The sequence below is a fragment of the Vicia villosa genome, linkage group LG7 (assembly GCF_029867415.1).
Source record: "Vicia villosa cultivar HV-30 ecotype Madison, WI linkage group LG7, Vvil1.0, whole genome shotgun sequence".
Taxonomy (NCBI): domain Eukaryota; kingdom Viridiplantae; phylum Streptophyta; class Magnoliopsida; order Fabales; family Fabaceae; genus Vicia; species Vicia villosa.
Genome location: NC_081186.1, coordinates 107,566,420 through 107,638,508, shown reverse-complemented (window position 1 = coordinate 107,638,508; position 72,089 = coordinate 107,566,420). Strand labels below are relative to the sequence as shown.

Sequence of the window (72,089 nt, the reverse complement as noted above, 5' to 3'; positions counted from 1 at the left end):
AAGAGTCATGAAGGGTTCGAAGGAAGTTTTGAGAGGCGTGAAGAAACAAGGCTTGTATACCTTTGAGGCTGAATTTGTAAGTGGTTCGACAAATGTTGCATCCACGAAACCTTTGTCGAAGACAGAAATCTGGCACATGAGATTGGGCCATGTCAGTGAAAGGGGTCTAGTCAAATTACGAAAACAAAATCTGCTTGGTGGAGACAAAGTCGAAAAGCTGAAGTTTTATGAACCCTGTGTACTTGGAAAATCTTGCAGAGTGAAGTTCAACAAAGGCAAACAAAGAACACATGGATCCCTTGATTACATCCATGTTGATCTTTAGGGGCCTGCAAGGTGTCCATCACATTCAGGAGCAAGGTATTTTATATCCATAGTAGATGATTATTCCAGAAAATTATGGGTATTCATCTAGAAGACTAAGGATGAAACTTTTGAGAATTTCGAAAGTTGGAAGACTCTGGTTGAAAATCAGACTGGCAGAAAGGTCAAGAGGTTGAGAACCGACAATGGCCTTGAATTTTGCAATGAGGCATTCGACAGTTTTTGTGCTGCCTCTGGTATTGCAAGGCACAAAACTACTGCAGGTACTCCACAGCAAAATGGTTTGGCTGAAAGGTTTAATCGAACTATTTTGGAGAGAGTCAGATGCATGTTGACTAGTGCTGGACTAAAGAAGGTGTTCTGAGCTGAGGCTGTTTCGACAGCAACATATCTGATAAACAGATGTCCTTCGACAGCGTTAGATATGAAGACACCTGAAGAAGTTTGGTCGGGACATCCACCAGATCTCGACAAACTGAGAGTATTTGGCTGCGTAGCCTATGCTCACATTAGGCAAGACAAGGTCGAACCTAGAGCTCTAAAATGCATGTTCATGGGATACCCTGAAGGAGTCAAAGCTTATAGGCTATGGTTCCTAGAGCCAGGTCATATGAGGTGTATCACTAGTCGAGATGTAGTTTTCAATGAATCTGAAATGGCTTTTAAGAAAATTGATGATGTTGGTCGAAGTACAGAAACATCTGACGAAGAGCTGGAACAGGTAGAGATTCCTGTTGAGGTGGAGCATGTTGATGCTGAATTGCATATCCCTGATGAAGTCAAAGAAGAAGCAGAAGATGTTGAGGAAGTTGAGGAAACTGACGATGACTAGCTATTGTCGAGAGATAGGTCGAGAAGAGTCATCAAGGCACCTCAGAGACTTGGGTATGCAGATCTTATAGCTTATGCCTTAATCTCTGCAAGTGAGGTTCTAGACGAAGAACCTAGAGACTACAAGGAAGTTATGAGGAGTCGAAATAAGACTGAATGGTGAAAGTCATGGATGATGAGATGAAATCTCTTCATGATAATCATACTTGGGAACTGATCAAGAAACCTGCTGGGGCAAGGTTAGTCAGCTGTAAATGGATTTTCAAAGTTAAGGAAGGAATTGAAGGAGTGACGTCGAAAAGATACAAGGCAAGGTTAGTTGCAAGGGGTTTCACTCAGAAAGAAGGTGTCGACTTCAATGATGTGTTTTCTCCTGTTGTGAAGCATAGGTCCATTCTAATGTTGCTTGCCATGGTGGCACAGTTCGATCTTGAACTGGAACAGATGGATGTGAAAACTGCGTTCTTGTATGGTGATCTAGATGAAACGATCCTAATGAGGCAACCTGAAGGGTATGTCGAAAAGGGGAAGGAAGATTGTGTGTGCAAGTTAAAGAGATCTTTGTATGGGCTGAAACAATCTCCTCGACAGTGGAATAGGAGATTCGACAAGTTCATGGCACGCATAAGTTTCATTAGAAGTCAGTTCGACCATTGCGTTTACTTCAGATTTCGACCTGGTAATTCATTTGTTATTTTGTTGCTTTATGTGGATGATATTCTCATAGCAAGCAATAATGTTGAAGATGTGACGAGGGTGAAGGCTGAACTCAATAAGGAGTTCGATGTGAAGGATCTGGGAGCTGCTTCCAGGATTCTTGGAATTGACATTCGAAGAGATAGAAAGAAGTCGAAGTTATGCTTATCTCAAGAGGCATATCTACGGAAGATTCTCGAAAAGTTTGGTATGTCGAATTCGAAGCCAGTTGTGACTCCAACAAACCCTCAATTCAAGCTGAGTATTGATCAGTATCCCAGTACTGATGTCGAAAGAGCCTATATGAATAGCATCCCATATGCTAATATAGTTGGTTCTTTGATGTATGCTATGGTTTGTACTAGACCCGACATAGCATATGCAGTAAGTCTTGTAAGCAGGTACATGGTGAACCCTGGAAAGGCTCACTGGCAAGCATTAAAGTGGATTTTAAGGTACATAAATGGGTCTCTGAATAGAGTCCTAATTTATGGTGGAGCCTTGGGTGAAGATAGTAAAGCAGTAATAGAAGGATATGTCGACTCTGATTATGCAGGTTGTATGGATTCCAGAAAATCTATTTCTGGATATGTTTTCACTATGTTTGGCACTGCAATTAGTTGGAAAGCAACACTTCAGAAGGTTGTTGCTCTATCAACCACTGAAGCGGAGTATATTGCCCTAATTGTAGCTGTGAAAGAAGCATTGTGGCTTGAAGGTTTTGCGAAGGAGCTGAAACTTCAAAGTCGAGGTATCACTGTTAAATGTGATAGTCAAAGTGCAATACACCTGTCGAAGAATTCAGCCTATCATGAGAGAACTAAGCACATTGATGTGAGGCTGCATTTCGTCAGAGGAGTAATCGAGCGTGGAGAAGTCCAAGTGCTGAAGGTTTCGACTGAAGACAATGCTGCTGATATGATCACCAAGACATTGCCGAGTTGCAAGTTTTTCCACTGTATGCAGTTGATAAAGCTGCACGAAGAAAGCTAGTTTGTTTCCTTGATGTTGTAGAGTTAGATCCAAGGTGGAGATTTGTGAGATATTGGATCGAACTCTAGTATGGTCGAAGGGTAGCTTCTTGGTTCGACAGGATTAAGCATGAAGTCGAAGGTTGTTCACATGCTTGTGTCGAAGATGCTAGGGTTGTTAGCATGTTAAATTAGGTTTTAGTGTTTAAACCCTAATTTGTTAAGTTAGCTTGTTTATTAAGTTGGCTTGTGTAATGGGCCTTGTGGAAAAAAACTTATTAGTTAGTATGTTAGGTTTTATTATAAATAGCATACTAGTCTCTCATCATTGAAACGCTGCAAATCCTAATTTGGGGTGAGAGGGGTTATTTGTTATTTTTGTAAACTTGTAATCTTGTTTTAAGAGAAAGTAAAAGAATAGCAGTTATAACCAATCTTGTGTTTCTCTTCTTCCTTGTCCTTTATTCATCCCTTATTTTATACTTTGTTCGTGGCATTGAATTCACAACACTTTTGGTAATTCTAGTAAATATGAAACGGTAGGATGTTATCATAAACCACAAACCATAGGTTTATAGCCATTTTTTTTTAATTGAAAAAGAAAGAAAGATAGGTCAGCCTTGCAAGCGTGGTTGTTATAAACTTGCAAGCATCATCGGAACAAGATGAGGAAAAGCAACATTATTCAGAGCACGTGAAAACTTTTACACTTTACATAAATTGCGGGCTATGTCTCTTCAATTATTTGCACAACAGTTTCTATCAGCGTCTATATATAATTTTAATTCAGTGTATTAATTAAACTTAAATAAGGTAAAAGACTCTATCCCCAACTCTATGGGGGTAATGCAGCAAAGTCTATCAAAGCAGAAGGAATTGTGAGATCAATTAGCACAAGAGGTAGTAAGTTGATATCACTAAATACAACAAATAAACAACCAAGCACATAACAGGAACAAATCAACAAAAAGCTATATAATTAGTAAAAAAAAAGTTTAATATACATTTAATAAACCTTTCAGAAACACACAACAATATATATATATATATATATATATATATATATATATATATATATATATATATATATATATATATATATATATATATATATATATATAAAAAGAGACATATGGTAGATCTTAACCCTCAAAAACATTAATCATCAGTAGAAAAACATAATTCTTTAGGAGAAGTATCTAGAACACTCCACGACATGAATAAAATTTAAGACTCTCAAAATGCTAATAACTAAGACACAAATTCTCAAAACAAGTAGAAAAAATGTAAAACTTGATATTATTTCTAAGTTAAAAATTATTATTTTTCTTCCACATCCTTTATATTATTAATTGATAAATCTGAAAAAATAATACCATTTAGTGTATTCAAATAAATTAAAGAATATAATGTGAAATCATAGTCACCTCATGGATATATGAGAAGTCGACTTTACGAACTCCTTATACATCAAATAAGAAATTCTTGTAGGATCCACAATAAACTCATACTTAAATAAAATCTCTTTGGCAAAGCGGAAGATTTTGGTGGATCCGTTACTTTTATTGTGTCCGCTATGTGGGTTAGAGGAGGAAAATGTGGAGCATCTATTCGTCTTGTGTCCGGTGTCTTGTCTTTGGTGGAAAAAGTTTTGTGATTGACTTCGGATTGATGGAGCAAGCTTTTCGGGTAATCTTTTTAACCGTCTTTGCTCTTTAGAGTCTATTTGTAGAATTAAATTTAAGATGACTAGTAGATGGCTTTTTGGGCTAGCGTTTTGTTGGGGGGTTTGGAATTGTAGAAGTGAGATTACTTTTAATAATGTCTTGTTGCATAATTTTGATGCGTTTGGGATGATGAAAGTAGTAGCGTGGGAACGGTTTTTATGTTCTTATAATTCTAGAGAATCCATTCAATGGGTGGGAATGGTTTTTATGTTCTTGTAATCGTGGGTTAACACCCCTTATGCTTTTTTATTATACCTTCTTTGATTATAAAAAAAAAAAAAAAAAAAAACTCTTTGCTAAGAATCTTATTTTACAAAAGATATCAAGAAAAACTACTACTTTAAAAAGGGTTTAACTAATTCAAATGAGACGATCGAAAATCCTCAACCTAAAAAGACGGAGATATAGAAATAATAAACTTTAATTGAACATAAGAAATTGAGGTCATCCAAAATACTATATTCTATAGCATGACGCCACCATCTTTTTCTATAGAGAGTCGTCTCATAGATAATAGAGCAAAGATCGAAAACCAAGTCATATTCAATAACTAATATATGAAAAAACTCATAAACTAAATTTAGTTGGTGATAAATTACTATTATTTTCTAATAGGGTTTGATGACAAATTATAATAAACAAACAAAAATATTTAAATACAAAAGGTAACAAGTAGAGAGTATGTTAATGTCTTATCAATTACTCCCTCGGTCTTATTTTAAATATTGTATTTAAGATTTTTGCATATTTTAATTTAATAATTAATTTATTGATTTAAATGACAAAATATATCACATTTATTAAAATATTTTTCTAATAAAAATAATTATTTAAATAATCAAATAAATTAAAATACATTTTTAAGAAAAATAAATATTGCACTATACTATCCTATAAGGGAATAAATAATTTTGTTTTGCTTTTTGGGATTTAGGAAAACAAATAATTGTTAAAGAAAATAGTGAGAGAGAGAGAGAAAAACACTTATTATAGAACAGGAAAATATATCATTTTTAATAAAATATTGAAAATGATATTGTAATTAAGAGGTTATACTATATTCTTTAAATATTATAGATATTTAATCGCAAAAAATCATGGTTGGAGATTAAAAGAAATTATAAAATGATAAAGATTATACATAAATAATTTATTTAACAACAAACAAAATAAGAATAGATTATTCTCTCTCCCTTATGTATAGATTAGGGGTGGACAACCGGTTGGGTCGGTCCGGTTTCGGACCCAGAACCCCAATCCGGCCTAACCCTCGGTTCAAACTTGCAGATCCAATTTCGTCCGGTTCAACAATCGGTTAATTCAGATTCGGTTTTTTTCGGAATCGGTTTATTAACTCGGTTTTTTCGGATTTGACCCATTTGAAAATGAGTCTAATTTTTTCTAAACATTAGCCAGTTTTAGATACTTCTGTAAGCTTCCACAACAACATTAGTGTCATCCATGGAGTAAAAATAAAATATCAAAGAGTGAAGAATGATTTTTAGTTACTATTACCTTATCAATTTTCTTGTGTTGTTTTTCTAAGATTTGAGGGTTAGTGTTTAAATTTCAAAACTAAGTGGTCTTCAAGTTTGAAACGGAGAGAGAGAGAAACGAAGTGGTGAAGGAAACAAGCAAAAATGAGGGTGATATATCACAGATTTATATGAATAATAGAACTCTAAGTGATGACCACAATGGAAGCAAGGAAAAAGAAAAAAAAGGACAGAGATGAGGGAAGAAGAGTAGGGCGGCCGGTTCACAGTAGAAGAGATAAGTTACATCGTATGTTTCTGTCGGCACAAACCCTATTTCTACTGCCTAATAATAATACATAAATAAATATATTAAAAGATTGGTCGGGCCGGATTCCGATGGACCTCAAATTAGTATCCAAATCCGACCGCTTCAACCCACTGTAACCCATTTTTGCATTCCAATTCAAACCGTTTTTAAATCCAAACCGAACCGCTTTATCCAACCACTAACGGATCGGACGGTTTTGTTCGGACGGTGGAATTTTGTCCACCCCTAGTATAGATAGGTGTATTTTGATCCCTTTTCTTTGACTTAGAGTTTATTTTTCTCTCGTGCCTTTTAATAAGACCATTTTGGTCCCTTATTTCTTTCAACTATGTCACATTTATCCTTTTTCGTTAAACATGTTAGTCAAAGTCAAATTTGATATTCATATGGAGATGGTGTGAAAAATAATTGTAAGTTAATATTGTTGAGTATGGCGTTAATGTGGAAAATAATTGTAAGTTAATTAGATGTTCACATAGTTTAGCCTAGAAATAAAACCTACTGAAGAGAAAACGTATATCGAAGTGAAGAACATGGAGAAGACGAAGGTACAACCGCAGTGAAAAACAAGGACTTCAAGAACGAAGAAGGCAACCCTTGGATATTAATGCAAGTTTTTGGAGCGTTGTTGCAAGATTACATGAAATTGTGTCTCAAACTTATAATCCTTTTCTTATTAAGGGATTGATGTGTTTTTTCGACCTTTCGCAAATTTTAGGCCCTTTTTCATTCAGTTTTCTATGTATCTCTAATTTTTGGAAGTTACAAACAAAACATGATTAGGGTTAACTGAATGTGTGTTTTTAGAGTTTTATTCATCCATTTTCTCCCCCTTTCTAATTTAGGGTTTGTTTTAAATTGGTAAAAATGAAAGAATTTCTTCATGTATTTATTCATCACAGAGGGTCATTTATAGATGATGAACTAACAAAGTATGTGAAAATTTGTATGTTTATCATTTTTAAGGGCTTGATTTTATCATTTTATCTAGTACATTTATCCCGTTTTTGTTTCATTTCATTCACTTCTCTTTCCTTGTTTTCTTCATGTTTTAGGAGGTTTTGAAGGTGCAAAGTCATGACCAAGTGGATAGAAGCTGAAACGAAAAAAATACAAAAAAATGCATGGAAACTAGACAATAGATTAGAGGAAGCTACAAGAATCAGGGGACATTACGGCTATGTCGTAATGGCCAATACATTTGAAATAGCCCCAGAAGCAACTTCCCATTTTTGGCATTTTGACAGCACAAAGTTGAGAGCATTGCGGTCTGGCTGTAATGGCTCCAGCAACCTTTGGATTTTCTATGTTTTGTTATTTCACTTTTGACCCTTCCACTTCCTAGACTGTTACATTTTGTTTTTAAGTCTCTCTAATTGCAATTTATGGCTATTTTTAATAGGTTCATGACTATTAAAATACCTTGTAATTTCATATTACACGCTCTTACCATTTCTATTTTTTATACATTAGTTTAGAACACTTTTATTTTTCTATCAATTTTACATTCTTGCAAAAAGGTCTCCAATTGATCATGTACTTCGATGTAATCCAGTTTCATAATTCAGGTTCTATTTCCTTATTCCTTTATCAATCATCTGCTTTTATCTTATGCTTATGTATATGTCTAAAAATATGTATGTGTTTTTCTTTAACATGTCTGAATAGTTTTATTTAGATTTAGGACCACAAGAACTATCTAAACGATAGACCTCATGTAGATTCTAAATTCTATTAACGAAAAATTATGTGTTTGCTCTGCTCTTTTATGACTTAATGTATATATCTCTACGAAAGTAGAGATAGTCTTGTATATCAGTCGTATACATAAAGAGAATGATTGATATCCAAGATAAAAAGACCATATGGTTAAATCGATGCAACAAAAGTGTCTCTAGTTTAATCGAGAAAATCTCTTTCAAAATAGCTTTTCTTAAAGGATCCTAAACGAATTAATTATGCTACAAAGTAGGTGATTCATTGGTTTAGAAAAAGATCATACACTGAAGAAATGAGGTATGATCATTTTTATCATTTCATTTATGCCAAACATGGACTCTCATAACAAAATGCAACACAAGAGTTTTAGATGAGTGAGTCATAGGTTGAAATTGTAGTCCTATGTCTGTGTTTATAAATTTTAAATGAATCAAAATCACTTCAAATCAAATTGATCATCATTTTAGCTAATTAACAAAATAGGAAAAATATGTGAGGTGCCCAAGATATTACAGACATATGTGAGGTGCACTTGAGTGTTGATGTCTATGTACAACATCCACTGTCTCACCTAATTTTTATGATGGTCCTATAGAGGATGAAGATATAAATCCTGACGATATTGTAAATCTTTATGAAGAAGATTTTATTTCTAAATTGTATGAATAAGTAATGAAAGGTGATGAAATATAAGTGCATGAAGATATATACCATGGTGATGAGGTGAAAATAGTGAATTCTGTGAAGGTATGTGACATGGCGATGAGGTTAAAAATGGTGGAATGAATACAAATGGAGTACAAATAGGTGTGATGAATGATGGTGGAGTGTAAAATAATGAGGTTAATAAATGTGAGGTGAATGTAGGTTTTGAAAGTGATGATGATAGGAATGATGTGACTTTCAATTATGAAAGTGTGTGCATGGGATATAGCATTTGAATACTTCAATGATAATGATGATTTTATTTAAGACGGAATGGATAATTTGTTAGACTATGATCATGGTCCATGTGGTACAAGAAATATATAGAAACACATGAGGAAAATTAATGAAAGTGAAAATGATATTGAGAAGAAGGAAAGTGTGTATGAAACTCGTGAGAATATCATAACAAACAAGAAGAAGCAACTAGTTTTCTAGTTGCAGAAATATATGACAAATTATAAGTGGAAGTTAGGAATTTATTTTACTACCAATTATGATTTTTTTGGAAGAATAACAAATCATGATGTGTAATCTAATAGGAACCTTAAGCTCATTGAAAAAGACTAATAAAGGGTTAGGGTTAGATGACGAAGATATCATTGAATGTTAGGTGCACTATGTGCAAAAATCTGGTCCTAATAAATCAACTTGTATGGTTCAACGATTAGCAGTTGGATTAGTGAGTAGATACATGAGTGAATCAAGGGTGTCACACATGAAGGATGCAAGAAGAGTCCTGAGATACTTAAAAGGATCGATAAACTGTGGAATTCTATTTCGACGAGATTCTGAAAGCAACAAAGTTATAGTTACTTGCTATTCATATGTTGATTGGTGTGGAGATAAGGAAGATCGAAGAAGTACAATTGGTTATTTCTTTTAAATCTTTGGTGCCTCAATATTATGGTACTCGAGAAAGTAACTTGTGGTGGCATTGTCATTGTATAAGGCTGAATATATAGCAAGATCATATGTTGCATGTCAAGCAATTTGGATCAGATATGTGCTGGAAGAGATCGTGGTCGAAGTGAAGAAACCTCTGGTGCTGCATATCGAAAACAAGTCAGCTATTAATCTTAAAAAGAATTCAATTATGCATGGAAGGAGTAAGCATGTTAAGCTAGATTTCACTTCTTAAGGGAGAAGGTAAATCGAGATGAACTTGTAGTAAGGCATTGCTCAAGTGAAGCACAGTTGGCCAATTTTTTCAACAAAAGATTGACAGATTCTTGAATTTGAGAAAGAAATTAGGAATAGTTCAAATTGACTATCATTAGCGTATGTTCGACAACTTGGATTATATGAGGATGTTGAGAAATAAGATATAATCCAAGTTGAGTAATTCAACCCCAAGCCAATTAGGGTTTGTTAGCCTACTTATGATACAAGTTAATTGTATATAAATAGACATAGTTTGTAATTCAGTTTATACAATACAATTCAATAATATCAATCCTTATTGTTTTATTGTCCCTTTCTCTCCTTAATAAAAGTGTATCAGGCACTAACAAGATCTAATCGAACGGTGATCAACACGAAACCTCAGATTAAGCGAAGACAATTCTAATCATCCCCATGTATAAAATACTACACACTTCAAAATCCATGTATTTTATTCACACTTACATTTTAAGTGCTTTTTATTCTTTCACTGAATTGAATATTGAAGTGTTAACTTTGAAAATTCAAATGCATATAGAAAATATTCTTCATCTCATTTGAGCTCACCCCATTATCAACTACTTCTGATTCTTAAACGGAACAAAATTCAATAATTATTTTATTAATAGTAAAAAAGAAATTAAATACTAAATTTACTTTACATATCAAATAAGTCATGTATAGCACTACGTATATCTTTATATTCTAATGGGGGAAATTATGAACGTGATCTCAATGATTAGATAACTAAGATGACGGACGATAAGGGAAAACGTAGTGGAGGCTTAATTACCATTCATTTTCATTTATGGTAATAAAGACATGTATTTCGCTTTAAGGTGGTTGAAAATGATCATTCATTGAAAACGAGTTGCATTGCATGCACACAAGTAGGTGATAGTGGATATGCATGTACTTTAATTATCATTTTTGTTTCAACTCAACAATAACTAGTGGTGTGTAATAATTGATTCATAGTTTGACATTGATTTCCAATCTCAAGTCTCGACCAAAATTCAATAATATGTTACCCACCTTATCAATAATGTATAAGAAGAAAGAGAATCGTTGAAAAGCTTATTTTCGACGTTATACGCATTTATTTGGCTTCTCTCATTACACGTTGTCTACTCAATTATTTGTATCTCATTCTCATGTATCTTTTGAAGGGCATGTGTCGATTTTGGGTCATGTCAAACTTGGACAAAGTTACTTGAAGTTGAATAAGTTGAAGACTAAACAAAGAGTGCCATGAAGAATGCGTTAAGAGTGGGGTTTCTAACTATTAGGTGTTGATATTTAGAAATATTTGGTGTATATATTTTGAGAAATAAAGTAAAGAAAATTGATGTGATAAATAAGATAAATTAGTGATGTGATATAAGGAAAAAAAAGAGAAATAAATTAAGATCTTGAATAGATGTTAGAGGGGGTGTATGAACACTATTACTAGTGATTTGTTTATTATTATAAAAGAGTCTCGTAAAAGTATAAAATGCAAAGGAAGTAGTAGCACTTTCTTTATAAATAATAGAATTAAATGTATTTTTTATCTTTTGATTTTTCAATTGTATTATTTTAGTTTTTTTATTGAAAAACTCATTATTCGATTTTTTTCCCCTTTCGCTTAATCATATTTCACCCAAATTTTTTTCGTGAAGCGTTTGAAATTATCTATATTCTTCACTTTAAAATTTGTTGAAATTAATGAACAATTAATATTCATGGGTATGTTCCAATATGACAAAAATGAGCAATTGAATTAATGACAATGTATTGCAAATAGTCTCACATAGAAAGTTCAACTAACTTTAAGAGCAATTTATAAAGACCTTGGAGCATTGAACATAACAAAAGGACAAAAGAGAATAAAGTGCCACATGGACTGGTGTGTGGTCCCAAGCATTATGACACTTATCTCAATCATACAAACCATCGTCGGGTGGCGACACCCGCTTTGGGGACCGGGTTCGAGGGCGTGGGCGTGGAGGCGCTAGTGCCGACTTGTAGACGGCACTTGAGCACTTAGGCATGACGCACCGAGCAATCAGATTATTTTTCGCGCTAATGAGGCAACGCCTAAGGATAATTTAAAATATGCAACACTTCATAAAGTGGTGCAGAATGTATCTATAGGAGAACCATTGAAAAACTTATGCTGAAAAGTGTTGTTTCATCAAGAGTTGCACACTTATAAAACAAGACATGCATGACCTATAAATATATTATTCAGAATTTCGAAAAACACGTAGTCAAACATACATCCTCTTCATTATTACACACACTCTTCCTTGCAAATTTGGTTTTCTTCACCAGTCTTGTGCTGACTCGATTAATAGGCTGAATTATCCTGGATATTCTTGTTTTCCAACTCTAAGACAATAAAGAGGGTGCTTGAAATACTCTTAAGGAAAGTGACTTCATTCACGATTCAGACCTGGATCAATTTAATCTTACTGAAATTTCTAACAGTCTTAAAAGTATTTACACAATGGCTTCAAACGCTGCAGTTTCAAGCATCAAAGTTATGAACCACGACCTTTTCAAGTTGGATCGCTTTGATGGAACCAACTACACCAGATGGCAAGACAAGATGATGTTCTTGTTGAATGCCCTGAAAGTTCACTATGTCCTAGATCCTGACTTAACACTGGTTCTTGAACCAACAGAGAATGACACTGTAGAACTCGAGAAGGAGCCCAAGAAACATGAGGAGGACGAACTGCTGTGTTGTGGACATATTTTCAATACGTTGTTTAATCGTCTCTACGACCTTTATATGGATAATTCATTTGCAACAAAAATGTGGAAAACACTCGAGTTTAAATTCAAGGTCGAAGAGGAAGGTACGAAGAAGTTTTTAATTTCTAAATATTTTTATTTTAAATTTATAGGCTCCAAGTCCATTCTTCTCCAAGTGAGTCCTTGTGAATAAAATAAAAGTTGTGAAAATAGAAATCCCTGAAACCTTTCAAGTCAGTGCAATAATTATAAAATTATCACCTTTATGGAAAGGCTACAGAAAGAAATTTTTGCTTAGTTCTGAGGACTTCTCTTTGGAGAAAATCTAAAAATATCTTCAAATCGAGGAGGAATCGAAGGAGAGGGAGAAATCAGAATCTGCAGGTCTTTCCAAAGCCAATGATATAATCGCCAAAGGAAAGAAGAAACATGATAGCATGTAGAGTCGTCTTGGACCAAAGAAAGAACATATTAATTTCAATAATGGTGGCGGTCAGAAGGGTGCGAAAATTGGATGTTTTGTTTGTGGAAAACTTGGACGCTATGCTCGCTATTGCAGGTACAACAAGCCAAAAAATGAGATCAATGGAGTTCATGCAAATGATGTCAAAATTGCTATAGTGAGTGAAATAACGATAATGAAAGACAAAGTTCAAGGTCGGTGGTATGATACATGTGCTACGGTGCATGTCTCTTATGACAAGGCTGCATTTAAAATATATTCTGAGGCAAATGATAGAAAGGAAGTACACATAGGAAATGAAGTATGATCTAAAGTTGTTGGAATCGGATCTGTCGAACTCAAATTCACTTCTAGAAAGAAAGTCACTCCTGTCAATGTCCTTCATGTCCTCGACATGAATAGACGTCTTGTTATCGGGGATTTGTTGGGAAAACCGGGCATTAAATCTTTTTATGAATCGGGCAAACTTATTTTGACCCTTAATGGTGTATTTGTTGGAAAAGGATATTCTTCTGAGGGAATGATCAAACTCTGTACTGCCAACAATATTAACAATGAAATTTCTAATTCCACTTACATGCTTGAATCCATTTCTTTATGGCACAATAGATTAGCACATACCAGTATTAGTTCCATGAAGATACTAATTAATTATGGATTGATATCATGTAATATAAATGATTTTCAAAAATGTGAATTCTGTGTTAAATCAAATATGACTAAGAAACCTCTCAAAGGTGTTGAAAGAAATACAAATCTACTTGATCTTGTACATTCAGATTTATGCGAATTTAACGGCAAGTTAACCTGTGGGGGTAATATATACTATATTACACTCATCGAAGACTCTTTTAGATACACACATGTATATCTCTTAAGGCATAAAGATGATACTTTTAATGCCTTTAAAATTTTTAAAGCAGAAGTGAAAAATCAATTAAGTAGGAGTATAAAAGTCCTTAGAGTGATAAGGCCGATAAATACTTTTCTACTAAATTTAATTCATTTTGTAAAGAACATGGCATAATACATGAATATTCTGCACCTCGCACGCCACAATAAAATGGCATGGCTGAAAGAAAGAATCGATCTTATCAAGAGATGTTGAATTCCATGTTGATGCATTTTGAACTACCACTCAATTTGTGGGGTGAGACCTTACTGTCTGCTTTCCATATATATATATATATATATATATATATATATATATATATATATATATATATATATATATATATATATATATATATATATATATATATATATATATATAATAGAATTCCTCTAAAGAAAACCGATATATATATCCATATGAGGTATGGAAAGGTAGAACACCAAATATCAGTTACTTTAGAGTATTGGGGTGTGTAGCCTATTATAAAAATATGGATCCTAAAAGAACTAAGTTGGGTCCTCAAGGGATAATGTGGATTTTTGTAGGATATGCACAAAATAGTAAAGCATATAGAATTCTAAACTTAGAGTCTAATGTAATTGTAAAATCCCGGGATATAGAATTCTTTGAGAATCTTATCACCAAGGATAAAGAATCTGAGTCGGCCGCAAATAAAAAATCTTGTGAAGAAGATTCCTCTCGGATTGTAGAAATATAACCTGAAAGAACTTCTCAGATCATTGAATTACAACCCAAGCCTAGGATAAGCAAGAGAGTTCAAAAAACAAAGAATCTAGGATCAGACAAAATTGATCCTCAACTTATTTCCTTTTATCTAATTTAAGGAAATTGTAAGAATTTAATTAGAAATATTACTATTATTCTTAAAGTGGTGGATAATCCCAAAATCTATAAGGTAGCAGTAACCTCAAGGGACTCCTCCTTTTGGAAGGACGCTATCCAATATAAAATGGATTCAATTGTGTCAAACTACACTTGAGAACTTATTGATTTCCAGGGGGATCAAGACCCATTGGATGCAAGTGGGTGTTTAAAAGGAAGTTCCATAGTGATGGTACCTTAAACACTTATAAAGCCAGATTAGGGGCAAAAGGATTTAGACAAAAAGAAGGTGTATATTACTTCGACATATGCATCAATAGAAAAAACAACCACAATTAGATTATTTTTTTCCTTAGCCTTTTTGAATGACCTTATAGTTCGTTAGATGGATGTTAAAACAACATTCCTAAATGGAGATCTCGATGAGGAAATATACATGGAACAACTATACGGCTACGTGCTTCGTGGAAATGAACAAAATGTGTGTAAACTTGACAAATCCTTATATGGCCTAAAACAAGCACCAAAACAATGGCATCCAAAATTTGACTCTGTAATAATCTCAAATGGATTTACTCATAGTTCTTGTGACAAGTGTTTATACAAAAAGGTGTGCAAAAACATTGTAATATTTCTTTGTCTCTATGTTGATGACATGTTGATAATTAGCAATGACTTGAATGGAATTTTAGAGACAAAGAGGTTTCTAACTTCTACTTTAAAGATGAAAGATCTTGGACTGGTTGACACAATTTTAGGGATCAAAGTTAAGTGAAATAGTGGGTTATGAACTTAACCAAACACGTTATATTGAAAAAAAATGCTTGACATGTTCAAACACCTAAAATTTAAGGAAGTAACCACTCCATTTAATAATGTCGTCAAACTTCAAAAGAACAATAGAAGAGCAGTGGATCAATTGGAATGTGCAAGTGCAATAAGGGGTTTTATGTACTTAATAAAACGTACCAGACTCGATATATCATTTGGAGTCATTAAAATGAGTAGATTTACTAGTAATCCAAGTGAAGAACATTGGAAGGCAATCACGAGGATTTTTGGCTATCTAGCCTTCATTATGGTTGGTTCCCTGCCATACTAGAAGGATATATCGATGCAAGTTGGATATCTAACATTGGAGACCATAAATCTACAATTGGGTGGATATTTAAATTAGATGAAGGAGTGGTTTCTTGGAAGAGCAAGAAACAAACAAGCATTACTCTTTCGACCTTGGAATCAAAGTGCGTGGCTCTTGCTTCCGCTAGTCAAGAAGAGGAATGGTTGAGGGATCCTCTGTTAGAAGTTCCATTGGCTAAAGACAATGTTTCAAAGGTGATGATACACTGCGATAGCCAAGCCACCTTAGCAAGAGCATTCAACAAAGTGTATAATGAAAAGTCTAGACATATAGGGCTTAGACATTCATTCATGAAAAAAATTGATCAAGGATGGAATCATTTCACTCACCTACATACGAAAAAGCTATACTTTGGCTGATCCATTTACTAAGCCACTAGCCAGAGACTTAGTAAAAACAACCTCGAGGGGCATGGGTTTGAAACTTCTTGAATAAGAGTTCTAACAACGACGACAATCCAATATTATGTTAACAGAACATTAACTTTAAGATTTAACGGGTAACAAGAAGTCATTGAATTGGATGTATGTCGAGCATTCGGAATAATGTTGACTATTTTAATTGGAGGTTTGAGGTTTTTAAAAAACCTCTTAATGAAGTTCAAAACCGATGGAAAGTATCTCATGGTAAAAGGATACAACATGAACTTCACCTATGTGAATTTCGAGATGGTGTTGTCTCAAAGTGAGAGTTGGAGTTTCTGTCGTGGAAAATTCATGAAATAGGATAACATATGGCCATAATAAAGTGCTAAGCGAGATATGCAGAGGAAGAACCCTTAAAGAGTCCGTGTAAGGTAACGTCGGTTTAATCATATGGATTAATGGTTTTAAAGCTTTGCTACCTAACATTTCGATTAAAATTTGTGTTGTCCTCATTAAGGTTAAGTTTTAAATCGAAAGTTACCTAACTGTACTAACACTTTTATACCTCATTTTTTTGAATTAGATTTGTCATTATTAGAACAAGTGGGAGATTGCTGGAAATTAATGAATAACTAAGGCCATGGGTATGTTCTAATATGATAAAATGGGCAATTGAATTAATAACAATAAATGCATTGCAAATAGTCTCACATAGAAAGTGGACTAACTTTAAGAGCGTTGATAAAGACTTTGAAGCATTGAACTCAACAAAAGGACAAAAGAGGATAAAGTACCATATGGACTAGCGTGGTGGTGGTTCCAAGCATTATGTCACTTTTCCCAACTATACAAACCTCTACCGTTGTCGCCACTTGTGACACCGGCTCCGGCTCCAGATCCAGGACTGGCTCTGAGGGTGTAGGTGTATAGGCATTAGTGATAGCTTGAAGGTGTAGAATATATCTATAGGCGGACCATTGCAAACTTCTGCTGAAAAGTTTTATTTTATCAAGAGTTGCAAATTTATGAAACAACACATGCATGACCTATAAATACATTATCCAGAATTTCAAAAAACACACAATAAAACATTACATCCTCTTTGTTATTCCAAAAAACTCTTCCTTGCAAATTTGAGTTCTTCACCAGTCTTGTGCAGACTCGATTAAGAGGCTGAATTATCTTGTGCATTCTTGCTTTCCAACTCTAAGATAATAAAGAGAGTGTTTTAAATACTTTTAAGGGAAATGATTTTATTCACGATTCATACCTGGATCCATTTAATCTTATCAAAACTTCTGACAAGGTTTGCATGAGTATTTTCCATGAAGAGCTATGATGGATTATAAGAACATAAAATTATTTGGGTTTATGGTTTGTGTTCTTAGATATTTTTAAAGGAGAAAATCATTTATTTATCAATCCTTTTTTTATCTAACCTTTATTTGTTTATATCATAAACAAATACATAAAAAACAATTGAGAATATAGTGGTGCTCACCATTTGATCTTGTCTAAATATCAAGAATTTGAAGATCTAACATATGATCTTCATGGACAAAATAATTTTTATTTTTAATATTCTGTGTAAACAATGTAATATTCTGGGTAAACATTGTAGTTTGTAAACAAATTATATTATTAATTTTATGTGTAAACAATATAACAAGTTTTAATTTAAAAAAAAAGAAGATAATTTATCTTACCCCTTGATTTAATTTATTAACAATATGTATGAGGCGCTAGTTTTGTAGATAATAAAAGGGCAAATGATGGGTTTCGAACCCATGCGCAAATAAATTTACCCTTGGGTGTTTTAAAAACTGAGGTGTTGTTACTTTTCATAATGCCCTTCTTTACCTCGCTTCTTTAGCCTAGGTAAAATTCATTTTATGTTTGAGGTTAAAAGTGCTTTTGTAGTAGTGATAGGATACAAAACTAGACAACCGATAAAACATACGGTAAAACATAAGCAAAAGCAAACTATTAAAGAGGCCGACTACACCATCCTCAGTAATCAAAACTATCAGTCCTCAGCCTCAACTTATGGATTACCTGTATAAAGTTAAAAAGTAGAAACATAAAGACAAGAAAGGGGTGAGAATACATTCCACAATTTATATGGTATTAAAATAGAGACACCAGATACAGAACTATACAACCAATAAAAGATATGACAAAACATAAGCAAAAGAAAATTATTAAATTGGCCAACTACGCCATCCTCGATAACAAAAACTATCACTCCTCGGTGTCAACCTGGGGATTATATGTATAAAGTACAAAAGTAGAAGCATAGAGATAAGAAAGGGGTGTGAATACATTGTACAATTCAAATAGTGTTAAAATAGCAAGTATAGTATAATTATCATATACACTCAAATCATAATAAGATGAAATAGATAATTATGCATGCAATGTTCATCTCTTCTACTTTCATGCATGTGGTACTAATCTCTTTCATATCAAAGGTGTGTTAGTGATATGTCCAACCTGTCACTGGATCGAAATCATACTCATCACTGAATCGAAGTCCTACTCATCAGTGGATCGAAGTCCTACGTATCTCTAATATACATGATGCCTAAATTCTATAACTAATACAAATCGGCATCCACAATCCTCCAACTTCAATCCTCGCCATTGAACATAAGTCTTACATATCACTGATTCTTTCGAACCTAAAAACATTGTCATCATCATCAAATAATTGTCGGTGTAAGGCCACATCACTAGTTCTCTTGCATCTAAACATCTGAACACAGATTCTTTCGAACCTAAACATACATCACATAAACACTTGCACCATAACCTTAGTAAATTAACTCATATACATATTATCAACCATTGAACTTGTGTCCTAAAATATTAACAACTAAATTCACATAGTATCTTATCAAAATAGCCCCAAATTTTAAGAATATTATTTTATTTGGTTGAAATCAAGCAAATGAATATGTTTTAGAAATATTAGAGAGTCTATTTTAAGAATATTATTTTATTTAGCATCCGACGTGTAATATATGTTCACACACGGGGCATTTGTTAATCATTAAACGTCCTATAAATTCTAAAAGAATTCCAAACTTTTGCATTCAACCCAGATTTGAACCAAGGCAACATTGGTTTCAAGAGTAAGTAGCTTACCACTGAGCCACTACGCCATTTTGTTTAATCTTGCAAATATGTCATTGTTTATAGGTTCTAAATACATTTATAAATAAATAAAATAAAAGCAATCAAGTATAGATTAATGTTACACCGAAATTCTTAAACAAAAATGAATAATTTAAATAAATTTAATTGCTTTCAAAAAATAAATTCATCCTAACTGTAACCAAATAACTAACCAAATTAATCATATTGTCATTAAAAAAAACAAAGTAATTATATGATCCCTTTAAAAAAGGTTGCAAAACATTTTATATGAATGTTAACCTTTGTTCCTCATTCACTTTCGTTTCTACCTAGAAAATATCTTTTCAATTTGAAAACTTTTAAATCATTGGAAAACTTTTGTTTTAATAACAAGGCTTTAATCCGTTTCATCTTTAATCGACCAATAACAATCCCTAGATCCCTTTCATTTTATTATATAAATCCTAAATCTCTTTCAATTGCAATCAACCCATAACAAGGCTTTCGTGTATGCTGGTGAAAGTGAGAGTTCGAGAATGAAGCTTCAGTTCTCAAAGTTCTAGAACAAGGAAAAAAAGGAGCTCATCGGTTATACATGTGGATGACAATGTTTCTCCTAATACTGAATTTCCCTCTGCTTTGTGGCCAAATTAATTACTCTATACTAGCATAAACAAATTGGTTCTATGTTGTTGGTTTTGGAATGGTAAAGTTTTTGTTCCCAGATCTACCAGTAAGTCTTCAAAATCCCATATATGAAAATAAGTCTTCAAAATCCCAAATCTAAACTTCAACTTTTGCATAGGAAAATGTTGAAAAGACTGATTTTTTCTGATTTTCTTAGGTTATGTAATTTGCATAACTTTCTTAGTGAACATGTTTGTTGGATATGATGTGAGTTGCAGTTATTTGATATTAATATGAAGAAATTGAAATTTTTGTTAAGTTGGAACTGTCTAATTTCCCCATTTAGAAAATTAAAATAATATAAAGAAGTTACATATATTTTCCCTTTAAATTTATTTATGAACGTAAGCTACAAGGTTTTCGCATATTTTATAAAAATCTTGAATGCAACATTTGGCAAAAATGACGGGTGGTCTAGTGGTAACTATTGTGTTTGCCAATCTAAGTGGCATGGGCTCAAATCCTAGATGAATGCAAAAGTATATAATATTTTTTAGAGTATAGAATATTTTTTTTAGAATTTTGATGACATTGGTTATAAACATATGCCACATGTATGAACATATGTTACACGTCTCAAATCCTAGATGAATGCAAAAGTGTATATTATTTTTTAGAGTATAGAATATTTTTTAGAATTTTGATGAAATTGGTTATAAACATATGCCACGTGTATGAACATATGTTACACGTTGGATGCCAACGTAGAAAAATAGACGCCATTTATGAAAATTAGACAGAAAGGACTTAAATGACACGGTTTGAAGACATAAGAACTACATTGACACTTTTAAAAGTTAAGGGACCAAATTGAACCCCAATATATAGATAAGGGACCAAAAAGTGTATTTTTCCTATTTTATTTTAGGCTTAAGATCTAAATTGATATAGTTTAATCAAATAATCGAAACTGGAACAAACACCAGGCAGAATGTTTCGTCGGACTTGTAACTAGTATTTCTCTTACTTAACTTAGTGAAATGGGATGCTTATTAAGTCTAATATGTAGGACTTGTAATGTTAATATTACGGTGTAATGTTTAATCTTAAAGGACTTGTAAAGAGTGAGTTGTGTCCAAAATACTAACAGCTTGTACAATAATTATGTTGTAGAGTTTTCAAAATATTAACTGAACTTGAAATTCAGTTTTTTAGCCTTTGCCACAATAGAATTGATCCAAATCGAAGTCTATTTTGTGCTAAATCTTGTCTAGTTTCTAACGGTCTTAGTTTCACTACTAAAAGATCTATATAACTAAAGTTATAGGCAAATGACTAATAGGGTATACTAATCGCCAGTTGTAAAATTAATCAACGTAGGATAACAACAATACTTAAACATCTATTATCACGACAAATTATCATATACCATTGGTTCTACATCTAATTTATCAAATTAAATATACTTATGTTCAATTTCAATACTAAACTCACATTAAGTACACAAATACTACTTACCATAATATTATTCATATAAACCTCGTAAGAATATACCATATTCACAACATCACTAACACACATAAGCATTTAAACAACCTCATTTATACATTTAAACCTCATGAATTAATTACCCTAAGAAAAATCTATGTCTTAGTTTTCCAACGCAATTGACCCCACCTCAAATGGACTTACGAAACTCAAGTTATGCGTGAAACAAGATGACCAATACCCTCCTGTGTTTTTTTGTGACTTATCTGACTTACTTTAACTTATGTTCCCAAATTCAATTTACACATATAAACTACAGATTTCACCTCAAGGAACATCAATCTAACATATTTCACATCAAAAATTCATGTTTTCTTCGTCAACTCATCATATAGCATATGAACATCAACAATCAACTTTTATAGCATAGATTGACACGAATTTCACATGAACAACAATAAAATCAGCATCAACAACATAAAACAAAATCCACAATAAATATAATCATGGAGGTTTTCCACAAATCTCTCATAATTCAATCAACAACATCATAAAAGAGAAAAGAGGCTAAGGGATCCCCATTATCCCTTAAACTTAACACCCATCACGAAATAATTAATCTCCCCTTACCTCGATTAAGCCAAATTTTTTGAGTTCTTTGTGATTGGAGATCGTATATTGCAATTCTTTCTGCTAGAGTTTGCCTCCTCTTCTTCTTATTTTTCCCAAAACTTATCGTTCTCTAAATCCCTCTATGCCTATATAGAGAAAAATCTTATGTTATTCTATTTGTTTTATTTTTACTAAATCTCTTAATTTTTAATTAATTTAATCTAATTCCCTCTATTTTATTAAAAATCTTGATATAAACCCAAAACTTTAAATAATTGTAATGATTCGAATTCTCTACTATTTCTAATATTTTTAAATAAATAATCTCTTAATTTAGTATTATTATTACTCTAAAAATATTTAAGTTATAAACGAAAAATTAAACAAAATCCTTGATAAAATTTTGGGGTGTTACATGTATTTATTATTTATGAACACGTGTAACCTTTATTTCCTCACCTTTATGGTCCCAAAGAGAGGTAGATAAAAAAGAGTGTAGTAGGAGAAAAATAGCAGACAATTATTTTTATTCATAATGAAGCAAATTTGTTACAATGAGACAATAGAATGACTAGATAAGTAATCTTTCAACTATAATATCCCTTTAGCTTGCCTTTGTGGTTGTAGACATATATCTCAGGGTCAAAAATATGGTCAGATAAAGGTGAATTTCCTTAAGAGGCCCGTCCCCTGACTTTTATGAAAGTAGGTTGGTCAGCTCCCTTCATCTGGTAACTTTTAGAAGGACCAACGTGTAACTACGAGACGCAACCTAAGAGGGGGGGGGGGGGGTTGAATTAGGTTTTATGAATTTTTCTTATTATTTTCTAATGTTAATTACTTTTTACTTTTCTAGAATAACAATCATGAATTTATGAACAATAATGTATAAAAATAAAAGTGAAGAAAGAATAAATGACACGAAAATGTATACTAGTTCCCCTTATCAATCAAGGGTATGTCTAGTCCATTCACACCACGTGAAGAATTTTCTCTATGTTAGATTTTTGTACAACCTCACTCCATAACTCTCCTAAAATCTTCTAACATAAACACCAAACTTATAGTGAACTTTGAATCAACCCAAATCAAAGGACCTTTTGACAAACATCAACACTATGATAAACTTTGAATCTCCTCGAATCAAAGAACCTTTTATAACACAAACACAAAATATTCCACGTTCTAATTGCACACACTTATAGAAAGCACACACACTTTCTTTACAAATTAAATCACCACACACTTGGTGATAAATTACAATACTTAATCTTTTATCCTTATATTAAGCGTTATACAGGATTGCATAATGTTCTCCGAATATTCTGCATCTGTAACAACTTAATCAGAATCCAAAAGCTCAACTTAACCCTTAGTCACGATGTCGAATGATTCTGCAAAGAACATCTTGTTCGACATGTTATACCAGATGCAGTTATAGAATATTTTGTTCAACATATTAATCTGCATATATTTTCAGCAATGTTGAACCATTCTATCTAATATGTTGCTGCCTAATTTGTTTTACTAAAATTAATGCCAACCATACATATTAGAGAAACTACATTGACCATTTACATATCTAATTGAATTAATAAATAGAGGATAGAAGTTCCTGGTTCATTCTAGTCGTCCTCAATAAGCTCAAGAGAAGAGAGGGCAACAACAACACCCCCTATAGCGACAAGCCTTAGGGACAATTGTTCTTGGCCTCCATAGGCCTAAAAGGCTAAGACCCTGTCATCGGTCCAAATTACTCCACCAAAACATCAAAGGTACAATGCAAACCTAAACTAGAGCCCTACACTAGATCCACGCCGTGGGTTGTTGCACACTGTCAAATGTTAGACAACTTCCCGCACTCCACATTGAACTAGAAGGAAACACTCATAACTATCCTTCATATATAAGACATCAGACGTAAAACCTGATGTAATCTCTGGACAATAACTCATATCTTTACCCCTCATTCTCTTACTAACTTGTACATTAATGTTACTAGTTCTGCGTAACACATAACTTTATATATCTATTAATAGTTATTAGTATATATAGGTGAGATATTTCCTTACCCATAGAAAGAAATGCTATTGGATTTTAAGAAAAACAAAGAAGGATGTGAAAGAAAGAGAGTGGAATATATCTAGCAAAGACGTGGTAAAGAATAGAAAGAGAATATTTGCAAATGATTGGTATGTGAGTATCCGATGCCATCCAATTGGCACATTATTATTTCCTACTAGGATATTCCTCTCTGCGTGGAATCAACTCTATATATTTTATTTCCTTCCCAATTTATTATTCTCTGCCATTATTGAAGTAAACGCTTTGTTTATTTACAATGATAGCTATAGTGGAACATTTAAATAAGACAAATATTAGCATCACTCCTTTGTGTTGATGTTAAATATATACTACAAATTAATTATTTTTATTTTCAAAACTATCAACAAATAACCACAGTAAAAACTAAAAATAGAGTTTAAGTCATCACGTATATTTTATCAATATCACACTTCATTATCTTAATTTTTTTACCATATAAATAATTTTAAGAAATGGTGCTATGATATGATGATAGAATATTTGTGTAAAACCTATTTCATTATCATTATATGATTATTAAACTACTGCATTTAGTCTGTCAAGGAAAATTTTCATTAATGTTATTTGTTTAATAAAAAGTCTATGTATTAAAGTATTCATAATATTAATTTCAAAGATTTGTACCAAAAAAATATATTAATTTTAAAGACGGTGTGGTTAGAGAATATGCTTTAGTGGTATTCAATAATATACCAAAATTGCCACGACCTAATCTAATGTGTAAGTTAGCTAATTCAAAATTTCATTTTATTTGAATAAAAATTACAAAAAAAATATAAATGTAGATTTAATTTTTTGTATGGCTATTTTTGTAATTTAAATAAGAGATAGATTTTGTCTATCATATCTAATATATTAATAAAATTATGGATTATCTCCTTTTCTTAAAAAAATTGAAATGTTTGATTTAACCGTGTCAATGATTTCCATTTATAAACTTTTAGTATTTTTAATTAAAAACACAAAAATTAAATTTTAAAACTAAATGTAATTATTATATATATATATATATATATATATAATATAATATAATATAATATAAGAAAATTGGTTCTTCTAAAAATCACAAAAATATCTTTTTGTTATCTTAGTCTAAATTAATAATTTTGGGAAAAAAAAGTCTTGTTGTTAGTTTTTTCCAACTCATTTTTTTTTTGACTTTCCAACTCATTTTTCACTTTTTACTTTTCACTTTTTCACTTTTGACTTTTCACATTTTATTACTTTATTATTATTATTATTATTATTTATAATAAATTATTAATCAAAATATTCTAATAAATTATTTTTTAATAAAAAAATTATTAGAATCGTTTTAAATGATTATTAATTTACATTTAAAATAGTATTTAATTTTTAAAAATAAACTTTAGTAATTGAATATTAATAACAAAGAAATATAATTTAAAATAATTTTTATTTAAGATACAATATTTTTTAAGAAAATAATAATAATTTTAGTTTAAAAAAAATTATTTCAATTAAAATGATTTTAAAAATATACTTAAAAAGGTGTGTTATTGAATAAAATACAAAAGATGTGTGTCACTTATCATTAATTTTAATTTGTATCATTCAAAATATTATTATATTAATATATGTCATTAATGAAATTTATACAATTAAAATAATGTATGAACAATTAAATATTAAAAAAATTATTTGTTATTGATGTCATTTCACAAATATATATATTATCAATATAAATAGGATATATATATATATATATATATATATATATATATATATATATATATATATATATATATATATATATATATATATATATATATATATATATATATATGAAAAAATATACTACTTATTTAATTGTAACATACTACTATTATTTATAGCAAATTTTATTGATTCATATATTTTTGTAAATGATACCTAAACAAAATTAATATTTGTATACGAAAAAAAATCTATAATTGATCTAAATATTTTTATATACGAAAAATGGTATTTATGATCCAAAAAATTTTTATTCAAAAAAGTTATATGAGAAAAAAACTATTATTGACCTAAATATTTTGATGTAAACGATACCTAAACATAAATAATATTTGTGTATGGGAAAAATCTCTAAATGATCTAAATATTTTTATATATGAAAAATGGTATTTATGATCCAAAAATTTTTTATTAAAAAAAGGTATACGGGAAAAATGATATTTGTGATCTAAAAAATTTTGATTTAAAAATGGTATACGGGAAAAATAATCTATTATTAATTCAAATATTTTTATATACGAAAATATACTATTGATCTAAATATTTTTCTAAATGATACCTAAACATAAATAATATTTGTATATGGGAAAAAAATTTATTATTGATCTAAATATTTTTATATACGAAAAATAGAATTTATGATCCAAAAACTTTGATTTTGATTTAAAATAAATATATTATTTAAATAAATGCGCGTACCAAACCTGAACCTATGCGTATGCACGAATTTATTATATATATATATATATATATATATATATATATATATATATATATATATATATATATATATATATATATATATATATATATATATATATATATATATATATATATATATATAAAGGTTTAATCAAGTCATAATAACAATTAGTTTTGGAGATTAAAGGTAGTGCACTCTGTATATTCTTTTTTCTCATAGTTTTGTTTTTAATCATAAAATTTTGAATAAAACATTTTTTTCTTAAAATTAATTATATTGTTAAATTTATTGATAATTGTTATTTTTAAATCTACTTTCACAATAGATAATTAGTTTATAATATTATTAAATAGTTATTGCAAATTTTAGAATGTGACATAATAAAAGATATATTTATAAATTAATATAGCAATTTTTTTTAATAAAAAACAATTAAATAGCACTTTATAATATAAGAGCAAATACATTTTAATAATAACTTAATTGCTACATGTTATTTAAATAAAATTAGTGTAGACGATTAATATATTGTTTAATAATTTTGTCTAAAATATAAGATAGTTTAACAGTAAAAGTAATTAAAATTAGAATACATCTTAAAAATTTAACTTTGAGTTATAAATTATACAAAAAGCATGAAACATAATTGAGGTTGCAGTTTTAAAATTATAATTCATGCTGTAAATAAATAAGAGAAAATGAAGTAGATAAGATATATTAGAGGATGTAGCAAAGAGACCAAGTCTATTTTATCAGCCTTATCTTATATTATTATAACTAGCTAATGAAATTCATTTCCCTTAAAATAAAAAAAATTATTCTCGTGAGCATTACAATATTCAAACTTTTTTTTTTTACTAATTAAAAGCTTGCTTCAAAATGTTTTCTTAAATTAATTTTAAATTTCTTAGCTTGACTAATACTTGGTAGTAATGAACAAGTCATTAATTTCCACAATTTCCTTATTAATCTCATTTTGTCTACTACATGATATTCATGCCATATTAATCTCATTTTTAAATGAAACTTAAAATATTATGAATTTTACAGTGAGAATATTCAATACAACTACCAATTAAGCATTTAATTGTCTTTTTTTTTAATGTTAAATTAAAGATAACAAATTCAAATTAAAGCAAATTTAAATTTCAGAAACTAAAAATTCTTGAGTAAAATATAAGAAAATAGTATATTAATATTTAAAATTCAAAAAGAGTATTATAATAATAATAATAAAAAAAGAAAGTGTAGACTCAGACAAAAAAAACTGCTGCCAGGTTAAGAATAGAAAATAAAGATGTTCACATTCACACAATTCACACGCAAAAGAAAAAGTTTTTGTTTTTTATTTAATAAATTTAAATTGTTTACATCATCATCATCATTATTACCTTGCATTTTTCTCATTTTTATATTCATATTTATTTATTATATTATTTTTTTCATTTTTACTTTTTATATTTTTTTATGTGGATGCTATTGTTGTTCACTTGTTTCTGACAAATCTCATATATTCATTTTTCTCTGAAACTCAAAAGTTGTTTGTGTCTGTTCATCTCCATTCCCCAAAACCAAACAAACATAAATCTTGTGCTGTGATTCCTCAAAAAGCCACTTTTGTTTTTGTTTTTATTTTTGTTTCATCATCTTATTAAAAACTCATCCTTTTGTTTGTTTTTTCCATTTTCCTTTTCTGGGAATTTTTTTGTCATTGTTGTATATTGTAAACAAACAAAACTTTATGAGTTGTGGACCATTGATGTAAAGTTTTGAGCTTTTTATTGTACTTGCTTTTGGGTTACTGCTTTTTTTTATTTTATTACAAGAGCTTCTGTTTTTAATCAAACAGAAGCTCTTGTTTTTGTTTTTGTTGAAGTTTCTTGCTGGTGATCTCTTTGGAACAAGGAGAGGTGAGGTTTGTTTTGAAGTTCAAGGGATCTGAATTGTGATGGAGAAAAGTGTTGGTGTTGTTGTTGATGGAGTTGACTCCAAGTCTTGCTACATGCAGAAGTTTAGGCTCTATGAAACTCGTTCGGTAATTATGATTTTATTCTATTCCTATCATTCATGCTTGCATTATCTTGATCTGAAACATGTGAATTTTTTTTGTTTTTGTTTTTGTTTTTGTTGTGTTACTATGTTTCTAAGATGATGTTTTGTTTGTGTTTGTTTTTCTGCTGTTTTTGTTTTTGGTCAAATTCATGTTCATGTGCTTTGTTTGTTCATATAGAATATTCATTGTTCATGAGATTTTTTTTTCAATTGAGCAAAGGAATCATTGATTGTTTGTTTTGGTTTTGTTTTGTTTAACATGAATGGTTTTTGAGTTGGGATTTAGATGGTTGTTGATGTTGTCACGACGATGATGGGATTGACGAGTTTTTGAATTCTGTTTAATTGGATTCGCGTGGATTCTTTGAGAAAATGCGTTTTTACGTTGGTGTTCTTCATGATGCTTGTGATTATGAATAACTATTATTGAGAAATGATTTTGCAGTTAATGGCTTATGGAGTACTATACTTGTTGTTTATCCCGTTATGGGAGTGTTTGGATATACAGTTTAAGCTTAATTAAGTGCTTGTTGTATAAGAGCTTATGTATAAGCTGTTTCTCAACTAGACGAGGGAGTTAGAGTTAAGTTAACTCTTTCCATAGTTGAAAACAGCTTATGCCAGTAAGCTATTTGGAAGAGCTTATGAAAATGAACTGATAAAATCGTCTGATGTACACGTCATAAACTATTTTCATAAGCTCTTTCAAACTCTTACACAAGCGCTTATTTTCCACCATCACTGTCATGCATGGTGAAATTTTTGTCTTTTTTTTTCTAAAAGGATACCTAGAATCTTTTGCTGAAAATGAAGCAAAAGCCAATTAAGGAACTTAAGTTATTAACTAAAATACCGCTTTCTTCTTCTGGAAATGAGATCAAAATGGAAACATCCTTTTCATCCATAGATAGTATAATGATAAGCTATTGATATGGAAAGATATCTAAGTTTGGGTTATGACATTACGTCGCCATGCACTTCGCGCTACGTTCACGAGTCTTTTCTGACAATATCTTTTGTTTCTATGCTCAGAGATTCTACATGATTGGAAGAGACAAAAGCAGAACATTTTGGAGGGTCTTAAAGATCGACAGATTGGAGGCATCCGAGTTAAATATCGTCGAAGATCCTACATTATACTCAGAAGCCGAGTGTTGTGACATTTTGAAGCGTATTCATGACGGAAACAAGTCTACTGGGGGGCTTAAATTCGTAACAACATGCTATGGAATCATCGGTATTTTCTATCTTCTATACAATAGCAAAACATTTATTGCTTTACTAGTGTTTATTTTTATAATGTTATTCGTTTTAATAGCTCATACGTCTTTTTATTTAGGATTTATCAAATTTCTTGAGCCATACTACATGCTGCTTATAACAAAACGGAAGAAGATTGGCACGATATGCGGACATGCTGTATACGCTATCACAAAGAGCGAAATGGTTCCGATTCCACATCCAAGTGTGCGATCGAAATTGGCATATTCTAAGGATGAGAACAGGTCTTTAGTCAATTTTACATGTACCTGTAATGTGTCTAGGATACATTTCAGGAGACGTATAAGAGTAGCATTGAGAACTATACTTTGTCCATTGTACTTAGCTGAGGATTATGTTATGAATTATGTTTTTTCATTCGAGTTAATTAAATCGTGTAGTGAAAACGTTATGTTAGATCATCGTTATTATACTTGTGCTATATATTTGTTGATTTGTCGATGTCTTCAGTGCATATGCACAATGTGGGCTTCCTCAAGTCAAGCCTCTCGTCTTTCTGTGGTACTCTCTAATTGTTATAGAATTCATAAAGCTTCTTCTAGATTTCGGAGTCGTGTAATATGTATAGTATAGTAGATAGTAGATAGTAGATGTAGATTCCTCCTTGTTGTTTTCATTTTCATGTTCTACAGGAGCAATCTTCATTGCTGTTATGATGTAAATATAACTTTTTGAGTAAGACAAGGTATTTCCACGGTTCGCATGGGAGATCGCTTTCTTTTCATTTTTAAATATACATTTGGTTAGAGTTATTGGTTTCATAAGTTGTTTTTTATGTTCTTTTTATTTTTATACTTATATTCCGCCGTTTAATATAAACCGTCTTGTTAATTGACTTTTCTCTTTTTTTTTTTTTTTGTTAATTAGATACAAGAAGCTTCTATGCAGTATGGATCTTACAAAGGACTTCTTTTACAGCTACTCCTACAACATCATGCTAAGTCTTCAAAAGAACTTATCTGGTCATAATGTTGTCGGACAATCACTTTATGAAACACTTTTTGTTTGGAATGAGTACTTAACTCGCGGAATCAGGAATACTCTCCAGAATACTTCCTGGACTGTTGCCTTAGTCTATGGCTTTTTTAAACAGGTACTTTCCGATTCTCCTAAGTTTTGTTTTTGGTGTAAAACTTTCCTTGATAGGGAAGAAACGATAGTGTTACGTGTTTTTAGAAAATATTCGGTGTTTTCTTCATGACAAGTGTTCATTTCATGGTATGGTGTGTAGGTTAACCTTTCTATATCTGGCCGTGAGTTCAACATGATAATTATTGCTAGGCGTTCAAGGCACTATGCTGGTACCAGGTTTGTACTTCTTCTCTTTAGTTTTCTCGGATTAATGGCCGCCATTCTTTAATGTTTTTTTTCCCGAGTTCTTCATTCTTGTCATTGCTTATTTCACGTTTCCCGGCTTATTCAAGGTTTTCTGTATCTTGTGATGCAGATATTTGAAACGGGGAGTCAACAAACGGGGTAGAGTAGCTAACGATGTTGAGACCGAGCAGATAGTCTTTGCAGATGCTAGCAATGGATCCCCGATGCAAATCAGTTCTGTGGTGCAAATACGGGGTTCGATCCCTCTCTTCTGGTCTCAGGAAGCCTCGCCATTGAACATGAAACCTGATATTATATGTACGGTATCTAAACATCTTTCCTTTGTTTCTCACTTATGTTTGGATAAACAACTTAATTAAGCGCTTATAACATAAGTGCTTATCATGTAAGTGTTTATGTTTAAGCCATTTTTATAACAAGATAAAATAAATTTACATTGTTTCTTATATAAGTTATAAGCCGTTTTCATAAGGTATTCTCCCAAATTTTCTCACAAGTGCTTATGCTATAGCAGATAAGTTCAAATAAGCCAATCCAATTTCCAAACTGGTCCATACTATGTAATTTACACTAACTTCTCGTTTTGGTTGTTTTTCTCTAGTATCACATAAGGATGCAATGTTTGAAGCCACTAAACTTCATTTTGACAATCTTGTCACGCGATACGGAAATCCGATAATTATACTGAACTTGATTAAGGTAGGCCTATCTGAATATGTAAGGAAATCATCGAGCATGCTTATTTTCTGTCGTATGTTTAAACTAAAAGATTTTCTACCTTCTATATTATTGTATCTTCTGTGTTTAAGACTCGTGAGAAAAGGCCCCGTGAAACTATTCTCCGAACCGAGTTCGCTAATGCTGTTAAGTCTATTAATCAAAATTTGAGTAAGGAGGAACAGCTGAGGTTTCTTCATTGGGATCTGCATCGACACTCAAGACGGTAAGTTTCTCTTCATTTTCGGTACAAGCTCTATAGGTTTTTTCAAGGGTGTTATGTTGACATTATTCGATCAACGATTTTTAGCAGCAAGGCCACCAATGTGCTGTTGCAACTGGGAAAAGTGGCTGCGTTTGCATTGAAGCTAACTGGCATCTTCTACTGTCCAGTAACACCAAACATGAAGCTTGAGGGATTATTCCCATATTCCTTCTCTGAGTAAGTACCGTAATTTTACTCACTTTGTCGACCCTCTTCGCTGTTGAAATTTGATTTGATTATTTATTTTAATGCAGAAATAACAATATCATTGATGAAAACAAAGATGACAGTGGCGATGACGAGAGCAAAGATTACGGTGTCAAACCCAAGACACTTCAATCAGGCGTATTGAGGACAAACTGCATCGATTGTTTAGACCGCACCAATGTTGCACAATATGCTTATGGACTAGTTGCACTTGGAAGTCAGTTACAAGCATTAGGATTTACCGAAGACCCACATATTGATCTTGACAACCCTTTGGCAAAGGAAGTAATGTCAGCTTATGAGTCCATGGGAGACACATTAGCCTTTCAGTATGGCGGTTCTGCAGCGCACAACAAGGTAATCTTTCCTACGGTTTTGAATTTGATCATTTTTTTGGAAAATTTTATCTGATTACGGTCGATTCCTTCGGATATCATTTGATTCGTCTTGCTATTTAGATATTTTCTGAAAGAAGAGGTCAATGGAAGGCAGCAGCACAATCCCAAGAACTTATTCGAACCATACAGCGTTATTACAACAATACATATTTGGATGGTGCTAAACAAAAAGCAATTAATATGTAAGTCAAATAGACCTTACAAAAAGTTATATATTTATGGTAGTTGCATTAGAACGAATTAGTTAATGTCGTCTTTGATATTATTTTGTTCAGATTCTTGGGGCATTTTCAGCCACAGCAGGGAAAACCATTACTTTGGGAGCTCGATTCAGATCAACATTACAATGTTGGAAGTTATGGCCCGAATCTAGCCGATGGAATTGACGGGTATAATTGGATTTTTAACTTGCACAACCTTTTTTGTTATTTTCATTTAAGAAATTATTTTGGAGGGTTGAAAAATGCTATTTGTTTGTTTGATAGGTCGTTTATTAGAAGATCACAATCCGATGGAGACATTATCAGCGAAAGTGATGCTACAATTAGGAATTTGCATGCTCCAGACTGTCAACACTCATTCAAAAATCCCGATAAACGGTCTCTTTTGGAGTCTACTTCAGACTCATTCACTTGTGGAAGTTCTATTTGCAATTGCAGGTATGCTTAATTCACATTCCGCACGACGCAAACTATGTGTAATTGGATACATAGTTTGGACTTGATATGATTTCTTTTTACTCAAGTCATCCAAATGTTTTGAAATTTTTATGTGTTATCGATTTTTTATAGGCAAATTTATGGAGGAACGGGAAAGGACAAATATAGTGAAAGCGATCACATTTGTTATGCGGAACATGAAGATGCATGTGATTGCTCCAATTTCCTTGACGTGGACTCGCTTTCTTCTGGAAATTCTTGTGAAGAGGAACTACTTGAAAGGTCTAGTGTTGAGACTTTGATTGATATTCTTAAATCCATACTATAATTTTGTTGCTTTCTTCATCGTTGGCCTCGGGTTTTCTTCAAGTCTTGATCAATGGTATAAGGGGATATAGTGAATTTTGCTAGTGAGAATGAGAAGCTGTTCTGGCCTAACATAGTTATAGAGGCTAAAACAAACTTTAAGCGAGGTCTTTTTAATGTAAAATACCAAAATTTGGTTTAGAGGATTATAATACCGAGTATGTTTTCAATGTCATTGTCAAACAAAGTGGATTTTGTTAGTTGTTATGGTGGGAAAGAATTATAATTCTTTTTGTTAGTTGGACTGAATAGAAACATGCTCGTAGATAGAACATTATGGCGAAAGTTGATCCATGTAGTCAACCTTACTTAGTGAGATAAGACTTGGTTGTTGTTGTTGCTGTTGTTGTTGACTTGGAAACTTTATGCTTGAACATCTCAAATTTTGTTCAAATCCGCATGATAGTTTTTTGCTGTGTTTTTAGTATTTTCTGTTGCGAGTAAAGACAATTACATTAGTTATGCCGTAGATTGAACTCGAACTCATGATCCATAGATTTTATGCTCCGCTCTCAACCGCTACACCACGTACACATCCCTAAAAATATTCTAATATCGTTTCGCCTATTAGTATTACTATTTTTCGAGGCCTAGCAAACCTTAAGTTCTCTAGCCAGTAATATATCTAGAAACCTTCACTCACTTTCTTCAATTTGCATATTAGTGAAAGGATTTATGACCTATTTGAGTTAACTTATTTGAGCTTATTATTGACATAAGCACTTTTAAGACTGTTTGGGAGAGTTTATGGAGATTACGAGTTCAACTTGTTTCCTTAAACTGTTTATGGTAGCTTATGAACACAACTTGTAGCTTATATGAAAACAATTTGACTTCATTTTATCGTTTGTTTTAGAAATAGCTAATACATAAAAATTTATATGATAAACAGTAACGCTATAAGCGCTAAATTAAGTTTTTGATACAAACAAGGCGTTAGTTTGTACAGACAGTTATTTGTGAATTCTCATAACATGTTAGTCTATGGGTTTATGATGAAATGAATCCTCGAGTGGAATTAGGAGGCCATGAATTTCATTTTTGACGCATATAAGTCAGTCTGAAAGGAGCTTCACGATTTTTTGTTTTTTTGCGATATAACTATTTGGTTTAGAGGTCTAAATATTGTTGATGATGATGATACAGGTCAATCAGCATCGCCTCAGACAATATTGCGAACGATCAAATAACTGAGGTGCCTGCAAGTGAATCTGGACCTATTTTGAAGGTCAGTATATATTGTCAGTGATCTATAATCATTATGGAAAATCACTTTCTTTCAAATAAGTGCTTAAATATAAAACACTCACTGTTTGAGAGAACTTATGAAAACGTGTCATTGAAAACAACATGACATATTCATAACCTCTCCTGGATACCTTATGAAAACAACTTATAGTTTATGTAAAAACAACTTATACGATAAGCGCTTATGGTCAAATTTTTTGCTTTCAATGTGTTTCAGGAGAAGCAAAGTGAAGAAAAGCTCAACAAAAGTGGAAAACATACTGATAGCTTTGAAAAATGGGTGACTCATGGTGAGATGCTTTATGTTTGAGACTTAAAAATACCGCCTTATCCGAAGGATGAGGAATTCATGACTTTGATGTACAGAAAAATAAATGGTAAGATATAATCCAAAAGCTAATAGAAGTTGCAGAAGCTAAGAAGCTGAGTTTTGTTCAACAGGGCATTTGAGTTACATATTATATTTTCATTTGGGAGGTAGTGGTAGAGATGTTAATAAGTCATGAAAATTTTTGTGCCTCACCATTTAGGTACATTATATCAAACATTCAAAGGTTATTTATCATGTATATAGTTTAATTTCATTGAAAAAAAACTAAAAAAAATACATAGATGGTACTCAGATTATTACAATTGGCTTGGTCTTTACAATATTTGCATTTACAATGGCCGTTCCATTCTGTCCCGTATTTTTCGAGCTTTTACGGGATAAGCTTAAATGGGGCGAGCATGCCCGTTTAAATCGATCATGACATCTCTAATGTGCATTAATTTTATGATTTTTGTTTGTTTGTTGGTGATTCACTCTGTCTTTAAGATGTCAAGTTTGGTTGTGGTGAGGATGTGTTTGGAGTAAAGTGTTTCTAACGTGTTTTAATGTTATGTGACAATAAGTCAAGCAAGTCTTAGATTTAATGGATTTTGTTTAGCTAATAATATAAAAGTAAGAATAATAAATAGTATTATTTTCATTCTCTTATTTACAAGAAACCCTCTCAAATTAGTGAATGAATGTCAACCATTCTAAATTTGCAAATAAGTTGGTTGAATTGTTGGATTGGGAAATTTGTCTAACACATATGTGCTCTCCAAGATTCGAGCACATAGAGGATGCTTAAGTTGTGCTTGGTTTGGTTGACGTTCATTATGGTCCGGAGAGGGAGAATTATGCTTACCGCCTTTGGAGCGCTCTTTTGATTTATAAACTTTTCGTTCTTCTTTCGCTGCAGACGGCTCCTCTCGTTTGAATTAATGTTTTCTCAAATCGGCTTCTTGCACTGTATTTGCCCGAGGTTGAACGTGTTGGAGGCTTTCCTCAAAATGTAGGAACCTTTCTTCCACCACCTTAGAATTTTGTTGTTGAATGATGTTGTAAATGTGGTTAATCAACTCGTTCGTGCCTTGAGATCTGAGGTTTGTCTCAAAAATGCCAAAACCTTGTAAGATCTCTTGGCGCTCCATAGAAATTATGTTTAATGTGACTAGTTCCAAGTTTATTACCCTTAGAACACCATTCTTGATAAATTCATAACTCCAAGGAATATGCCGATCAAATGAAGTTTTTAACTTAGAACCTTCTTGAGGTCGCTCCTCCTCGTTCATTTGCATTTCATTTACATCTGTTGACCATTCAACATGGGGTTGATTCATAAGATTTTCAATCACAGAAACATCTTCTAACTCGCAACCCGATTCAGTACCTCAAGACTCATTTTCCTCTTCATACTCAACTAAACATGCGTCATCTGCTAAGCTTGAACTAAACATGCGTCATCTGCTAAGCCAAACTCTAGATCCTCCACAAATCTAATAGAGTATTTCTTTCAGTCGACCAAAAAATCCTCTACTTCATTTATTCCCCCACCAATTTTATAGTGATCAAAGTACAAGCTTAGTATAACCTCCTTTTATTAATAGTGCATTCATATCAACAATCTTCCTTTAACCACGATAAGTTACCCAAAAAACCTCACATTCCATGAATGCAATGATGTACCATAACAACGAACCCACACCTCTTTTCATAAATCAAGTCACTATCCTTCGACCAAGCACGACAATCATACACACAAAAACTGAAAAAAATCAGGCGCTTTATTAACAGCAGCTGACATCACCTCCGTATTACATGTAAATCAAAAAGGTTTTGTATTCTCCCAACAGTGCCACCATAAGATCATGAAACTTAGAATCTGAGATAAATTGTTGAATAACTAGAACACTAACACCATCTTGAATTCTAACCACCATTCCATTACATGCCCATTCAATGACTTCAGATATATTCATTAACTTCTATCAACCAGAACCAATTCTTCCTTCCCATTTTCGACCACGCCAACCTTCTTATTATTCCCTTTAATACTAAGAAGCGATCCTCCATCTTCTCCTTTAACACCTTACTTACCACACCCTCATGAGTCACTACTTTGAGTTTTTTCTTTTTCTCTTTCCTCTTAACTACTTCCTCCTTCACCTTCTCCAACTCATTCTTCCTACTAATCCCAAATCCAACCTCCCTTCTCCCATTTTCCCTCGAATATTTTCTTTCAAACCTATCATAACGAACCACATTCTCAAACAATCTATAATCTTCAAAATAAGTGTTTAAAGCTTTGCTAAAATTTTCCACATCCCCACCTTTGCAAATGAGCGAAACCAAATAATTGAACCCTTGCATTTCTATTTCGAAAAACAAAAAACATTGGATAAAATTTCACATCCCTATAATTTCTTTAGTAATTCCACATACTGAAGAAGATTATCTAGAAAATTGAAAAAATAAAAAAAGTCATTGTTGCCTAAGTAACATACTCTGCATAACTCAAAGCCCTACGCGTACGTGAACATTCCTAGAACTGTCAACCAAAACATCATAGCCTCCTCTAATCCGAAGTTTATAATGAAGGAAGTGATGATATTATTATTTTCACTCGTTTCTTGAGAAGATTGTTCTTTGTATTTCTCTATTAAATTCGAAATTCCATTACAGAGAAACATTATAAACACATAAAAAACTAGAAACATTGATTGAACACTTCAATTTCCACCTTAAACCCCACAAACTCAAAACCAAAAAGCACTTTTGTAAACAGGTAAACAAAAGACTACAAAAGATCTAACCCCAAATATATCACAAATGATTATCCCTTAAGCAATGGCAACTTCAACTGTTTTTGCTTTTGGAGGTGGATTCTGCTTCTCTACAACCACAGTGAGAACTCCATTCTCACATTTAGCTGTTATAGCTGACACATTAGCATTCTCTGGCAAACGGAACTTCCTCACCATTTTCTGTGGTGCTCTTCTCTCCAGCCTTAGGTACTTGCAGCCTTCTTCTTCTTCTCCATCTCGGAGTTTCCTTTTTCCATTGCTCTTTTCATCTTCTCCATCTTGGCGTTTCCTTTTTCCATTGCTCTTTATCACAAGTGTGTTCTCTTCTTCAACTGTCACCTACAATACCAACACAATGTGGTTATGATTGTAAATCCAAACCATTTAAATAGTTTTAAAATAGTTATGGTTTAATTTTTGAAAATAACCAACCATGCACACCCCTAATTACAAACCACAAAACATAAATATTTGTCCGTGTGTCCGTATGAGACAGCTTATACTACGTTTGATGAGAAAAATACCTGAATTTCAGACTTGGAGAGACCAGGAAAATCCATGATGAATATATACTCTTTAGGAGTATCCAGAATGTCAACTGGGATACTAGTGGAAGTTTTTCTGCTCTCATGATTCTCATGAATCCTAGGAGTTTCATGAAGATTGAATAAACTGTTCACTACACCACTCAAATCCATGTCGAACAAACTCATCTTCAAACAAATTCTCTCTTCAAATACTTGAAAGCTGTGTTGGATAGTTTGTGATGATTGAGATTGATGCTTAAGGATGTGTTTGGTTGGTGAGAAGCTTATACTTTTGGGTATATATAGGTAGAGAAGATGATAGTGACTAGTGAGTAAAGAGAAAGTTCTAGAGTTATATCCCAAATATTCAGGAAACATCTATAGAAGTTTGGTTATGTGGTTTCTGGATTATTGTGGAATCAATGACAAGGTTCTAGCTTTTTAATAATTTATACACGTGTCAATGAGTTTTATTTGAGATTCTAGATGTTTTATCGTAAAATCAATTTAAACATCAACACTAATGGAGTAATAGATAATGTTGGTCTGAAAATAAAGCCTTCAAAAATATAAAATTTTTATTTAATAATATAAAATTATTAAAAAATTTAATATAAATTTGGTTTCTTTCTTTTAATTTTTTCTCTTTCAACTTTCTTTCCACTAAACTTTTGTCGAAAATAAAAATTTGACACATGAGATTGAGCCATGTCAGTGAATGAGACCTGATCAAATTGGGAAAATAAAATCTACTTGGTGGAGACAAAGCCAAAAAGCTGAAGTTTTGTGAACCATGTGTACTTGAAAAATCTTGCAGAATGAAGTTCAATAAAGGCAAACAAAGAACACATAGATCCCTTGATTACATCCATGTTGATCTTTGGAGGTCTGCAAGGTGTCCATCACATTCAGGAGCAAGGTATTTTCTATCCATAGTAGATGATTCCATAAAATTATGGGTATTCATCTAGAAGACTAAGGATGAAATTTTTGAGAATTTCAAAAGTTGGAAGACTCTGGTCGAAAATAAGACTGGCAGAAAGGTCAAGAGATTGAGAACCGACAATGACCTTGAATTTTACAATGAGGCGTTCGACGGATTTTGTGCTGCCTCTAGTATTGCAAGGCACATAACTACTGCACGTACTCCACAACAAAATGGTTTGGCTGAAAGGTTTAATCAAACTATTTTAGAGAGAATCAGATGCATGTTGACTAATGCTGGGTTAAAGAAGGTATTTTGGGCTGAGGCTGTTTTGACAACAACATATCTGATAAACAGATGTCCTTCGAGTGTGTTAGATATGACGACACCTGAAGAAGTTTGATCGGGACATCCACCAGATCTCGACAAACAGATAGTATTTGGCTGTGTAACCTATGCTCACATTAGGCAAGACAAGGTCGAACCTAGAGCTCTATAATGCATGTTTATGGTATATTCTGAGGGAGTCAAAGCTTATAGGCTATGGTGCCTAGAGCCATGTCACAAGAAGAGTGTCACCAGTCGAGATGTAGTTTTCAATGAAGTTGAAATGACTTTTAAGAAAACTGATGATGTTGGTCGAAGTGTAGAAATATCTGACGAAGAGCTGGAACAGGTAGAAATTCCCGTTGAGATGGAGCATGTTGATGCTGACTTGCATATCCCAGATGAAGTCGAAGAAGAAGCAGAAGATGCTGAGGAAGTTGAGGAAACTATCGATAACTACCTATTGTTAAGAGATAGGTTGAGAAGAGTCATCAAGACACCTCGGAGAGTTGGGTATACAAGTCTTAAAGCTTATGCCTTAATCTCTGCAAGTGAGGTTCTAGACGAAGAACCTAGAGACTATAAGGAAGTTATGAGGAGTCGAAATAAGAGTGAATGACTGAAGGCCATGAATGATGAGATGAAATCTCTTCATGATAATCACACTGAAGAACTGATAGAAAAACACGCTGGGGCAAGGTTAGTCAGCTGTAAATGGATTTTCAAAGTTAAGGAAGGAATCAGAGGAGTGGCGTCGAAAAGATACAAGAAAAGGTTGGTCGCAAGAAGTTTCACTCAGAAAAAAGGTGTCGACTTCAATGATGTATTTTCTCCTGTTGTGAAGTATAGGTCCATTGGAATGTTGCTTTCCATGGCGGCACAGTTCGATCTTGAACTGGAATAGATGGATGTGAAGATTGCGTTCTATATAGATTATGTGTGCAAGCTAAACAAATATCTATATAGACAGAAACAATCTCCTCGACAGTGGAATAAGAGATTCGATAAGTTCATGACACGCATAAGTTTCGTTAGAAGTCAGTTCGACCACTGAGTATACTTTCGATTTTGACCTGGTAATTCATTTATTTTGTTGCTGTATGTGGTTGATATTCTCATAGCAAGCAACAATGTTGAAGATGTAATGAGGGTGAAGGCTGAACTCAATAGGGTGTTCGATATGAAGGATCTGGGAGCAGCATCTAGGATTCTTGGGATTGACATCCGAAGAGATAGAAAGCAGTAAAAGTTATGCTTATTTCAAGAGGCATATCTACAGAAGATTCTCAACAAGTTTGGTATGTCGAATTCAAAGTCTGTTGTGACTCCGACACACCCTCAATTCAAGCTGAGTATTGATCAGTGTCCCAGTACTAATGTCGAAAGAGCTTATATGAATAGCATTTCATATGCAGTAAGTCTTGTAAGCAGGTACATGGCAAATCCTGGAAAGGATCAATTGCAAGCATTAAAGTGGATTCTAAGGTACATAAATGGGTCTCGAAATAGAGTCCTAATTTATGGTGGAGCCTTGGGTGAAGATAGTAAAGCAGTAATCGAAGGATATGTCGACTCTGACTATGCAGGTTGTATGGATTCTAGAAAATCTATTTCTGGATACGTTTTCACTATGTTTGTCACAAGAATTAGTTGGAAAGCAATACTTCAGAAGATTGTTGCTTTATCAATCACTGAGGCGGAGTATATTGTCTTAACTGAAGCTGTGAAATAAGTATTGTGGCTAGAAGGCTTTGCGAAGGAGTTGAAACTTCAAGGTCGAGGTATTGATGTTAAATGTGATAGTCAAAGTGCTACACACTTTTCGAAGAACTCAGTATATCATGAGCGAACCAAGCATATCGATGTGAGGTTGCATTTCGTTAGAGGAGTATTCGAGAGTGGAGAAGTCCAAGTGCTGAAGGTTTCGATAGATCACAATGCTGCTGATATGATCACCAAGACATTGTCGAGTTGCAAGTTTTTCCACTGTATGTAGTTGATAAAGCTGCATGACGAAATCTAGTTTGTTCTTTGATGTTAGAGTTTGTTCTAAGGTGGAGATTTGTGAGAATTGGATCAAACTCTAGTGGTCGAAGAGTAGCTTCCTGTTTCGACAGAGAATGTGTCAAAGACCTACATACTATAGTCGAAGTGTGTTCTAGTATGTGACTGTCGAAATGTTAGGGTTGTTAGTATTTCGAATTGGGTCTCTTTGTTATGTCAAATTGTTTAAATTAGCTTGTACTCTAAGTTGGCTTGTAATTGATATTTGTGAAAAAACCCGTTAGTTTAGTATGTTAGATTTATTATAAATAACATACTAATCTATCATCATTGTATATTGCAAATTTTAATTTAGGGTGATAGGGTTATTTGTTATTCTTGTATCACTTATAATCTTGTTTCATAGAAAAAATAAAGAATAACATTTATAACAAATCCTTGATGTTCTTCTTACTTTTCTACTGTGTTCTCTATTATATTTTGTTCGGGACATCCTTTTCCCAAGAGATACAAAAATAGAGATTTCAAAATTGTTCTATATAGTCCAATTGAAGCATTGCATGATATCTCCTTATACTATTATTCATTTTTTCATTAGGGAATATAGGACAATCCTAAAACGTATTATTTTGCATAGAAATATGTTCAATAGAAGAAATGTTCTTTTTCATAAAATTATGCTCAAATGAATGGACTTACCTCCTAAACATAACACTTAGCAATTTGCTATTATTGAATCTTTTGTTGTTGCTCATTATCGAGTTAGTCCCTAAAATCCATTTTCCTCTCACATAACTGTAAGTGTTGTATATACTATATGTGTATAGAATCAAACTATTTACCACTTAAAAAAAAACTATTTACAACAATTTTTTTATTTTTTTTGAGAAGTGAATCATTTTCATGTCCATATATTTTTGCATTTCATTTAAATTTTTTCTTATTTAAAAATTGTTTACACAATATTTATTTTATATTTTAGGTGAATATTTTCGAATTTAATTGTATAAAACTTATTATATTCAATTATTTAATGTTATATCACTTTGTATGTTAATTTATTTTAACAAATTTTAATTTTAAATAAACTTTTTTACATGATATTGGTACCAACCAGTGTACCAATAAATCATTAGTAAGATGATTCTAGGAAATTTAGCTAAAAGGCACAAAACAAATGAGTATTTTTTCTATATTTTATACATCTACAACTCATGCACTACAAAGATCATGACCAAATTGTTACTACATAGCAACCTACAACTTAACCACCTCAAATTTCCCTTAATTAGTATAAAAAAATCACTTAATCATTCATCTTTTGTGACACATTAAAATATCATTATATAGTTCATTTTACATGTCATAAAAATGAGACAAGATACAAACCTCACAACATTTTCTCCCTTAAGACATAGATAACAACATGGGAGGGTTAATGATATTGATATGCATGTTTGTTTCATGGATTTTCACACACAGATGGAGTCAAAGAAACAAAAAAGGTCCCAAAACTTGGCCTTTTCTTGGAGCTGCCATTGAACAATTGATGAACTATGATAGAATGCATGATTGGCTTGTTGAATATTTTTCCATTTCCAAAACTGTTGTTGTCCCTATGCCATTCACAACTTATACATACATTGCTGATCCTGTTAATGTGGAACATGTACTTAAGACCAACTTCAACAATTATCCTAAGGTAACATCTTTTTCTTATAATATATTGAAGACATGTCTAGTGTCTGATACGTTTTGCTGTAACATATTTTTCATATGTTGAAGACATGTATAGTGTCTGATACGTACTGGTGTAACATCTTTTTCTTATAATATGTTCAAGATATGTTTAGTGTCTGATACGTGTTGGTGTCTTATGATGTATCTGATGCACACTGATGCTTGTGATTACGATTGTAGGGTGAAGTGTACCATTCATATATGGAAGTGCTACTTGGACATGGAATATTCAATGTTGATGGAGAGCTTTGGAAGAAACAAAGAAAAACTGCTAGCTTAGAATTTGCATCAAGAAATTTAAGAGATTTCAGCACCAAAGTTTTCAAAGAGTATGCTTTAAAACTCTCATCAATTCTCAACCAAGCATCTTTTCACAACCAACAAATTGATATGCAGGTGTTAAAAGTACAATAATTTTTTCAGTGAAATTTTAATATTTTATTTTTTTAGTTATTGATGCTTCAAATGTGAATTTTTTTGAAGGAGTTATTGATGAGAATGACATTAGACTCTATATGCAAAGTTGGTTTTGGAGTGGAAATTGGAACTTTGAATCCAAGCTCACCAAAAAACTCTTTTGCTCAAGCTTTTGATACCGCTAATATCATTGTAACGCTTCGTTTCATCGATCCTTTATGGAAAATTAAGAAAATTCTAAATCTCAGCTCAGAAGCGCAACTTGATAAGAGCATCAAAATCATTGATGATTTCACTTACTCGGTTATTCGAACAAGAAAGGCGGAGATAGAGGACGCGAAAAAGAGTGGCCAAGAAAATCAGATAAAGAATGATATATTATCAAGATTCATAGAGTTGGGAGAAGACAATGCAAGTGACAAGAGTTTGAGAGATGTTGTTTTGAACTTTGTGATTGCTGGTAGAGACACAACTGCAACAACTCTATCATGGGCTATATATATGGTGATGACACATTCTCATGTTGCTGAGAAGCTTTACTTGGAGCTCAAAAGTTTTGAGGAGAATCAAGCAAAAGAAGAGAATGTTACTTTGCCGAAATGCGATGATGAGGACGTAGATGAACCTGAGTTGTTCAATCAAAGAGTAGTGCAATTTTCGAAATTGTTGAACAAAGATTCATTGGAAAGATTGCATTATTTGCATGCGGTTATAACTGAGACACTAAGATTGTATCCGGCCGTTCCTCAGGTTTGCATCTTTTACATGTTAGACTTAGATATTATGTACAGACGCGACACTAACATGTCGATATCAATAATAATTTGAAAAGTAAAATAATTGAATTTTAATATATGTGTCTCAGTGTCATGCTTGACACTGATACGTGTTGAGAAATAGACATGTCTTAAATATAAAGTGTCTGTGCTACATAGCTTGTTGAAATGCGTGATTGTTGATGTAGGATCCGAAAGGTGTGATGGAGGATGATGTGTTGCCAGATGGTACAAAAATAAAAGCAGGGGGTATGGTAACTTATGTTCCATATTCAATGGGAAGGATGGAGTATAATTGGGGCCCTAGTGCTGCTTCATTTAAACCTGAAAGATGGTTTCATGATGGTGTTCTTAAAAATGAATCTCCATTCAAATTCACAGCTTTTCAGGTAAATAAATTAGTGAAAATTGAGTATTATATTTTACATAGAAAATCAATCACAACCCGCCAACACGACAATAAATTACGAGTCTTTCTATTTAAAATTTGTGATTTGATTACTGACGTATAGTGGATTGACACATACACGGATTGACACATGCACCAAACTTAATAGTCAGACGCTATAATTATATGCGTTAGTGTCACATAGTCTGTGTCACTCCCTCACAGTGTGACACCAGACTCGCTTTTGATCAGAAGTGTTAATTTTAATTTTGATTCACAGGCCGGGCCAAGAATATGTCTTGGTAAGGACTCTGCATATCTTCAGATGAGGATGGTGTTAGCAATTTTGTGCAGATTTTACAAGTTCAATTTGGTGCCTGATCATCAAGTGAAATACAGAATGATGACTATTTTATCAATGGCACATGGCTTGAAGGTTACCATAGAGAAACGTTATTGATATGTGTTCCATAAGGATTGTCAATATACATATTGATGGGAGGAATAAATTATGATTTTATTGAGATTTTTAAAATTATTAACAATAGAAGTTAGAAAACTCAGAGTCATGTAATATCATGGTTGGAAATTGTATTTTTTACACAAAGGTAAGTAGTTGGTTGATTTAACATTATAAGAATATATATGTTAGCCATGATATTTTGAAACACGTTAGGAAAAAAATTAAAAATGACATCAGATTCAATTTTCTTGATTTTTAATTGACAAGTACTCTGCAACATACAACGATTTTCTTGATTTTGGAGTAAAATTTTTTCTAAACATTTATCTATTCAAAATTTGTCTAAAACTTTATTGACATATAACTTATGATACAAGCATAACAATTCTTGTGATTTATAAAAAATATGTATTCCAAATCATATAGTTCTCACCTGGATCTTTCATTTAAAAGTTGTTAGAGATAAACTTTTTAGTCTCATGTAATTGATCAAAATCATTGGTTGTATTATGTACTGGAATAGAGAATGAGTGATAGGTTGATGACGACCACCGTGAAGATCTTTATGGCATGGAAGTGATAGTTCTTCGGTAAATAGAGAGAGTATCTGCAAAAGGTTAACACTACGCCGCTTAAATTAAGGTAGAACTTTGCAAGTATTAGTTGAATAGTACTTAGGTGTGACTCATAATCACACTTATATAGGAAGGAAAGTTATATCTGTCTAGTGTCAAAGTGTAGGATTATTTGGTAGATTTATGGAGGAATTAATAGTATCTCATCTTCTAGCAACAAATAGGATACTCAGGTATGTTTGAGGCATAACCAGCCATGGTATTTTGATAGAAAATTAGAAGAATAGAAAAGGAGATACAATGACAAGTGGCTACTCAAATTATGAATGGGGAAATGATCAATATGATAGGAAGAGCATCGTAGACTCTATGTTCATGCTTGGTGGAGCACCAATCTCATGGACTTCAAAGAAGGAGCCGACATTTTCACTGCCATCATGTGAAACAAAATATATGTGACAACTTCCTTTGGAGTCGCTTGAGTACAATTGATTTAAGATGTCGTTAGAAGAATTGAAGATTCATAAAGGAAAGAAAATAAAGCTGCTGGTTGACAACAAATCATCTTTTAATCTAAAAAACATCCAATCAATCTTTGAAGAAGCATTCACATTGAAGGGAGACTTATTTTCGGTGAGATCAAGTAAACAATTAACTAATAGGTGAAAAAATTATTATAGATTAAGTTTTGATGAACTGAAGATGCTTATTGCAATAGAAAGATTTTCAAATATAAAGTTTAAGTAGTGTGTTGAGTTGTAACTTTAATTTGAAAGTTTGAAACAAATTGTTTGTTAAAAGTTAATTAGTACTATCCTGTCTCATATTATAAACAAAGTTTACTTTTTAGATTTATTAAATAATTAATGCATTTGATTTATATATAAACCTGGTACATTAGTTATTCAATAAATTTAAAAAGTGAAATTTGTTTATAATATATTCCTTAAAGTAGTTAGAACTTATTGAGAAACTGACTTAAATTTGTCAAGTCTCTCTTGTATATAATTTCAAGATCAATCAATAGAAATAATTCCAATCATGAACAAATCATTCTTTTATAGTTTCAAACTCATAAAATGTAGTAACTTGAGCCCCAAGTAACATAGTTCTCTTTCTTCTTTCTTATGTAGTTAATTTAACAAAATAAAAATCCTTGACAAAATTGATAATATCCCTTTTACAACCATTTTCACTCTCACCCTCTCATGCGGCCAATATCTACTTATTTAATGAATCTCTTGTAGCTAAATCACTATCTTCATTTATGGGATAGAAAGGACAAAAAAAAAAAGGAAAAAAAATGCAATAAACGTTTAATTAAATAATGTACCAATACCTTAGAAAACCAAATAAAAAATGTACAAACACCAAGATGCATGTTAGTTGTTGACTATATAAACATAATCAAAGAGGAGGAAGATTTGCCTCTAAAATACAATCTCAAAATCACTTTTTTTAGTAATTGTTTGATATCATGTCTACTATTTAATACTAAAAAAAATCATATAATATACTCTTGTTTAATATACTTACCTATTTAGTACTTATAATAAACCCTATTCAATAATAGTTGAATGATTTGATTTAATCTTTTTTATGGCACATGGTTTATAACAAGAAAATCTTCAACGTGACCCTCAAATTTAATGCATATATCTTATTGTACCTAATGGTCCAACTCCAAACCCTCAAGATTAATATTGTTTTGGAATACACATCCCAATGTTCTTAAGCACATGATGACCACCTATGAATTGTTGTGTCAAAAAATTGGGACCATTTATGTAGCCATCATTTGCGTGTAAGAGTGTAACTTTGTTGTAACATAGAATGAGGAAGGGGGTTGTTTGGTAGAAACACAACCGTAACAATTAGTTTGTCTCACTAACATGTTGGCTTGAAAGGAGTATAGGATTTGTTGTGATTTGGAAGTGAGATTATTACGAGGCATTTCTTTTTCCTAGGGATGTAATGTAAAAACACATATGAATATTGATATGAGGGGACCTCTAATGAAGGTAGGTGATATCAGAAGACCATGATGCTAAATGAGATTCATGAAAATGAGAGTGTGAAATTGTAAGATTGATGTGTACCTCGCTCCTAAGTGAAGGAGCTCTTTAAATAATGAAACTCTTTAGTAAAAATTGTGAGAATTTCATTGAAGATGTTGCGTGACATCGAAGGATCAAAGTTTTTTTTTAAGCAAAAGAGGACTTCAGCCATAGATTAGAAATGATAATGTATAAAAATGAAGGGACTAGGCCAAAACCTCATGAATTCAAGATCTTAAAGTTGGGGAGGTCAATGTATGTTGTTTCACGGTTTTAAAAATCCAGCCACAGAAAAAATTATTGAGTCGAGTCGCGGACTAGGTCGCTCTCTTTAAAACGTTTTGTGTCACTGTCTAAAATTATGCAAAACAGTCGAACTATCTACTAAATTTTCATCAGTGCATACATGACCACACTTACAACTCCTTTAGAGATTCAATCTCTAATTGTGTTGTGTTTTCTTCTAATTTGACATCTTTTACCATGCTAAATATCGTTGTGGACCAAAACAGTTAGCATAGGTTTTTTCCATAAAGAGATATCAGCTAACAAACATCTTAACCAATTTGCTTTTTCACTAACACCCACTAATGCTATCATCTCAGACTCCATCGTGGACTAAACTAGGATAGTTTATTTCTTTGATTTCCGAGATACAGCTCCTTCAGCTATGTTGAATATATAAGAACTAATTGCTTTGGAATCATCTGATAAGATATTCCAATCAACATCACTAGATCCTTCAAGTTTAGCAGGAAATTTCCGATAATGCAAATCGAGATTCATGATCTTTTTAAGGTACCGCATGACTCGCTTAGTAGCTTGCTAATGCTCATGAATCGATATACTAGTAAACCTGCACAATAATCCTATGACATATGCAATGTCGGGTCTACTACAATTAGTGGCATACCTAAGACTGCCAATGATGTTCGCATATTTTGTTTGTCTAACACTTTCATCAGTGTTCTTAAATAGTTTCATGTTTGGATCGTATGGTGTGCTCGTAGGTGTACAATAAAAGTAATTATATTTCGTTAAGATCTTTTCCATATAGTGTGATTGATCCAAATAAATTCCTTGCTTAAATCTCGTGATATTGATACCAAGAATCACGCTCGCTTCTCCTAGGTATTTCATATCAAACTTGTTGTACAACAATGATTTCATATAATTAACAGTCTAAATGTTTGATCTAAATATGAGTAGATCGTCTACAAATAGACATATGATAGTGCAAATGTGATTCTCAGATTTGTAATAAACGCATTTGACCCTTTCATGCTTTTTTTGAGTCTGCATTTGAAAATTGGAGCACCCAAGTAAATGAAGGAGAGGAGACCAATTCAAAAACCTACTCCCTCCGTCTCATAATAAATGTCTTATTTGAGCAATGCGCGGTTTTTAAGAAAATGATTGGATGTGTTGGTTTTAGTAAAAAAAGTTAATGTCATTTACTAGAATACCCCTATTAATAGTAGTTGAATAACGTGAAAGTTAATAAATAGAGATATAATAGTGGAAAAATAATAATGATTGATGCATTTGAATTGTAAATGGACAATTAATTTGAGACAAGTAAAAAATGCAAATGAGACACTTATTATAAGACGGAGGGAGTAATTTGATAGCAATAATGTTCAACCTTTGAGAACTCATGGAACTAGCATAAATGATGGATTTAGAGGGATTAACAACTTGTCCAAAACACAGTGCATATCTACTAAACAAGTTAGACAATGGCTTGAATAGACTTTTGGAAAACAACATAATTTCATCAGCATAGAGAGTATGTTAATGAATCTTCTAGTTTTTTGTGACTCTAACTAACAATTGTCAGCCGAGCTATTCCAACATATTGTTGTACATTTTCGAACATCAGAAAATAGGAGTAGCTTTTGTAAAAAGCAGTACCTACGTTTTCCAAAACAGCTGTACATACAAATTAATATAATCAACTGAATACATGCAAATAAGCGAATTGAAGCGTTACTCTCAAAAACAGCTTTTCTCCTACATAAACCAAGAGTTACTTATATCTATATATTTTCACATTTAGTAGCACTCAATGTCCGTAACAATTTCTTCGTACAAAACAAAACAAAATTACTAACGTCGGTCCAAGGAAAAACGTGGAATGAATGGCTAGGCTTGAACGTGATTGCATCAGTAGTAAGCTGTAAGCAGCAGCTTAGTCAGCGGGAATATCAAGAACTGGACCACTGGTGGATTTGTGAACCATATACATAGGATTTTGTTTCTGTGACTGAGGATCTTGTTTTTTAGTGTGTTATTTGGATTGGACCACAGAAATAGTGTCTCTCTCACATGGATATGTCATGGTACATATCCAATTTTGTGTTTCCGTTTTACAGACTTTGCATATGCTTCTGTTTTATACGTTTCATATACTTTAATCTATCAATTATTTGCTAGTGCAAAGCTGCAAATAATTTTTGTATTGGTTCGTTTATTTAGTTGGTCATAAATCGGATACAAAGGTTTCTAAAAAATTTGAGATATACGGTAAATGTAAATTAATTTGTTTACACACAAAAAAACATAGTATAAGTAGATGTAGGGTAACTTAGTATTTATCTGCATCCAATATATATATATATATATATATATATATATATATATATATATATATATATATATATATATATATATATATATATATATATATATATATATATATATATTTAAATTTATTTTATTATTGTTCTGCGCCGACCAAATATCGAACACCAAAACATAATCTGATACAAGTCTAACCAAAATAACTCAACATATAAAAGTCAACACACGTGATATTCAAGGTACACTTTTCTGATCTCAATTTTTTATATTTATCTTGGATTTTCAACTAACTTAAGCGTTGGAGTGCTAACTTTAAATGTCCAACATGCGCCACTACATCGGAGATCACCACCAGTGATTCATGACCCTTTTTCATTTGTACAAACCAATTATGGTTCCACAATGAAACAATGGCGCCGTCTGTGGGAATTGACTCTTAATTCCCGTAAATTTCCACAAATAAATCATCCTCAATCCATAGCCAGGTATCTACCGAAACCTGTAAAAGGAGACAATCAACACATACACTGCAATGAGGAGATTTGTTAAATATTTTGGTTTTATTCCACCATGATTGATAGTCACAATTGAGATCCGTCTCCATAGCTTGGAGAACGCCTATGAGATATCTTGTATAGGGCATAATTCCTATAACAATTTCTAATCTGACGCGATTGATCAATTAAATCGCCATCAATTACTTACAATGACTTACCCTCGCGGAAGAACATATCTGACACCGTTAGTAGAAAAGGAGCAGGTGAGAGAAATGTGTCCTAATCTTTTTGGTGATTTTGTATGGAAAATCATCAAAGACGTCCTCATTAGGTCCATCGAAGAAATTTAAACACTCTGGTTTTCCCAATTCACTTGGAGATATTATAGTATGAAAGAAAACTAGGCTCAACACATGCAAGCAGAAAATGGACGTATTAAAGAAGTTGTCTTAAGGAACTTAATCACTTTTTCAAAAACAATTTCAGAGTAAGCCATATCGAGGCTAGTCCATCCAAATTCTGGACGATAGTTTTGAATCTCCCCTTCAAATAGACCATTGACTAAGTTTCATAGGATTTCTAAATACCAACATCGACCCAAGGTAAATAAACAAAAGAGATTAAATAACTCATTTGATAGTTCATAAGATCTAGTTGAGAGAATTCACTTAGACATGACATGGCCTCTATGGCCATGGGCAGGAAGAGTAGCTACAAAGACATTGGTCACCCAATAACAACCCTTTTACAAAAGTATGTAGACGAGACACCTTAAGAAACAATTGCAATTTTCAAGTATCTAAAGAAGAGGACCACACCTACGATGACCATAATATATATCCTTGTAAAGTGAAGCTGACTAATAGATGCTTCTGCAGTAACAATCCTCAATTATGGAGTCAATCAAATAAAGGATCAAAGAGGAAGCAGAATACGCTTTCTTTGCGATTCTTTTCGAAAAGATAAGTATTCTGTGAAGTTTTATGCTATTTTAATAACTAATTTGATAGTTATGTGAAACATTGCAAGCAAAAAAAGGTCTTATAACCCTCGGCAGGATGGTGTAAGTATCTCTTTTGAGGCATATTTCTCATTTGGTTGACACGCTTCAAGAGTAGCTAGTGCACCCTCTCTTAAGAACTAGCCAATTCAAAAGCGCAGGTTCTAGAGCCTGAAAATGTCCACATCAAACTAGGAAAAACCTGGGGGTAAGGATAAGAACCTTACCTTTGGTTGTAGACGGTTCCTAATGACTCTAGAGGATGAAGCTAACTCTTCTCTATTGGAGCTAGTAACGATAAAACTCTTGTGTTATTTTACGTCGCTAGGTCGAGACCATAAAATTTGATAGACACATCAGATGCCTGGCATAACCCTTTCACCTGGTCAACTTCCTAATTGAAAGGCTTGTATACATTAGCTAGAGTTTGCTAAAGGGACTCCCATAATATCTCATTTAGCTCAGCCACCTGGAAATCGTGAGTTCTATGATCTTCAGTACGAGACTCTTTCTTCTATTGAAGGGATTTCTAAGCCTCGTTAGCACGATAGTTTGCCTCTACAGCGAAAACGACAGTTTCCTCACGATGCTTCTTCTTTGTCTCTAAGGATGACTCTAGCTTAACAATTTAGGGAGCTAAAGTATAAGGAGAACCATGGATCTTTGCCTCATACTATAAAGCCTCAGAACAACGAACCTTTTCCTAAAGAGCATATGTCTCTTACTAAAAATTAGAACACTTATGCTCCATAGCTTCCCATTTCCCCATTCTAAGTACCGCATTCATTGGAAGGATTATCTATGACCAGGATGTTGCCGACCAGCAGCGAAACGTGAAAACAAAGAAGCCTCTTTGTAAGTGTAAAAGGCAACCTAAAAAAGTTCCATCTTGTCCGCCTCAGAAATATTTTGACGATAAACTAGATACTCCTTGGACACAGCAGAAAAATCTTCCTCTAGAGTACGAGGAATTTGGGTAGGTAGTACGGAGGGTAATTTAAAAAGAGAAGTGGCTAATCCTGAAGCAGCACCCCGGAAAGACGAATTCGTTTAGGATTATCTTCCTCTAAAAGAGGAATTTGGTCCTGATCTTGGTCTCTCTTTGTCGAGGTAGTAGAAGACCATGGGTGATCCTCCATAGTCAGAGCAATAGTGACTAGAATAAGCTGGCTAACTCCAAGGCAATTGAGGTAGCCTCAATATTAGATGGCGCGATTGGATTTGTAGGAGGAAGAGTAGAAACTTGAGTCAGGGTACCAGGGTTGACACCTTGAGTGGTGGTAGTAACATATAACTTTTATAAATAGTCCATTTTATCTACAAGTACAATTGCATTATAAAAAACCAAGGACTCCATCCTCACCAAAGATCTTTTTCCTCTTTGGGCGAACAAACGCACTTACAATGGCACGAGTATCAATCGATTTCTTCCTTTGATAGGAGGGCGACACTTCGCTAGGGTCGACCCCTTCCTTATAGCCAATTCCTCGGTATTAGGACTATAGATCCCTCATCATCATAACTTCATAAATAGTGAGGGAATCTAGTTAGATGTTATATGAATGAGGCTCATAATAGAAATGGGTCCTAGACCAATATTTCAAAAACCATACCTTGCAAGGGTGATTAAGGTTGGAGCAAAATGCAAACTGAGCTTCTCGAGTACGGGTCCTCATCAGTATAAGGGAATATACTAACAAAGATCAATATGGGAAGTGTGTATAACTCAGAAAAAAATTAAAGAATAACCCGTAAGAACCTATGCTCGGTCCAAAATTGGAACACCTTGACATAGGAACTTGGTTGAAGCTGAGAAGGAGAAACCTTCAGGTACTTCAACACCTCCCACTCAAATTTAGACAGAGGGAGCCGCAGATTTATCTTGGTGAATAAACACTCATAGGAGGGGATTGAACACCCTTCAAAGGTGTTGCGTATATTTTTTTCTAGATTCACCAGAAGGACCGACTAATTAGAAGGACAAACGACCACGATGTTAGTCGCACTTAGGGCCTTTTGAGTACTTAAAATAGAGCACCCACGATATATGCATCCACCGAGCTCTATTTATTTGCATCCGTCCAGTCAGGTCCCGCATTCTAGATGATCCTTAATGTCGGCACTAATGGGATCTCAATTATAAGCTTTTCAATAGGCATTGATATTGTCTTTAGTATCCTCCCTGTTTAGAATAACAACCTATATTTCTTGAGTCAGCAATGTTGGCAAAGTCAACATTCCTACAGCTTGGGAGGAGGGGGCATGAAAGCGACTGTGCGACCACCTTCTGCATCGTCATTAGAGAAGTTTGATTGATCAGTGATTAAATCGGAAGAGTTTGGACCAAAAGATACTCTGACCCTAACTAAGAAAGAATCATCACTCCTAAAAGTTCTAGACCAACTAAAGGTATTATCATCCATATTAGCTACGATAAAGTGAATGTTGAAGATACGGAAAAGTTTAAGGTAATGAGGGTACCTGATTAAGCAGAATCAGGCGAGAAAATTGAAATTTAAAAGGGAGGATGGAAGCATTGTTCAAGGAATATCAACCACTCAAGGAAATTCTCTTGATGAAGAAGAAGAAGAAAAAAATGCGCTCATAAGTCGAAACTGATCCTCTGAGATAGCAAACGTTCTCTCAAACTCAAAAACCCTTATGTAAACGAAAATGCATTCAACGGACCAGCTTAGTTGGAATGTGAAGTTACAAAATCTACAAATGGATTTCTTCTAGGGAACATAAACAAACTCATGTGCATTATAAGAAAGTGTCATTCCATAAACTAGTCATCTCAAACCACGCTTCAGAGAAAATCAACAAACATTTCAATGATGGGAAAAAATTAATGCATTTGTTTCTCACTACTTTCTCAACTGATCCAAGGCTTTTTCACTTCTCTCAAAGAGCGAACACCATTGCCAGAGGCTGGCCACAACTTCAAAGACTTTCCCGACCAATTTTTGCCCGACAAACCTTGAGGGAAACTGTTCTAGACAAGGCAAAGACCTTATGCCAAGGTCTAACCCGATACAAGTCCAATCAAAACGACCTGTGTAAAAGCCAACCACGCACGATATTCACAATACACTTTCTGATCTCCATTTTTTACTATACTCGTCTTGTATTATGAACTGACATGAGCGTTGGAGTATTAACCTTGCAGATCCACCATATTTTACTGCATCAAAGATCAACACCACCTATACATGATCATTTTCCATGGTTACAAACCAATTCTAATTCCACTACAAAAACAATTAATATTATTATTGAAAAAAATATATTTTAAGAATTTAAAAAAAAAAATCACAATAAACTGTTACGTAGTTTCATATAAACATTTGTTTATTTCTTAATTTAAAAAAAAAATTTAATAATTTTTTAATACTATTAAAAACTTGAAAATATGGGCACTCATGACTCATGTATCTATTATATTACTAAGATAATGAGAACAAGTATGAGCACTCATGTATCTCTAAGGCACAAATGGAGTATAAATGTCTATTCCTACCCAAATATCAACTTAGATATAAGAATTATTTCAAATGTACCACTACCAACTCTCTCCCAAGTTCAATGCAAATAAATTCTTTATATTATCCTTCAAATCGAACTTAGAAGAAATTGACAAAGACTATAATTGAAGTTGTTAGTGTAACAAGAGATGGGTATATTATTCCTAGTCCCACTCTATACCAGAAAAAAAGAAAAAGATAGTAAAGCATATACAAGAAGAGGACAAAATGTGGGCACCAAAAGCCAACAATTGAGCCCACTTGAATCATCAAACCTAGCTGGAATATTATTTACCAACCAACACCTTAATCTGTTGATGTTTCATAATGCCATTTTGTCATGCCTTTAACAAATCAATACAAGAAAACCAACATATATACCTAAATCTTTTCTAATCTAGTACCTAATCTTGTACTTATTCTATGTAATACTGTATAAGGTAGCTTGTATTTTTATGTTAATTATTGTTCTAAGACTTTAAAGGAACAGGAATCAAACTTAAAATCATGTCCACCAACCTTATATAATTTTGTATACCATATAAGTATCATCATCAGTGATTCAGTTCTTTTCAATTATATAATTATTATAATTTTGGCTATTTTACACTAAAAAACTATATAATTTAACGGTGGATCTCATGGCCTTCCTATTTGTTATATTTATTATTGTTTATTTTAAAAATATTTTACATCCTCTATATTATACTCTATGGTTGGTAGATCAACATGAAAAACAAAATAAATAAAATTGACATCCAATATATGTTCTTCCAATCTTGTTTAAACAATTCAGAATTTAGTATTGTTTTTTTATGTATTTTAAAGAAAAATATTGTTTCGGCACTCTTATTTGAGAGAATTTGAATTGATTGGAGATTGATGGTCGCAGATCGATCGTAGCGGTGGATTTGAATTTTCGATACACAATAAGAAATAGACTGATCTACAAAATTAACATTCTAACGATCAAATCATGAGAGTAAGAAAAATGAATGGAGTTTGAATTTTATTTGTACTAAAAAAATAATGTGATTCCTCGTGGTTATAACAACTTGTAGGTTTTAAGGCGTGAGATTCAAGAATCCGTTAAATGATTGCAAAATTCAGAACACTTATGCTTTAACTTAAGATTACACGTCTTATCCTCAATTGACATGATGAATTAATGTATTCTCTAAATCGAGACTATTGGACCTTCTGACTTGCCCATAGCAGACACAATCATAAATAATAATTATTTGAACACACATATATAAATAATACATGATTTAATTATTTTAAAATAATTATTCATTTTTTATTCTATTTTATTTTTAGTGTATGCCTAAGTTTTGTGAAATTTTGTGATCCAAACACTATTTTCAAACCTATTTTGTTGGGTTAACTAGGAACATAAATTGTTTGATCAAAACTAAATGGTGTGAAATTACCCATTAGATGAATTTAGACCATTTCTAAAACCACAAATCATAAAAGGATCCAAAAGAATAGGGCAGACATGTAAAAACACAAGAAAACCTTGGCAATCCCAATAACCTCTCTCAACATGCCAACAAAATAGCAAATGGTTTTTCAATTCCCCCAACAAATTTCACATTCTTAGCTGTGTTCTAAACAGTGGGCCATGCACGTGTTTACTCCCTCACTTCACATCATCATCATCACTCTTTTCAACAATCTCTCCTTTATAACCAAACTTTCTCACCTCATCTTCCATCACATTTTCACTTTCTCAGTGAGACATTTCATCAAACACCTTCTCTCTCTCCCAAAATGGCCAAGCTTGCAAAACTAACAAAACTCAAATCAGCCATCAAAAGATGGCCTTCGCTAACCAAATTATCCCGCAACAGCAGCTCTGTGTCTTCCTCCTCCAACAAACATGAACAGGAGCAACAACTTCATGCTGTCTATGTCGGAAAGTCGCGGCGGCGGTATCTTGTGAACTCTGAAGTTGTTCAGCATCCGGTTTTTCAGGAGCTGGTGGATAGGTCTTGTTGTGAAGGTGGATGTGAGGATGGTGTTGTGGTTGTTTCTTGTGAGGTTGTTTTGTTTGAACATTTGTTGTGGATGCTTGAGAGTGGTGGAAATGAGACACAATTGGGTTCCATGGATGAACTTGTTGAATTCTACAATTGTGGTGCATGTTGAGGGATAGTTCACATTATGATGAATTGATGATTATGCTTTGTTAACATAGCTAGATACAAGGTTTTAAAAAAGAGGTTTGCAATCGAATACGGTCGCGACAAAACGGTATTGACAGATGCAAATTACAATTACTATTATTTCACGCTGCAAGGACTGCAATCAACGTTTCAACACTTGCTATTTAAAACCTTAATAGATAGCAATAACAGTAAGCAACTGACTTATATTGTTTTGTTTTGTTTTGTTATGGGAATTAAAAATAGGTGAATTTGTCAATTGAGATTGATTAAGTGTATTTAGGTGGTTTTATATATATACTATTGCCGTGAGCATTGTGTTAAACATAAATTATGATTCTGATGTAATTTATTTTACTTAATTGATGTGCTCAGAGTTATCTATTTGATTTTTTGTTCGTTTCTCAAATCTCACTCAGGTACACATTTATTAAGAATAAGTGCTAATTGTCTTTAAGTCTTGTTTCAACATAATATTGATGAGAAATGATATTTTGACATCTAAATTTAGGTGTCAAAAGATGTCAAGGATAATTTTTAAGTGTAGTAGTGTGTTATTGAAATTTGTGTAAGTTTATGAAGTAAAAAAGTTGAAGACAAATAGAGACATTGATATGCGGTATCAAATATTAAGTATTCAAATAATGCTATATAAAGGAATAAAAGCCTCATCGCTTTTTTCTTTTTTAATGGTAAAATGAATTATTTTAAAAATTATATTTATTGGACTGAGAGATATATCATTGTTATCTTTGAGGTTTTACATTCTCGGCAAAAAAAAAAATTAATTATTGAAAAAAAATTAATTATTGAAAAAAAATTAATTATTGTAAAAGATCAACTATTTCTAATGCTAAAATAATTTAAAATGTCAATGGTATGAAAGTATATTAATTGTTTGAAGACGTTTTCTCATACTTTGCCATTTTATTTGAAGCAGATTAAAGGGTTGCTTGTTCCACAGTCAGGGGCGGAGCCAAGGCCCAGCTAGCTCGGGCAGGCGTCCGGGCTCAACCCTTATTTTCTTTGTACTCCCCTCAATTTAATAGTGGATTTTTAGACAAAATTAGGGGCAAAATTAATAAAAATAGAGGGTGAAAATTAAAACAGATGAATAATTAATGGTGTAGAGTTTTTGCCCAGACTGCCTAAAATTCCTGGCTCCGCCACTGTCCAAAGTAAAATCTTAAACGCTAAATCTCATTAGTGGAAAAACTTCAGTCAACTTTATAGATGTATGTTTCCCTCCTACCTAAATGTACACCAAAATTATTGTTGGTCTAAGTGTCGAACTCCCTTCACGTGGGTAAGTCAAGAAATTTACAAGAGTCTCTTTTTCCACATATACTTTGTCCGCCAAAATATATTAAATAATGGAAAATGCTAATCGTTAAGAAAACATAAAAACAAGAAAGACAAGAATAAATCTCAACCGTTCATTATCTCCACCACCCCATGATTCCTATTAAAAAGGAAATTAAATTAAAAATAAATTAAAAATTTCCCTATAATATAGTGACATGTGTTCATTTTTCCATTTCTTCTCCAAATTCCTTCGTACTAAATATCATTACTCTTAAACAATACTACATTCTTAACAAAATCTTGTATGTATGTGAATTGTGAAGTCCTAAAACTCCTAAAATAAATCATGGATTCTTTAAATATATCCAAACACGCACGGCGGCAAATAGAATAAATCTCGTCAATTGAAAACAAGAAAAATATCTTATATGATTTATATGACTAGAGATATTATGAGACTTGTGATATGTTGAAATCGGTTTTAGAATCGCAATATCATTATTTTCATTAGATTGCTTATAAAAAAATTCTCTCTAGATTTTTTCTTTAAAAAAGAAGAGGAATTAAGATGTAATTTATTCTAAGATAATTTGATTGGAACACTATTGAATCATAACTACTACTAGCAAGAGAAAATAATATGCATCCAATTCCCATTATTATCTGCAACATATATAAAACCCAAGTACAAGCAAACTTTAAACTTTCCAATATTTTTTTTAATTCTATGCATCATATAAACACTACAATTTCTCAAAAAATTATGAAAACCACTTAGCATTCTAAATTTCTAAGTAGACCACCACAATTTGCGAGCAATCCGATTTCTTTAATCTCTCAAAAAATAATATTTTTACGAGAATTATAGTTAAATCTAATTAGTGGTGGTTGCTTGTATGCAAAGAGAGGATAATTAGTTAAACAAGTTGCTTCAATGGTTGTTAATAGGGGAGATGATGGTGTTTATGTTAATTAACTCAAATAATTATAATTACGACACCTAATTATATCTAGTAATGCTTTATTTTTGACAAATTAATATTGCTTACTATTTGGATTAATTTTTAATACTATTTGGATTAATATTGTTTACCAGTGTAATCTAGGCCATTGAAAAATAAAAAGTGAAACAATTTAAATATTAAAAATAGACAATTTCTTTGTAAATACTCTTAGTATTTGGAGAATTATCTTCGAAATTATCCATTTTTATATTTTTAATTATTTTGGAGATGCATCTTCGAAATCACCTATTTTTAGGTGTTTTCGGATATGCATCTCCGAAAGTACATATATTTCAATTTAAACGTAGGATTTCAACTGTTAGGTGTTTTTTCGGAGATGTATCTTGATAACATGAAACATAAAATTATCATCAACAAGCAACAAAAAATACTTCCAAACATTCCAACCAATTCTCATTTTAAAAGTAATCACAAAAGTAATCTTGATAAATTCGCAATCCCCCTAGACTTAAGAAACATTCCTAATCCCAACAAAAATCGTGATTTCCTTCTGTATGAAGAATAAGAGATTCAAGAACAAGATGTAACCCTAAAAATCAGCACCTTGTTCCTGTGAAGAGAAAACCTGAAACCAAAAAGGGTCATGCATCAGATAGCATGAAACATAAAATTATCATCAACAAACAACAAAAAATACTTCCAAACATTCCAACCAATTCTCATTTTAAAATTAATCACAAAAGTAATCTTGATAAATTCACAATCCCCATTGACTTAAGAAACATTCCTGATCCCAACAAAAATTTTGATTTCCTTCTGTATGAAGAATAAGAGATCCAAGAACAAGATGTAACCCCAAAAATCAGCATCTTAGGGAATATGGTGATAGAATAACACATCCATAGAGGGTCTATGCAAGCACATTTAGTCTATATATGGTGTAATCCGCAAAATTTGATGGTCAATGAGGTGGATACATCCTTCTTCAAAATTTCCATGGATAGAATTGAAGACCATAAACACATATTGAAAGGGAGCCCATGGATCTTCATGAATTCTTGGTTAATTCTCCAAGAATGGAATGGAAGAATGGCCATTAGCAACCTGGAATTCTCAAAAGCTCTAGTGTGGGTGAAACTATGGGGCTTGCCCATTATGGAAGAATAGTCCAAATGGGATGTAAACTAGGATTTAAAATTGGAGAAGTGTATGAAGCTGGTAATTTTGATATGCCGAACATAACTATTATTGTTAAGATCAGAGTCCTCATGTGTATCACATTTCTATAATGCTTAGGAAGTACATAAGAAGTAAGAAAAGTTGGGTAAATTAAATTGACTTTTGTTATGAAAAATTGCACTTGTTTTGTTTCTATTGTGGGTATATGGGACATAGTGGGGAATTATGTCAAAAACAGGTGGGCCCTAATCATGGTATTATTGAAATTTATCCATGAGGCATGTGGATCAAAGCTAACCAAATAGGCAGAGCCAGATTCATCAGGTAGAAAGAAAATTCAATATCAATCCCCTCAACAAGCCTAGTGTGATCTTACACAGTCCTATCCCTAAGGCTATGTTGGAAAAAATGGCTATCTTTCCATGAAGAAAGAAGAGGGAGCAAAAGAAGGAGAAGCTTCATCATCCCTCATTCAAAACAATAAAAGAAGAATTTTGAAAATAGAAAATAACCACGATGATCTTCCAAGCCCACCAGATTTGAAAATGGATAGCCTTGTGGATAAGACAACCAATGAAGAATGAAGTTGCTCTCCTAGAATTGTAGGGGATTGGAAAACCCCCCAAACCATCATAGTGCTCAAACATATATGATGAGATCCCTATCTCCTAATATTTTATTTTTGTCTGAAATTAAAAAATGTAATCCTGATATCATGTATAATAGTTTAATGAATATTTCTCTCTTAACCAATATTCATATTGTTAGTTGTGGTAATAATGGTCTAGGTAAGGATAATGGTATCACTTTGCTTTGGAGCAAAGATGTAAATATTTTCATTCTCGACCCTAATAAGAACATGATTGATTTTTATATTTTGTCTAAGAAGTGTAATATGACTAACATTCTTTGGAGAGTAAATGGTATCTATGGCTACCCTAAAAAAACTTAAAAAAACCTAATTTGTCATATCATTAATGACTTGGCTTAAAGAAACACTCATATTAAATGGTTCACTTTTTGGGATCTCAATATTATTCCTTGTGATAATGAAAAAATTAGGGGGAATCCTCTTAACCCCAATCTAACTCATTATAAATACCACGATTGCCAATTAGTTGACCTATGTTATGTAGGTACCATGGAGACTTGGTGCAACAACCAACAACGTAATAGGTGTATTTCGACAAGGATAGACAAATTTATGGCTACCAAAGGCTGGATGAACTTATTTCCCCATCATATTAACACTCACCTCCCTAGATCAAAGTCTGATCATAATCATATAATGCTTGAGTTCCATTTTGACTATTTCCATAATGCCAAAAGATAAGCCCACAAGATTTGAAAATATTTGGATGGATTGCCCAAAGATTAAAAACATGACCACTCAAAGCTGGAAGTCTAGTTCAAACAAGGATACTAAGAATAAACTCCACCACACACTGGAAACTCTGTGGGATTGGGGTAAGACCAAATTTCCAACCCTACTAAAGAGATTAATAGGATATGTAGAATCCATAAAAGTCTTCGGCATAATAATTACTAGAATAAGTATTATAATGAAATGAGTGAGATACCATAAAATTTTGATCAGATGCTCTAGTATGAAGAAATTTGAGGGGTTTACTGAGCTGAATCTCACTGGCTAAGAGAAGGACACATGATGAAAAATTTCACCAAAAATCTACCCAAAGAAGAAATATGAACATGATCAAACCCATTGTTAAACATAATGAGGATACTACTTTTAGAGAAGACGTGATTCAAGACAAAATGCTCCAGTTTTTATAGGGAAATTTAGTCTTGATGGTCTCGCTAGTCACCCTAAGTGCTTTCAGACTCATAGTAAGAAGCTAACTAAAGATATGGTTAGTTAGATAAAGATTCCCTTTGAATAGGAACAGGTTATCATAACTTTGAAAAACCAAAGGAGCAATATTTCCCCTGGTCTAATTGAGATACCAGCTATTTTTTATTAAACCTATTGGGACATTGTGAGAGATGGTATATCTCACACTATTATGGACATCCTTAACAATCAAGAGGACCCCAAACGGCTCAACAATACCTTATATATATCAAACTCTTAACAACATTGGTTTCCCTATGAATTTTACTAACCTTATTATGAAATTGGTCACCACAGTTAGTTTTGCTATCCTAGTTAATGGGTTCCTTATTGATAGTATTCAACCTACAATAGGAATTAGACAGGGACACCCTCTTTCCCCTTATATATTATGTGCTTTCAGAAAAGCCCAAGATTTAGTAGTTTTCAGATGTATATCAATAGTAAAAAAGAACCTAATATAACACATTTGTTTTTTTATACATATGACAATTTGTTTTTTTTTTTTTCAAAGGCAAAGGAACAATAAGCTAAAACCATAATTGATATTAGCATCAAATATCAAGAGAGCTCTAGTTAGAAGATCAATCTTTTTCAGTCTCAAAAGATGTTTTGCAGAAGTACTAGTCAACATTACAAGGTTGTGTTTAATAACTTATTGAGGATTCCTATTGTCAATAGAATTGATACTTACTTGGGACTGTCTACCTTTGTAGGTCAATCTAAAACTAGGAGATTACACAATGAACCTAATTTTTTGGTGGCTAAAAATCTTAAAGCCAAATACTATACTACCACTGATGTTATTAAAGCTAAATTAGGAAGAAGGCCTAGCTATTTGTGGAGAAGCTTATTCCATAGTATCTGGATTATTAAAAAAGGAAGTTGTTGGGAAGTAGGGTTCATATGATTAATATAAGTATATATAAAAGTATTCATATGATTAATGATGATAACCATGAAATAAACCTTAGCAACAGCAAAATACTAATAGTGATTTCAAAAACCCCAAGGCTAGCCATTTCTAAGTCAAAGGGAATAGCAATAAAAACATAAAAGACCAAAGATTAAAAAGACTACTATTATTGGTGATCTGGGTAGCCTTAATAGGCTTAAAGCCCACATTTAACTTTTTTTTATTATATGAGAAGTTTCTTTTTGAAAAAATAGAATTTATTGGAGACAAAATTAGTTTTGGAGGATATTTTTTCTCTTCCAAAACTGAAACTAAACAAACACTAAAGTTACTAGATCAACATGAAAAATAAGTTTAATAATTATCAAAAATAAATTTACTTTGTTCATGGATTTATGTGTGTTTAATAAAATTATATGTTCTTCCAATTATTATTATTTTTTTGAAAATGTCAAAATCAGTAAAAAAAAAAAAAAACAAGGCACAAGGCATGTCAATACAATTTAGGAGTCATTCTTAAGTATTATGAATCTTACCGGTTCATCAGAATCAAAAGTGGGCCAGAGACTTCTTGTACAATGTTGATGATGAGGAGGGGATGTACCTGTAAGGCGTTTCGATGCTAAAGTAAATAGGAGCACATATACGTTAGAATGTTTTTTAGGATTAGAATTGAATTTCTAACCCTCTCAAATGATAAAGTATTTAGAATTTCCCCAGCGCATGGCCATTGGTCATTATTTTGAGTTGGACATTGGTGACTCAGGCCCAAAATAGGTGACTGCCAAGAATTTCTGTGTGAAAGCATGGTCAGGCGAGTATGCCCGATGTCTTGGATGTGTTGCTCAAACAAGGAGAAACTAGTCATTGGCGCGAGGAGGAGAGTGGTTTGAGGGAAGTGGTGATCTAGGTGTCTCGGTGAGCCATCCGGTCACACGTTCTCTACAGAGGGACAGAGGGAGAAATACTTTATGTTGTTGCCCCTTACTGGTTGGGCCAACTCTGTTGGACCGTCTAAGACTCAGAGATGGATTGGGCCATGCTCAGCCATTGAGCCAGTCCAGAACAGTTACAAAGAATTTTGGATTCCCTAAAAAAAATCGTTTGAAGTTTTAGTTCCACGAAAAATTCTCTTCCAATTTTTGTCATTGTGTTGTTAAAAAAAATAGTGTTGTAACAAAACAAATAATCACATTGCATGGTCAAAGTGACCTTTTCTGAATAACATATCATCTTTAAGACTTCAAATATCATTTACTTAATAACACAACAATTTAATCTTTAGCTTAAAGTTATAGATAAATTAACAATAAGTTATTAAACTAATGGTATTTTAAAATTTTATCAATAATATACTTAAAAAAGTCATTAGAAACATAAAATATGAACTTTTGTAAAAGCAGTAGAGTATAATTAGCAACAAAAACTGTACATCACCAATACCACGTTTAAATGTATACATAACATATACAACTCACATTTTTAACACTAATTATAAATTTAAAAATCTAATTATTTTAATAAAAACTAAATGGTCTCAATTTTCTCATTACATATGAATGTAGACAACCCTTAAAATCATTAAAAAGATGAAGAAAAAAAAGGATAAAAATGTTAAAAGATAAAAAAAAAAACTTCTCATTTTGAAAAACCTCTCACAAGATGCCAATAAAAATAGCAAATGGTTTTTCTATTCCTATAAAAATTTTACATTCTTAGTTGTGCCCTAAACAATGGGCCTTTACACATGTTTAGTCCTTCACTTTACATCATCATTATATCATCACTTCCTTAAACAATGCCTCCTTTATAACCTAACCTTTCCATCCCATCTTGTGATCACTCCTCTCACAATTGAAACATTTCTTCCTCAAAATGGTCAAGTGTGCAAACCTAACAAAGCTAACCTCCGCATTCAAAAGATGGCCTTCATTGACCAAACTAAGCTTCATGTCTTCCACCTCCAAGCAGAAGGACCATGAACCAAAGCTTCATGTTGTCTATGTCGGAAAGTCGAGGCGCCGATATCTCGTGAACTCGAAGGTTTTTCAGCACCCGGTTTTTCAGGAGCTGGTTGATAGGTCTTGTTGTGAAGATGGTGTTGTGGTTGTTTCTTGTGAGGTTGTTTTGTTTGAACATTTGGTGTGGATGCTTGAGAGTGCTGAAAGTGATGAGACACAGTTGGGATCCATGGATGAACTTGTTGAATTCTACCATTGTGGTGCTTGCTGATGGATGCATGATTATGGTTTGTTCGCTAGAGAACAATATTAGTAAGTAACGTATTTCAATTGTTTTGTATTTGCATGGTGATGTAAACAAGAAAAAAGAAAGTGAATTGGTTATTTTTTATTTTTTAAGGTCAAGTGAATTGGTTATTTGGGTGAATTGAAGTGGTTTTATTTTATATACTATTATTATTATTATTATTATTATTATTATTATTATTATTATTATTATTATTATTATTATTATTAGTATTATTATTATTATTGTAGTGAACATTACTTGAGTTAAATTTGAATTATGTGGAATGAGGTATTTTTTTACTTTTTATTTTTTGACAATGGTACTTTTTTACTTAATGTGTTATGAGTTATCTATTTGATGTTTTGAATTTGTTCCATAAAAACTATGAGCTAAGAATTTGTCTTTTTATTATTAAAAAATTGTTTGAGAATATTAAATTCTATATAATAAAAGACTCTAGATACATTTGATATATTGAGAAGTGAATTTAATTCTACGATATTACTATTCTCCTTATCTAATTATAAAAGAGGAGGATTTAAGAAGTAATTTATTTATGATCTAGCAAGAAAAAAAAAACAGATTTGAACAATATTAAATACAACTGTTATAATTAATCAAAGATCCATCCAGTTCATAAACTGGCAAGCACAAGAAAACATTAAACTTTTCAAAAGTTTCCATAATTCTCTACGATATAACCGTTATAATTTTCCAAAAATTTAGGTAAACCACAATTACTTGATGGATCATATAATTTTTTTCTCAAAATCCATCTATGGGACATGTTTGTTCTAGTTTTAAAAAATAGGTTTTTTTTTTAATTTTTAAAAATGATTTTTATAAAAATGTGCTTTTTTAAATATTAATATATATATATATATATATATATATATATATATATATATATATATATATATATATATATATATATATATATATATATATATATATATATTTTCTAAATTGAAATATTAATTTTGACATCCTATGATATAAACATATATTATTCAAGATCAAAATATAGTTAAAATCAAAAAAATTTAAAAAAGTTATAAAAGATTATTTGAAATAGCTTAAAAATTAAATAATTTTTTAAAATTTTAATATTAAAAAAATTTTCAATAAAATGATGAAATACCTACGATAATATTTTAATAATAACTATTCAAATTAATTTTTTATTTAAAAAAATTATAATTTTTTTTGAAAAAAATATACAACATTATAAAAATTATTTAAAAAAAAAAAAAACCCACTCGTCTATACAGTGATCAAGAGCAATTTTATTTTTCATATTATCTAAATTTTATGATATAAATTTGTTTTTTAGACAAAAACATGTTCAGAATGGATATATACCAATCAAAATTTTACTTCTAGAAGATCATATTACAATCTTATACGTCTCTTATACACTACGCAAAATTTCAATTTTGTCTCCCGCTTTTGTAGATACACATCCGGAAGCACCTCATATTTTAAAAAAATTTGATTCCTTCCGTAGATGCATCTACGAAAGCGTATAAAACAAAAGAAAACACAATTAATTTCACCTTATTTTCAGTTTAGCAATACTTCCGTAGATGCATCTACGGAATATGGTGAAAATAGAGCGTTCCGTAGGTGCATCTACGGAACAGTCTGCTATTTTTTGAATTCATGTCATTTTCATTCAGAAACTTCATTTTTAAAGACATACATTTTCAGATTCAATAATGCATTTTAAAGACAACAGTAGGTAGACCAATAGAAATATAATATATATAAATAATGTCGGTCAAAGTGTCGAGTACATCATCAAATACATACAAAAATGAAATATAAATACATCATCAAATACATACAAAAATGAAATATAAATACATCATCAAATATAAATACTGAGTATGTTGAGTATCATCTCGCGCATCTCCTCTACCTCCGCCTCCGCATCCAACAAGGGCTCTGCTGGCTTTACCCCTAACGTCAAGTGTTCCACGGGTCCTGGCACGATGTCGAGGGTACAGAAATGCACTCTCTGACAACCTGATCATATCATCCAGCACACGCCTATAAGCAGTCTCCTCAGGGAATAAATCCTCTGCATTGGGTGCTTTCGTATATGGATCTACGGAAGTACCTTTGTTTCAAAAATATTGGGTGCTTCCGTAGATGCATCTACGGAATGCTCTAATGTTCATCTCTTCCGTAAATGGATCTACGGAAGCCACTGAAACCAGAAAAACGCAACAATGGCATAACTCCATTGTTCAATCACCAAAATGTCCATTTTTTGTGGCTTGATCGTACATTTTAAACCTAAAACATTACTACATTGTCTACGAACACTATTTTTAAACCTATCTAATCATTTTTACACCTAAATATTAAATTATAATTCGATTTCACAAATACTCTAAAATAACTCGAAATATCGAAAACTTACCGATTAAATAGAGATTTGAATTTGATGGAATGTGTTGATATTTGATGTTGACAATGTAGGTCGAGCTCGGGAGAAAGAAATGTGAAGTTTGAAATTTAGGGTTGAGAGAGTTTGAGAGTTGAGAGTTTGAAATGAGGAGAATGAGGGAGAGGAAGGGTCTGGCGCGAGGTATAATATCAAATCATTCTGTAGATGCATATACGGAAGTCTTCTGCATGTTCAACTACGGAACAAAACAACGTTAAACAAAAAAAAAAGGTGCTTCCGAAGATGCATCTACGAAAGCACGATGACAGTTTTGTCAATTCAGTGATGTGCCTCATACCTTGGTTAAGAAATTTCCATATTTATTGCTAGGGCCCATGTAAAAAATTCAAAAAAATAAATGTTAAAAAAATAAATTTTAGAAATCAATACGCAACTCAATACACAGTTTTCAAAATAAATTTTTTTATATTTAATTTCTTAACTTGTACATATTCTTAGAAGACAAGTATAGATTTCTAAAAAACTAATAATGCAAACTTTTTAAATTTCAACAACTAAATTACTCTTCCGAATTATAAAAAAATACAAGTGTTAACTTTTTATTAAATGTGTTATTAATCTCTCCAAATCTATAAATTTTTGGTTTTAATTCTTCTAATTTTTTATTTGATATAGGAACTTTAAAATTTTTGTTTACTTTGTGTTTGTTACTTATCATTTGGTTTTAGTTCTTACAAAACTAAATAAAAAAATTACAAAAACTAAAATAAAAAAAGTGATATGTTTGCAAGAGTTAGATATTTTATTATAGTACACTATATGTTGTCTTTCTAAATTTCCCATTGCATGTAACAATTAAGTTTTATCCATTAATCGATAATGTCCACATCCATTGAATCTTTCAAAAATATGAATTTTTACTATACTCTTTTTGTCAATCATAAGGATATTGGTTAAAAAAAAGTGATTGGAACTAAAACAATTATATAAAATCAATTTATAGAATGAGGATTCTTCTCAATTATAAGTACATGTTCACATGATATATTATATTTTGATATAGTAAGAAGTGTTTTAGGTTATTTAGTTCTTTTGAAATGATAAACTATTCAATGATGGTTGTAAGGGAGTGGAAGATGTGGTTGAGTTATTAAAAAATACATCATGTAAGTGGTTTGCTACGAGAGTAAGAGGGCATAAAGAACATGATTGGTTGGAGTGGATTACTAATCCAATGAAGTGTGTTTGGAAATTTTTAGCTTGGTTGACATGGTAGTAGGAATTTTTAGAGGAAATTTTTTAACACACCCTTATGTCTTTTTAAGAGGTTTTTGGTGAAAACTTAAAAATATCTCTACTATTCGGATATGTATATCCAAACTCAACACATTAATATTTAAAGGGGGTATTCAGATATGTATGTTCGAAACAATCTTTTTGTCGAGATAAGGGGAGTTTCACATGTGCATCTCTGAATCAACTCCATAATTTAAATTCGGGGGTTTTTGGAGTTGCAAATCTAAATCGGTTTAAATGTATATTTTGGCAGAACCCCTCATTCTCTCTTTTTCAAGAGTTGAGTTCAGAAACTTTAAGCAAACACCCAAATATCTCTTTTATAAACTCTGAGCAAGTTACTAAAGCATCTGAGCAAATTTCTCTGAGACTTTCAAGAATAAAAACTTATTTCAATTCGTTTCAACAACTCTCCAAAACTCTGAACTTGAGTAAGTTTGTTTGAATTCATTGTTCTACTTTGCATGTGTATAATAGGTTATTTAGAATCATTTAAATTCAGTAGGTTGGAGTATAACTTGTAAAATGTGGTTATTTGGCTGTGATAATGAAGTTTTTGGGTGATTTGTGGCATGAAACCTCAACTCCCCGAAAATGGCAGTCGCAAGTGTTTTCGAATGTGATTATCTGAAAACCCCTTTGAGTAGTTTCTGATAAGGATATATGAAATTATGCCTAAGTAGTTTTTTTTTTTAAAAAAAAAAATTAAAACTTGTTCCTTCCTTTTGAGTAATGATTATTTTTTCCAGGAAAATGGCTGAGAACTCAAACAACAGATTGGGACTTGGCAGGTTAAGCCACACTGCCTCCGTTCGGCGTGAGAGAGTTGAGCTGTCTACTAGGGGTCGAAGAAGGGAGCAGGTATCCCAGGAGGAAGTGGTAGGAGCATCTACTTCAGCTCCAAGGAGTCGCTGGTCTCATGCGCCTTGTCTCGGGATGTTAAGCAGGAACCCGAGGATGTTGATGTTCAGGCTGCACAGGAAAATACGAAGTATCCAAGAGGGGCCTCTGACATCTCCATTTTGATCTATTACAATGATCATGCAGCTCGACATGTTTGGGAGGGAGAGGTATATTTTTATTACACTTTTCATTTAAATGATTTACGAACAAATATGTTAACGATTAACATTGATATTGATAATTTTTTTACATGAACGACTGCCCATAAAGTCTGTGAACCACACGCGGAAAATATTTGATCTACATCATCCTCATGAGGATTGTCTCATGGAGGCCATTCTTGGCTCCGGACTTGTCGGACTTTGTTGTTCCGGCTACATTACTATTAGTCACGGCATGCCGGGGGCATTTGCTGAGAGATGGCACAAGGAGACGACATTTTTCCACTTTCCTGTTGGGTAGATGACGATCGCATTTGATGACATTGCATGCATGCTACACCTTCCTATCAGAGGGGTGTTACTTAACCACTCCAGATCAGTCATAATGATGCGATTGAATGAATGGTCGACTATCTAGGAGTTC

The 72,089-nt window shown here is 32.3% G+C and overlaps 6 protein-coding genes across 7 annotated transcripts; 5 read left to right on the top strand and 1 right to left on the bottom strand.

Moving 5' to 3' along the window:
- Nucleotides 1–28,290: 28,290 nt before the first annotated feature.
- Nucleotides 28,291–35,967, top strand: LOC131616457 (phosphoinositide phosphatase SAC2-like). Of its 2 annotated transcripts, none has more exons than XM_058887790.1 (16): nt 28,291–28,838; nt 29,888–30,092; nt 30,195–30,360; nt 31,004–31,229; nt 31,368–31,444; nt 31,584–31,771; nt 32,076–32,173; nt 32,284–32,417; nt 32,505–32,633; nt 32,711–33,020; nt 33,122–33,243; nt 33,337–33,450; nt 33,547–33,720; nt 33,853–34,002; nt 35,233–35,314; nt 35,552–35,967. In XM_058887790.1, exons 1-16 carry the CDS (start codon nt 28,752–28,754, stop codon nt 35,642–35,644), a joined length of 2,355 nt encoding a protein of 784 aa, XP_058743773.1. In that variant the 5' UTR covers nt 28,291–28,751; the 3' UTR covers nt 35,645–35,967. The 2 variants fall into 2 exon arrangements, with proteins under 2 accessions (XP_058743773.1, XP_058743772.1); XM_058887789.1 differs by having other exon boundaries at nt 32,502–32,633.
- Nucleotides 35,968–38,270: 2,303 nt separating this feature from the next.
- LOC131616459 (17.4 kDa class III heat shock protein-like) lies at nt 38,271–39,263 on the bottom strand. The gene is made up of 2 exons (XM_058887791.1): nt 38,973–39,263; nt 38,271–38,787 (listed from the first exon to the last, which is right to left on the bottom strand). The coding sequence occupies exons 1-2, from the start codon at nt 39,159–39,161 to the stop codon at nt 38,485–38,487; spliced, it is 492 nt and encodes a 163-aa protein (XP_058743774.1). The 5' UTR covers nt 39,162–39,263; the 3' UTR covers nt 38,271–38,484.
- Nucleotides 39,264–43,623: 4,360 nt separating this feature from the next.
- LOC131619958 (cytochrome P450 704B1-like) lies at nt 43,624–46,012 on the top strand. Its single transcript, XM_058890997.1, has 5 exons — nt 43,624–43,933; nt 44,152–44,367; nt 44,455–45,138; nt 45,353–45,553; nt 45,833–46,012. Exons 1-5 carry the CDS (start codon nt 43,658–43,660, stop codon nt 46,010–46,012), a joined length of 1,557 nt encoding a protein of 518 aa, XP_058746980.1. The 5' UTR covers nt 43,624–43,657.
- An 11,919-nt stretch (nt 46,013–57,931) lies between these two features.
- On the top strand, nt 57,932–58,835 carry LOC131618216 (auxin-responsive protein SAUR78-like). Its single transcript, XM_058889482.1, has one exon. The coding sequence runs from the start codon at nt 58,028–58,030 to the stop codon at nt 58,403–58,405; it is 378 nt and encodes a 125-aa protein (XP_058745465.1). The 5' UTR covers nt 57,932–58,027; the 3' UTR covers nt 58,406–58,835.
- Nucleotides 58,836–66,514: 7,679 nt separating this feature from the next.
- LOC131618215 (auxin-responsive protein SAUR78-like) lies at nt 66,515–66,911 on the top strand. Its single transcript, XM_058889481.1, has one exon. It carries the CDS (start codon nt 66,515–66,517, stop codon nt 66,869–66,871), a length of 357 nt encoding a protein of 118 aa, XP_058745464.1. The 3' UTR covers nt 66,872–66,911.
- A 4,443-nt stretch (nt 66,912–71,354) lies between these two features.
- On the top strand, nt 71,355–71,966 carry LOC131619957 (serine/threonine-protein phosphatase 7 long form homolog). Its single transcript, XM_058890996.1, has 3 exons — nt 71,355–71,462; nt 71,549–71,671; nt 71,775–71,966. The coding sequence occupies exons 1-3, from the start codon at nt 71,355–71,357 to the stop codon at nt 71,964–71,966; spliced, it is 423 nt and encodes a 140-aa protein (XP_058746979.1).
- Nucleotides 71,967–72,089: the final 123 nt, after the last annotated feature.

What these genes read in the sequence shown, in the direction of transcription:
- LOC131619957 (XM_058890996.1), top strand. Translation starts at nt 71,355, where the DNA reads ATGGCTGAGAACTCAAACAACAGATTGGGACTTGGCAGGTTAAGCCAC. An exon ending in GGGGTCGAAGAAGGGAGCAG is followed by an intron (nt 71,463 to 71,548) that starts GTATCCCAGGAG and finishes GATGTTAAGCAG; the next exon opens with GAACCCGAGGATGTTGATGT. An exon ending in GACATGTTTGGGAGGGAGAG is followed by an intron (nt 71,672 to 71,774) that starts GTATATTTTTAT and finishes CTGCCCATAAAG; the next exon opens with TCTGTGAACCACACGCGGAA.
- LOC131618216 (XM_058889482.1), top strand. Translation starts at nt 58,028, where the DNA reads ATGGCCAAGCTTGCAAAACTAACAAAACTCAAATCAGCCATCAAAAGA.
- LOC131618215 (XM_058889481.1), top strand. Translation starts at nt 66,515, where the DNA reads ATGGTCAAGTGTGCAAACCTAACAAAGCTAACCTCCGCATTCAAAAGA.
- LOC131616457 (XM_058887789.1), top strand. Translation starts at nt 28,752, where the DNA reads ATGGAGAAAAGTGTTGGTGTTGTTGTTGATGGAGTTGACTCCAAGTCT. An exon ending in AACATGCTATGGAATCATCG is followed by an intron (nt 30,093 to 30,194) that starts GTATTTTCTATC and finishes CTTTTTATTTAG; the next exon opens with GATTTATCAAATTTCTTGAG. An exon ending in CTGCATCGACACTCAAGACG is followed by an intron (nt 32,418 to 32,501) that starts GTAAGTTTCTCT and finishes AACGATTTTTAG; the next exon opens with CAGCAAGGCCACCAATGTGC.
- LOC131616459 (XM_058887791.1), bottom strand. Translation starts at nt 39,161, where the DNA reads ATGAGTTTGTTCGACATGGATTTGAGTGGTGTAGTGAACAGTTTATTC. An exon ending in TCTCCAAGTCTGAAATTCAG is followed by an intron (nt 38,788 to 38,972) that starts GTATTTTTCTCA and finishes TTGGTATTGTAG; the next exon opens with GTGACAGTTGAAGAAGAGAA.
- LOC131619958 (XM_058890997.1), top strand. Translation starts at nt 43,658, where the DNA reads ATGGGAGGGTTAATGATATTGATATGCATGTTTGTTTCATGGATTTTC. An exon ending in TGTATCCGGCCGTTCCTCAG is followed by an intron (nt 45,139 to 45,352) that starts GTTTGCATCTTT and finishes TTGTTGATGTAG; the next exon opens with GATCCGAAAGGTGTGATGGA. An exon ending in TCAAATTCACAGCTTTTCAG is followed by an intron (nt 45,554 to 45,832) that starts GTAAATAAATTA and finishes TTTGATTCACAG; the next exon opens with GCCGGGCCAAGAATATGTCT.